Source organism: Artemia franciscana, chromosome 3 (genome assembly GCF_032884065.1).
Source record: "Artemia franciscana chromosome 3, ASM3288406v1, whole genome shotgun sequence".
NCBI lineage: Eukaryota > Metazoa > Arthropoda > Branchiopoda > Anostraca > Artemiidae > Artemia > Artemia franciscana.
Window position 1 is genome coordinate 18106397 of NC_088865.1, and position 60948 is coordinate 18167344.

At 34.1% G+C, this 60948-nt stretch overlaps 1 protein-coding gene across 1 annotated transcript; it reads right to left on the reverse strand.

Moving 5' to 3' along the window:
- Window positions 1–29778: 29778 nt before the first annotated feature.
- LOC136024627 (homeobox protein zampogna-like) lies at window positions 29779–54515 on the reverse strand. The gene is made up of 4 exons (XM_065700057.1): window positions 54177–54515; window positions 39103–39228; window positions 32291–32445; window positions 29779–30156 (listed from the first exon to the last, which is right to left on the reverse strand). Exons 1-4 carry the CDS (start codon window positions 54388–54390, stop codon window positions 29845–29847), a joined length of 807 nt encoding a protein of 268 aa, XP_065556129.1. The 5' UTR covers window positions 54391–54515; the 3' UTR covers window positions 29779–29844.
- Window positions 54516–60948: the final 6433 nt, after the last annotated feature.

Genomic DNA, 60948 nt, shown 5'->3' on the forward strand with positions numbered 1-60948 from the left:
GCTAATCGAACATTCCTTTTGTCCTGGTCACTTTCTCTTTGAGTGTCGTCATTTATTTTTTTCTTTTTTAGTTCTTTTAGTTTTTACCTTTTTTAGTTTTTTTTAGTTTTTTAGATGAAAATTTTTTTTAGTTTTTTCCTTTTTTTCTTTTTAGTTTTTTATTGGTTTTTACCTTTATTTTAGCTTATTTTTCAGTTTTTTCCTTTTTTTTAGTTTTTTTTTATTTTTTATTTTTTTTAGTTTTTTACCTTTTTTTAGTTTTTTTAGTTTTTTTAGTTTTTTAGCTTTTTTACTTTTTTTATTAGTTTTTAGTTTTTTTTTTGTAGTTTTTGCCTTTTTTTAGTTTTTTCAGTTGTTTTTTTAGTTTTTTATTGGTTTTTACCTTTATTTTAGCTTATTTTTCAGTTTTTTCCTTTTTTTTTAGTTTTTAGTTTTTTTCGTTTTTTACCTTTTTTTTAGTTTTTTTAGTTTTTTTAGTTTTTTAGCTTTTTTATTTTTTTTATTAGTTTTTAGTTTTTTTGTAGTTTTTGCCTTTTTTTAGTTTTTTTAGTTTTTTAGCTTTTTTATTAGTTTTTAGTTTTTTTTGTAGTTTTTGCCTTTTTTTAGTTTTTTTAGTTTTTTAGCTTTTTTATTTTTTTTATTAGTTTTTAGTTTTTTTTTGTAGTTTTTGCCTTTTTTAGTTTTTTCAGTTTTGACGTCACCTGATCCAGTTTTTTCAGGTGACGTCACCTGATCCATCCACAGACAGACAGACAACTTATTTTTATATATATACTAGCTGTTGGGGTGGCGCTTCGCGCCACCCCAACACCTAGTTGGTGGGGGCGCTTCGCGCCCCCCCCCCCCCCCCAAGCCCCCCCGCGCGCGTAAGTCGTTACGCGCCATATTAGTTACGCGCCATTGTAGTTGTGTCCCTATGTCCCACCTGTGAATATAGATAGATATAAACTTGCGAATATACAACATTCTTTGCTGTCCCATTGTCTGTGCATATAAATAGATTGTCAGGTTTACCGACTCTTGAACATGCAACATATAATGGTCCATGGGAAAACAATCCGTATTCAGATCTATACCTCATGATTCTAATGATTGCCCTTGAGCTTTGTTGATGGTGATTGCTAATCGACCATTCCCTGAGTCGCCATCGTCATTTATATATCCCCCTGTGCACCCCGGCGTCCCCTTTGTAGTTATGTCCCTGTGTCCCGGTCGTCATTTATATTCCCTGTGTCCCGGTCGTCATTTGTGTCCCGGTGTTCCAGTCTGTGATTTCTCTTTGAGTGTCCCGGGCGTCATTTATATTCCTTGTGTCCCGGTGTCCCGGTCGTCATTTATATCCCCCTGTGCCCCCCGGCGTCCCCATTGTAGTTGTGTCCCTGTGTCCCGGTCGTCATTTATATTCCCTGTGTCCCGGTCGTCATTTGTATCCCGGTGTCCCGGTCTGTATATACATTCGTTTTTTAGTTTTGTTTTTCTCCTTTATTTTTTTCCTTTTTTCTTTTTTTTCTTTTTTAGTTTATTTAGATTTTTAGATTTTTTAGTTTTTTTATTAGTTTTTAGTTTTTTTGTAGTTTTTACCATTTTTTTAGTTTTTTTAGTTTTTTTTTTTACTTATGTCCTGGTCGTCATTTATACTCCCTGTGTCCCGGTCGTCATTTGTGTCTCGGTGCTTTGTTGATTGCTAATTTATATTATATTTATATTTATATTTTTTATATTTATTAATATTTTTTTAGTTTTCTTTTTCTCTTATTTTTCAGTTTTTTCCTTTTTTTTAGTTTTTTCTTGTTTAGTTTTTAGTTTTTTTTTGTTTTTTACCTTTTTTTAGTTTTTTTAGTTTTTTTAGTTTTTTAGCTTTTTTAGTTTTTTTATTAGTTTTTAGTTTTTTTTTAGTTTTTGCCTTTTTTTAGTTTTTTCAGTTTTTTTTAGTTTTTAGTTTTTTACCTTTTTTTAGTTTTTTTTAGTTTTTTAGCTTTTTTAGTTTTTTTTCTTTTTAGTTTTTTTTGTAGTTTTTACCTTTTTTAGTTTTTTTCTTCTTTTGTATTAGTGTGAAATAATTCAGACGTCATATGCGGACAAACACGACGTCACTCGACAGACAGACAGACAGACATAACCCACAAACAACTTATTTTTATATATATTTATTCATATTTTTTTAGTTTTCTTTTTCTCTTTTATTTTTCAGTTTTTATTCCCTGTGTCCCGGTCGTCATTTGTGTCCCGGTGTTCCAGTCTGTGATTTCTCTTTGAGTGTCCCGGTCGTCATTTATATTCCCTGTGTCCCGGTCGTCATTTGTATCCCGGTGTCCCGGTCTGTATATACATTCGTTTTTTAGTTTTGTTTTTCTCCTTTATTTTTTTCCTTTTTTCTTTTTTTTCTTTTTTAGTTTATTTAGATTTTTAGATTTTTTAGTTTTTTTATTAGTTTTTAGTTTTTTTGTAGTTTTTACCATTTTTTTAGTTTTTTTAGTTTTTTTTTTTACTTATGTCCTGGTCGTCATTTATACTCCCTGTGTCCCGGTCGTCATTTGTGTCTCGGTGCTTTGTTGATTGCTAATTTATATTATATTTATATTTATATTTTTATATTTATTAATATTTTTTTAGTTTTCTTTTTCTCTTATTTTTCAGTTTTTTCCTTTTTTTTTAGTTTTTTCTTGTTTAGTTTTTAGTTTTTTTTTGTTTTTTACCTTTTTTTAGTTTTTTTAGTTTTTTTAGTTTTTTAGCTTTTTTAGTTTTTTTATTAGTTTTTAGTTTTTTTTTAGTTTTTGCCTTTTTTTAGTTTTTTCAGTTTTTTTTAGTTTTTAGTTTTTTACCTTTTTTTAGTTTTTTTTAGTTTTTTAGCTTTTTTAGTTTTTTTTCTTTTTAATTTTTTTTGTAGTTTTTACCTTTTTTAGTTGTTTTCTTCTTTTGTATTAGTGTGAAATAATTCAGACGTCATATGCGGACAAACACGACGTCACTCGACAGACAGACAGACAGACATAACCCACAAACAACTTATTTTTATATATATTTATTCATATTTTTTTAGTTTTCTTTTTCTCTTTTATTTTTCAGTTTTTATTCCCTGTGTCCCGGTCGTCATTTGTGTCCCGGTGTTCCAGTCTGTGATTTCTCTTTGAGTGTCCCGGGCGTCATTTATATTCCTTGTGTCCCGGTCGTCATTTATATCCCCCTGTGCCCCCCGGCGTCCCCATTGTAGTTGTGTCCCTGTGTCCCGGTCGTCATTTATATTCCCTGTGTCCCGGTCGTCATTTGTATCCCGGTGTCACGGTCTGTATATACATTCGTTTTTTAGTTTTGTTTTTCTCCTTTATTTTTTTCCTTTTTTCTTTTTTTTCTTTTTTAGTTTATTTAGATTTTTAGATTTTTTAGTTTTTTTATTAGTTTTTAGTTTTTTTGTAATTTTTATTTAGTTTTTGCCTTTTTTTAGTTTTTTCAGTTTTTTTTAGTTTTTAGTTTTTTACCTTTTTTTAGTTTTTTTTAGTTTTTTAGCTTTTTTAGTTTTTTTTCTTTTTAGTTTTTTTGTAGTTTTTACCTTTTTTAGTTTTTTTTTCTTCTTTTGTATTAGTGTGAAATAATTCAGACGTCATATGCGGACAAACACGACGTCACTCGACAGACAGACAGACAGACATAACCCACAAACAACTTATTTTTATATATATTTATTCATATTTTTTTAGTTTTCTTTTTCTCTTTTATTTTTCAGTTTTTTTCTTTTTTTTAGTTTTTTTCTTTTTTAGTTTTTAGTTTTTTTAGTTTTTTACCTTTTTTTAGTTTTTTTTAGTTTTTTAGCTTTTTTAGTTTTTTTATTAGTTTTTATTTTTTTTGTAGTTTTTGCCTTTTTTTATTTTTTTCAGTTTTTTTAGTTATTAGATTTTTACCTTTTTTTTAGTTTTTTTTAGTTTTTTTAGTTTTTTTTTCTTTTTAGTTTTTTTTGCAGTTTTTACCTTTTTTAGTTTTTTTCTTCTTTTGTATTAGTGTGAAATAATTCAGACGTCATATGCGGACAAACATGACGTCACCTGACACATCCACACATCCACAGACAGACAACTTATTTTTATATATATAGATAGAAGATATATATCTATATTCACAGGTGGGACACAGGGACACAACTACAATGGCGCGCAACTAATATGGCGCGTAACGACTTGCGCGCGCGGGGGGGCTTGAGTTGTGCGAAGCGCCCCCACCGACTAGGTGTTGGGGTGGCCCGAAGCGCCACCCCAACAGTTATATATATATAAAAATAAGTTGTCTTTGAAAAATTAAGTTGTCTCGTTGTCTCTCTTTTATAGTTGTCTGTGGGTTATGTCTGTTACACTTTGTCTGTTACGCCAGATTATATCTTCTATATATATAAAAATAAGTTGTATGTATTTTTGTGTTGAGGGTTTGCATATGACGTCTGAAAAATAAAGAAGAAAAAGAAAACTGAAAAAAGAAAAATGGTAGAAAACTAAAAAAAACTAAAAAAAAAACTAAAAAAAAACTAAAAAATAAAAAAAATTAAAAAAAGAAAAAACCTAAAAAGAAAAAATGTAAAAAAAAAATAAAAAAATGAAAAGGTAAAAAACTAAAAAGAAAAAAAAACTAAAAAAAAGCTAAAACACTAAAAAAAGAAAAAACTAAAAAAAAACTGGGGATTGCACAAATATTTCAATATATTTTGACAAAAGATTAAGGTAATTCGAAAACCTTAAAACAGATACCCAAAATTTTGAGGTTTATTATAAATTGTTTACAGACTGGGACATTGGGACGCAAATGACGACCGGGACATAGGGAATATAAATGACGACCGGGACACTCAAAGAGAAAGCGACCGGGACACCGGAACACAAATGACGACCGGGACAAAAATGACGACCGGGACACCGGGATACAGGGAATATAAATGACGACCTGGACACTCAAAGAGAAATTACAGACTGGGACACAGGGAAACAACAACAACGGGGACGCTGGGGGCCCAGGGGGATATATAAATGACGACGGGGACACAGGGAATGTTCGATTAGCAATCACCATCAACAAAGCTCAAGGGCAATCATTAGAATAATGAGGTATAGATCTGAATACAGACTGTTTTTCCCATGGACAATTATATGTTGCATGTTCAAGAGTCGGTAAACCTGACAATCTATTTACATGCACAGACAATGGGACAGCCAAGAATGTAGTATATTCGCAAGTTTTGCGTAGTTTATATATATATATATATATATATATATATATATATATATATATATATATATATATATATATATATATATATATATATATATATATATATATATATATATATATATATATATATATATATATATATATATCTATATTCACAGGTGGGACACAGGGACACAACTACAATGGCGCGTAACTAATATGGCGTGTAACGACTTACGTGCGCGGGGGGGCTTGGGGGGCGAAGCGCCCCCCACCAACTTGGTTTTGGGGTGGCGCGAAGCGCCACCCCAACAGCTAGTCTTTAATAATAATCTGACTTCTGTCTAATTCTTGAATAGTGTCTTTATTTAAGGTTTTGAATTTAATTTGATATTTATTTGCCTCAGGACTGTCCTCTTTAATATGAAATTTGACTACCGAAGATCTGCTCCTGTTAAAACCTAGCTTAATTTACTTAAAAAAACAAAAAAAACTCATTGACGAATGCGAGATCCGGCTATCAAAGATGGACTACTGTCAGAACCTAGCTTAATTTATTTAAAAAAAAATCTCATTGGCTGACATGAGATCCGGCTACAGAAGATTGACTCCTGTCCAAACCTAGCTTAATTTACTTTTAAAAAAATAATAGTAATTTACTTCAAAAATATAACAAAATACTATTTTCGCAAATATCAGCCAGCTTACAAGAAGGTTTTACAAGTCCAATACCTTTCTGTTAACATTTTCAGTTTTTTTTTCATATAATGTTATTAATGAGTACGACTAATCCCTAAAAATATTTTACAGAACTTAAAATCTATAGTTTCGGATCAGAGTTACAAAAAAAATCTCAACAAAGAAAAAATGGTCATTGAAAAGAAAAACAGAAAGTTTGAGAATACATTTTAGAGACAAAGAGACTTTTCTTTTCTTTTGATCAACTTAATTAAAAATAAAAGAGAAACCAACTAACGAATGTTATTTGCCTCTTTTTTAAGACAGAAAATTAAAAGCAGTAAAGAGTTATTAAAGAACTGACACCTGAGGACACATTAAAAAATTTAAAATATAAAAGCAAGAAAAAAAAACCAAGCCAACCAGTTTAAAGAATACTATAAACATCTCACAAGCTAGCAATTCAGTGCATTGTATTCAAATTATAGCAACCTTCTAACTGATCATAAACTTAGGGATTATTTGCCCTAAAATACATGGCTTTTACTTATTTTGTAATGCTTTTTTATTTTACGATTACTTTTGTTTGACTATGTTGGATTCGAAATCGTGTTTACGTAAATGTGTACAATTTCCTTTAGCTGTTAATTCTATCCTTGTCAATTCTGAATGACGAGTATTCAACAAAAAAAAAAAAATCTGTGTTCTTGATGGATCAAGTAGAGCCAATCATTTAATGGCACTTACGTATTATAGCGACCACACCAAAGAAGTGAAGTTAGGTCAATCCTAATGAAATACATCAAAATATGATGAACATATAATACTTTAGTGGCAAAATTATGGAATATAAGAATATGTTATTAAAATAATATACAATAATAGTACTATAATACATAAGTACCAATTCAATAAGCAATCCTTTCTATTAAGTTGTCTAACTTAGTTGTAGTAGCTTTTTGAAAATGAGTCACTTCTTTACATATGCGAAAACTCTTACAAATATGTTTTAAAAGTACCTTGTAAATTATTATTGACGGGAACTAATTGCTTGGGAGGGGTAATACTCAACCTTTTTTTTTTAATTTTCCATCGTTGGTATAGTTAGTTCTTATTAAGATTATGACTAATGAGGGCGGTAGATGATTTTGCCTAGTTTTTTCCGTTCAGTCTTGTATTAGTTAATATGTTTTATTTGAATGTAATAGGGTTTTTATAGGCTGATGCAACAGATTACTCTTTTCCATGATCTTTTTTACTTAATTAATCAGCTACATACCCATGGAGGGAAGCTCCACCCCCCCTCAAGAAAAGAAAGATTGATCGTAAGAATTAAAGGAAACTTTAAATAACGTAAATCTAACAGCCTTTTCACTGTTTGATAAACAGTTCTTGAATCGTGACTTTCCTAGGTTAGATTTCTTTCTTTCTTTATCGGCCAATAAGTTCAATAAACCCTCATCTCCCTCCTCCAAACAAGATTAGAAAATTTAGTTTCCCCTTTCCAAAGACTAAAACACACATTATATTTAATATGTTTCTAATATATTATAATATAGCACTCCAATATGTATATCCAATATAGTGTTCGAACATAACAGATACGATAGCCTAACTTTTCTTTCCAAAAAATACTTTTGTAGGTAAGTCACCTAATACATAATATATTATTTAAAATAATATATTATTTTTTACATTACATAATATGTTATTTATTTACAATGACAAACGATTTGTACTCACTTTATGTGCATTTTTAAGTACTTCTGCGCCTTTAATAAAGATTCAATTCAGAGTTCCGAATCCAGTTCCGACCATTATAGCAGTGGGAGCGACCAAACCCAAAGCACAGGGGCACGCAATTGCTAAGACAGTTAGCGCACATCTAAATGCATATTGGAACACAATTATTGTGGATAATTGAAACCATGCATGTCCATTTCCTGTAAAAACAAAACTTAAATATTAGATAAAATAGTCTGAACAAGCTCTCAATCTGTGTTTCATGTAATTTACATGGTTTTGCTACTGTGGCCATTAACTTTTCGGACAAGCATAAGCCTCTAAAGCCCAAGTCATGTTGTATTTGTGTTTTTGTATCTCTGTAAAATACAGTTCATCGTTTTTTCTAGAGCTCATTAGAGCTCATATGGCACTTGTGACGAGGCCAGAAGAGCCAAGAACTCACATGGTATTAGCTCTAGCAAAATTCTAAGAATCAATGGATTGATTTAAAAGGAAAATCAGAGGCTTAATGCCGGTAGGGATTTACAATAAGAGCTCTGAGTCACGAGGTCCTTCTAAATATCAAAATTCATTAAGATCCGATCACCCACTCGTAAGTTATAAATACCTAATTTTTTCTAATTTATCCCCTCCCTTAAGCCCCTTAGATGGTCAAATCGGGGAAAACGACTTTATCAAGTTGATTTGTGCAGCTCCCTGACACGCCTACCAATTTTCATCGTTCTAGCACGTCCAGAAGCACCAAACTCACCAAAGCACTGAACCCCACCCCCTAACTCCCCCAAAGAAAGTGGATCCATTACGGTTACATCAATCACGTATCTACGATATTTGCTTATTCTACCCACCAAGTTTCATCCTGGTTTCTCCACTCTAAGCGTTTTCTAAGATTTCAGGTTTCCCCCTCCAACTCCCCCCTATGTCAACACATCTGTTAGGGATTTAAAATAAGATCTCTGAGCCATGATTTCCATCTAAATATCAAATTTCATTAAGATCCGGTTACCTGGTCTTATGTTTTCCAATTTTTCCAAATTAACACCTCCCAGCTCCCACAAGGAAAATGGATCCGTTCCAATTATGTCAATCACATATCTATAAATTGTGATTATTCTTCCCATCAAGTTTCATCCCGATCTCTCCACTCTAAGTGTTTTCCAAGATTTCCGGCTTCCAAGATTTCTGTTTCCCCCCTCCAACCCACTATGTCCTCGGATCTGATTCGAATTGGAAATGGAGCATCTGAGACATAAGATCCTTGTATATATCAAGTTTCATTAAGATCCGATCACCTATTCGTAAGATAAAAGATACCTCAATTTTCACGTTTTCCAAGAATTCCAGTTTCCCCTCCAACTTCCCCAATGTCACTGGATCTGGTGAGGATTTAAAGTGAGAGCTCTAAAGCACAAGATCCTTCTAAATATCAAATTTCATTAGGATCTTATCACCCGTTCATAAGTTACAAATACCTCATTTTTCCGAATTACTCCTCCCTCCAACTCTTCCAAAGAGAGCGTATCCGGTCTGGTTATGCCAGTCACGCATCTTGGACTTGTGCCTATTCTTCCCACCAAGTTGCATCCTGATTTCTCCGGTTTAAGCGTTTTCCAAGATCCCCAGTCCCCCCCCCCAATGACGCTGGATCCGGTCAGGATTTAAAATAAGAGACTTGAGTTACGAGGCCCTTTTAAATTTGATATTTCATTAAAATCCGATCACTCTATCGTAAGTTAAAAAGACCTCATTTTTTCTAATTTTTCAGAATTACCCCCCCCCACAACTCCCCAAATAGAGCGGATCAGTTCCAGCTATGTCAATCACGTATCTAGGACTTCTGCTTATTTTTTCCACCAAGTTTCCTCCCGATCCCTCCACTTTAAGCGTTTTCCAAGATTTGAAGTCCCCCCAAACTCCCCCAATATCACCGGATCCAGTCGGGATTTAAACTAAGAGCTCTGAGACACGATATCCTTCCAATCAACAGATTTCATTAAGATCCCATCACCCGTTCGTAAGTTAAAAATACTTCATTTTTTCCGAATTAACTGACCCCCCCCCAGATGGTCAGATCGTAAAAGAGACTATTTCTAATTTAATCTGGTCTGTTCCCTGATACGCCTGCTAAATTTCATCGTCCTAGCTTACCTGGAAGTACCTAAAGTAGCAAAACCGGGACAGACAGACAGACCGACAGAATTTGCGATCGCTATGTCTCTTGGTTAATGCCAAGTGCCATAAAAACCAGCCCCATACTGGGTAGTAATGCTTATAGAATTCCATGTTGTTGTGGTTGTTTTTATGTGGGTAGAACCCAACAGCAATTAGGGGAGAAGTTATCAGAAGACAGGTCCTCAATCGACAAAGTCATGGGGCTACGCAAAAGGCTTGAAACTTTTGATTTGTATGATAACCCAAATCACTTTATTTTTATTTGATAATACCTTTATTATTGCCCCTGTTAAAGGTCTCTTACAAGTTTTCAGGGAGGTAATTGAAATAAAGAAGCACATTCACCTAAAGGCTGCCCTCAATAGAGACACTAGAGAAACTTCGAAGTCTTATTTATGATGTAATTGTTAATTGTGATCCTTTTTACTTCCGTACACAAAATAATCTTAGGCAATCAAATACAATCTCTAATAATACCTTACCTGGAAAGCGATTAGCTTTTATGCATTCTTTACGTAAGATGGAATTGTGAAATGCCGCTTAGTCTTGTATTTTTATCACAGCTTCGATACCAATATTGGTATCTAAGCTGTGATTTTTATTCAGTTACTCTTTCACCATTACTCTGAAAGGGTCATCTTATTTTAGTTTTTTTTAATGTTTTTTTATGTTAGTTTTATTCTACACTGAAGGCGGTCAAGCGGAGGTCCTGGCCGAAATATTCGCATAATTTTTATATTTTTTTTCACTGGTTTTTATTATTTGTCATGATTAGCCAGTGCGGTCTCAGAAATTATTAAATTTAATGAATTTTATGTCTTGAAACACCATAAAAAGTCAATTCTTTATATATTTCAAAAAAGAGTAAAGAGCAGCACTGAAACTTAACAAAACAATAAAATATACCGTACATGAGGTGTGGGGCCCCTCCTCAATCCCTCGTTCTTTATGCCAAGGTCTTAAAAATTAATTTAAAATATTTCTCATTCAAATTCAACAACCCTTCTGTTTGACCGACCAGTCTTTCTTAAAGAAATGTGACAAAAAGTCAAACTTTAGCATAAAGAGCAAGGGATTGAGGAGGAAGCAGCCCCCCTCATACACAGAATATTCGTTTTAAGTTTAACGTTGCTCCTTAATTCCAGCTAAAAAAAACTTGAATTTTCATTTAATTTCTAACCGTCTTTCAGGTTATGCCAAGAAGTCCCCCCCCCCATAAATTTTCTCTGGAAACTTTGCTCCACATTGTGAATCCTCTCCAGTAAAATCCTCTCGAAGAGAATCCCCCACCAAACAAAAATTGTTTATATTCCATTACCAGACAATATATGTAAACAACAATGGACAAATTACGTACCTGAAGGCCCTTTCCTCAGGGACAATAGAGGGGTGAGTATTCCCCAGAGGCATAGTTATTTGACTTTTTAACTATGTTGAATCAAATGCCAACCTCTAAATATTTTAATTGGGTGTTTTGTAGAAAAGGGAGCGTAAAAGGGTGGCTGGCTGTCCTCCAGTCTCTTTGGTCGTTTGAAAAGGGAACTACAATTTTTGAATTCCGTTCGAATGAACTCTCTTCCGATCTTCTAGGACAATTGGTTTTATATGATCAATCCTGGGGATAAAAACAACAAATAAACACTCATCCGTAATCTTTTTTCTGGTAAAAAACACAGTAAGGATATATCTCTAGAGTATGGTTAAAACAACTCTATAGTAGGTTCTCTGATATGCTGAATCTGCTGGTGTGATTCTCACTTAGGTCGCATGGTTCTTTTGGGGATGTCTCCCCCTAATTTTCTTGGGCTCGTTGCTTTTGATGGGTAACATTAAACTTAATGAATTTTATATATTAGGGATCAGCATAAAAGGTAATTTTTTATTCCATTTTTTTAGAATTTCAGTTACTATTAAGCCGAGTTGCTCCTTCAGGGCCATATCCAAGAATTTTTTTTGGAAGATTTACGAAATTTTTTTTTGCTGGGGGGTACAAAAAATCTTAAAAACGTATCAAAAAATTGTTTAGATTCATTTTTTACGATTTTACGAGTCCGACAAACATTTGGGGGGGGGGATTCAAACTCTTTACTCTTCTGGATACGGCCTTGCGCTCCTTACTTACAGTTTGTTACTACAAACTGTTGGAAATAGCATTAAATATAGGTTATACTTCCTAACTCCCTTAACTTTTCCCGCTAGATGCTCCCTCAAAATTGAAGTATGCGCAACTTCCTTACATAACTAAAGACTTCCTTACAAAACTAAAGTCCGAGGGGAGTGTCCTCATCGGTTTATTCGGGACTTTGTACATAAGAAATATAATTGTTTCATGAAAATATGTAAGTGACATCTGGCAGTTTATTAAAAAAACAGTTTTTTAGTTTCTAATGGGGTAAGAAGGGGATTAACAACCTCCAATTAAGGGCTTTTGAACATGGGGATTATAAAAATAGCCTTATTATGCCTCACAGCCCTTCCACTCCAGAAGGTGCTATATGGCACTTTAACATGGTACGGAGGCACGGAGGAGCGTACATGCCATGGGCGTACTAGGTCCGTACCCGTAAGGCAAGAGATCTTTTTCCATTGGAAGTTTAAGATGAGACTCAGAAAACCTTAACTTGATTCTCAAAATATTTGAATTTCCCAGTACTTTTAACATTCCCCCATCAGATTTTGTGGGGAAGGGGCAAAAGATGCCCCTTGTGGTTTAGACGGAAACTCAGTGGTCTCCTTCTCAACCACTGAGTGCAAATATTTTTACAATTTGTTTTCCTTTTTCTTTAGTTTAAACGGACCTTCTATTCCCAAAGGGAAAGAGACCCCTCCTTCTGAATGAGTCCCTCTGCCATTTTAACAAACCACCAAATAAAACATTAATTAGCAGGGTCATAGTGATTTCTAAACATTTTGTTTGATTGTGAAAATAAATAATAATTAACACCTCGTGAAAAATTACCTTTAATGACAATGCAAAAGCCCTCTTTTTCCCACGCAACGACCCGTAACTGATTTCCCTAACTTTCGTTATTGTAATTTGAATAAAGATTTTGAGTGGAATGATGAGGTTAGGAACCAAGTGTTAGAAAGTCTTTTAGTTGGGGAGACAGCACGTGCTAATCACTTGGTGACAAATTAGTGACATTAGGCGTAAGAGAATGAGCCATGCATTATTAATGAACCTTTGGTATCTGACGTGTGATTTCAAGTCTAAAATAAAAATAAAAAATAAGCCGCTCTCTCTATGCTAAGGTTTGACATCCTTTTTCCAATTTTTCCTCCTTTATGGTCTTATTTGTTTGCTTTAGGTAAAAAGTCTGGGTTTGAGGACCGGTGGGGAACGGTGACCTACTTTTGTGGCCAACTTAGGGAATTAGGATGACCTTGAATGTGACATAAACGAACAAAATATTAGTTAGCGTCATAGTTGTGCCTTTGAAATATTCTTGCTTGGTTTAAGCTCAGCAGGGATATAGGGTCTCTATTCTATTTCTGTGGGGAGTATTTACATGAAAATAGCTGTCAGATTTGATAGTTATTGCTCGAATTTGGTGAGAAGTAATAGCTAGTTTCCTAGTTATAGTTTTGGGGCTCCAAATCAATATTAACTCTTTGATGGAGAGGTGCTCTCTCGATTTCTTTTATCAGAAAATTTATCAAAATCGGTTGATGTATCTCATTCAAACTTTGTAAAAATAAAGAATCAATGCCCCAGTTATGCCTTTTCGTAGCCCAGGACTGATTCGATCTCTTACAGATCAGGATGGAGAGCGATTAAATTCAGCCCAGCATAACTCTCATATGGTTTAAACACACTTACCCGGACATCGGATTTAATCCTAACTAGATTCAGTTTGAGTTTGGCTCGTATTTGTGCATTTCTAGGGTATCCACCTGGCCCTGCCCTCTATGAGGGATCTTGACCCTGATCTTGAAATATGCATCCATTAGAATGCGCTCTCAGGCAGCAGTTAAATGGGGTGAAGATAAGTATCTAGGGTTTTGATTGTAATTTAAGGTTTCAAGTCCGTTCCGAAAAAAAAAACTTGCTACAAATCAGTATTTACTGCATTATTAAAAGAATCGTTTAGATTGGATGAATATTAAGTGCTTATATTTCTTTGAAGCTCAGCTTTAATGTTAATTTCGTTGGAATTTACAGGGATTTTTCACTGTAACTAGCTCAGAAAGTCGGAATGGAACACAAATTTATCAGTCGAAAACATGCACATGCTTTATTCGAGTATTTTTTTTTCGCTGTTTCTCAGAAGTGCTTTGAAAAGAGTAGAAGGAATGACTAAAATATTAAAAAAAATATTTTACCTTGAATTATGGATGCTTTCTTTAGCGCAGCTATTAAAATTTATTTATTTTTTGACTAGCACGCATGATCAGGAGGGATTGGTTACCAATCTATTTTACCTTTTAGGGATTACCTGACAAGACTAGGATATAGTCGAAAAGGATGGATAAAACTAAAGTTGAGCTGAAGTTTCGTTCATGAGATCGCAAAAGGTATTGTGGGGAATAGGCATGATGATAACATATAATGATGTTTTTCTACCTTTTTCATATATCCCAGTCGTCTCAAATTTTGTCATTTGTTTCCTTGTGACAAAGTTTCCAAAGTAACCGACGGTAAATTTGGCAGAGGCATTCCTAAGACATTATGTTCCTGAATTTACTTTACTTAAATGATTTTTATTAATAAAACTATTATTTATGTTGGTGCATGAAATGCAAATGTGGTACAACTGAAGCTAATACCAAAAGCCGGAATTACCTAAAAATATTCAATAAGTGAACCCCGTTCAATCGAAAACGTTACATCAATTTTTCGAACCAACATTTATTGATGTTGAATGATGCTTCAAGTTTCCACAATCAGGGAAAATACAAGTCAAGCTGTTTCAATAGTGTCCACTCAACTTTGAAAAAACTCTGCAACTTTCCCACATTGAGTATTCACCACTTGGAGCCGTTCTTATTCCAGGCAATTGGCAAGGGGGACAATGGGACTCGTTAGAGACCTTTCTAGGGACAAGGAGCAATTTGAGACGATCTACTGACTCCGCTTTTCGACTTAGAAAGTTCTATGGCCGATCAGAATAGCTTAGAGCAATGGAAATCATTAGTTTTTGAAAGTATTGGGAAATTTTTTTAGTCAATGGAGACTAAGAAGGGTCAGATAGAATTGTTTGGCTGGGCATCAATAACAAGTATAATGTAGAGTGTTGTAGCCGCAGTTGGTTCCCAATTAAATCTTTAGAGGAAAGGTCAGAGTTAGGAAAAGGTCTTTAAATAAATATCATGATATCAAACTGCACATACTTGCATTATAATTAATTTTTCAATAATCGAAGGTCAGTTAAACCACCAAAACCCCCTTCTTATTACGCCTTGGACAGTAAAAAAAGGTCGTTTTGATTTGGGTAAGTCAACTAAATGATTTTATAAATTATTTCATGGGAACTTCCTATTTGGTACAGTTTTCTTCGATTCTGTTTTATCGATTGGTCATTTGTACAAAACCGCTGAACAGCTCCAACTACAGCATATGCCGCCATTTTTTGCCTGATAATAATAACTCCGATTAGTAGCGGGTGACCTGAGTAAACCTGACGTGTTTACTCTCATGTATCCATTATCCTTTCAGGTGCACCAAATTCGGGAGAGGTACGTTCAGGGGACAATACAGAATTAATGTTTGGCTCCCATTAAATTCGGGCTACCTAATTGATATTTTTGTCCCTCTACCTCTGTAATCAGGGAAACTTTTGACCTTTTGGAGGGTGTATGTGCCCTTAAAATACCCCTTGGATCTGTCCCAGGGTATATTCAGCCTAGGCATAGCTTGCAAGAACCGTGTTGTTCAGAGAATTTAGAAAACCTCCATGAGGAGGAGGAATCTAATCTTCATTATCTCTCGTTATTATTTCAGTATTTGTTTCTGGTAAACTTTTGCCTCTTTCACGGGGCTACCCTGACCGCCAGTAAATTGAAGACCATTACGCGCCGACAGAAATCAAATTCCATTTGAAAAGTATTACTCCAAAGAACAGATAATTTGCCGAATGATTGTAAAGCTGAATAAGCGTTTCGACGAGCAAACATTTTACCACAAGTGTTTATAATAGTACAGTATACGAAGCTATAATATACAAAAGCAAAGCACCCAGTGTCGTTGCTAGACAAAGTGTCTATTTTTTTTTTTTTTTTGGGGGGGGGGTAGGAAGAGATTTTACCGACTGGCTGATCATTTTTAAAGACTGTTTTTGTCAATGATTAGCATAATATCCGTTTCGAATGCTAAACGTAAAATCACTGCACGAGTCGGTAAAACTGCTCCATTTACCAGCCGAAATTTAGACTTCGGTACGTATCATATCACTATTTTAATGCTGTTTACTTAGCCAAGTGGCAAATTGTGGCAATATCTGTAAAATCACGGAAGGAGTCGTTAAAACTGGTGCGTTTGCCGACCAAGTTCGAAATTTCTGTAGATGATATGTCAGGTGATTTCTAGCAGAATTTTTGTAGATGATCTATATATAAATTTACTGAGTTATTTTTTTTTTACTAAAACATTGAGGGGACAGGTTCACCCCCTCCCCCCATACATGACAACCCTTGAAGCACCAAAAGAAGAGTTTTCCTTTTGCTTTCCTAAATACGACTAATAAACCATTCATTCCTTTTGGTCTGGCATAGATATTTAGAGAGGAAACGTGTCTCCGGGAAGCAATAAGGCTTCTGAAATTAGAAATCACATTTTTACTATAGCTGTAGATTGATTAACTAAATTAGCAAATTCTTGTAAAACTACTATAGCCCTATCCGGGTCGTATTTTGTAGCACTAAACCACAGAAATTGACAACATCTCTTTTATTGAACAAAAAGAGCGCTAAAGCTTTAAAATTATCTTCAAATGATCCCCTTCTGTTCCTACCACCATTGTTCTGAAGCCAAGATCCCTGGCAAAAAAGGGAAGCATTTCATCGCCAAATTGGCGAAAATTTTCACTAGTTTGACCATGCAAATTTCTGCAGAACGACAGTAAAAATATGTCAAACCAAGATACATATCATAATGATCCATCTAAAACCGTTTATAGGTCGCTTTAAAAAGATAGAGGAATAAAAAAATAATTAAACGTTAGAAAACCTTTGTTTACGAATCAAATTTTATTTCTTTGTAGAAGTCTAGATATTTATTTTCTTTGTTTACGAATCAAATTTTATTTCTTTGTAGAAGTCTAGATATTTATTTTCTTTCTTAATACACAAAAATATCAAAATAATCACATAAGAAAACAATAAGAATTAATAAATAACAAATATGTTCAAGTGAGGCAAACTTTGTTTCCGCATATTCCTTCCTTCGTGCAAAGGGGGATATACTTGTCATTACATACAAATTGCAAATTAGGAAGAAATGATGTTATTTTGATTCGCAAATTAGGTTAGATATCCAACGTGTTTCGATACTAATTTTTTTAAAGTACATTATGTCTTATAGCAGAGCTTCAACGTGTCGACAATGATGTTCCATTGTCGACAATGAATTGTCTACAATTATGTACATATTGTCGTAATTTGTGTACATATATATACATATATATATATATATATATATATATATATACTAGCTGTTGGGGTGGCGCTTCGCGCCACCCCAACACCTAGTTGGTGGGGGCGCTTCGCGCCCCCCCCCAAGCCCCCCCGCGCGCGTAAGTCGTTACGCGCCATAATAGTTACGCGCCATTGTAGTTGTGTCCCTATGTCCCACCTGTGAATATAGATAGATATATATATATGGTTTTAACTACGTAAAACTTGCGAATATACAACATTCTTTGCTGTCCCATTGTCTTTGCATATAAATAGATTGTCAGGTTTACCGACTCTTGAACATGCAACATATAATGGTCCATGGGAAAACAATCTGTATTCAGATCTATACCTCATGATTCTAATGATTGCCCTTGAGCTTTGTTGATGGTGATTGCTAATCGACCATTCCCTGTCCCGGTGTCCCGGTCGTCATTTACATCCCCCTGTTTCCCCCGGTGTCCCCGTTGTAGTTGTGTCCCTGTGTCCCGGTCGTCATTTATATTCCCTGTGTCCCGGGTCCCGGTCGTCATTTGTATCCCGGTGTCCCGGTCTGTATATACATTCGTTTTTTAGTTTATTTTTTCTCCTTTTTTTTCCTTTTTTTTTCTTTTTTAGCTTATTTAGATTTTTAGATTTTTTAGTTTTTTTATTAGTTTTTAGTTTTTTTTTCTTTTTAGTTTTTTTGTCCCGGTCGTCATTTATATCCCCCTGTTTCCCCCGGTGTCCCCGTTGTAGTTGTGTCCCTGTGTCCCGGTCGTCATTTATATTCCCTGTGTCCCGGTCGTCATTTGTATCCCGGTGTACCGGTCTGTATATACATTCGTTTTTTAGTTTTGTTTTTCTCCTTTATTTTTTTCCTTTTTTTTTCTTTTTTAGTTTATTTAGATTTTTAGATTTTTTAGTTTTTTTATTAGTTTTTAGTTTTTTTTTCTTTTTAGTTTTTTTGTAGTTTTTACCTTCTTTTTAGTTTTGTTTATTTTTTTTTTACTTGTGTCCTGGTCGTCATTTATACTCCCTGTGTCCCGGTGCTTTGTTGATTGCTAATCGAACATTCCTTTTGTCCTGGTCGCTTTCTCTTTGAGTGTCGTCATTTATTTTTTTCTTTTTTAGTTCTTTTAGTTTTTACCTTTTTTAGTTTTTTTTAGTTTTTAGTTTTTTTAGTTTTTTACCTTTTTTTAGTTTTTTTAGTTTTTTTAGTTTTTTAGCTTTTTTATTTTTTTTATTAGTTTTTAGTTTTTTTGTAGTTTTTGCCTTTTTTTTAGTTTTTTTAGTTTTTTAGCTTTTTTATTAGTTTTTAGTTTTTTTTGTAGTTTTTGCCTTTTTTTAGTTTTTTTAGTTTTTTAGCTTTTTTATTTTTTTTATTAGTTTTTAGTTTTTTTTGTAGTTTTTGCCTTTTTTTAGTTTTTTCAGTTTTGACGTCACCTGATCCAGTTTTTTCAGGTGACGTCACCTGATCCACGATCCACAGATCCACAGACAACTTATTTTTATATATATAGATAGTTTTTTTTTTTTTACTTATGTCCTGGTCGTCATTTATACTCCCTGTGTCCCGGTGCTTTGTTGATTGCTAATCGAATATTCCTTTTGTCCTGGTCGCTTTCTCTTTGAGTGTCGTCATTTATTAGTTTTTTCCTTTTTTTTTTTTAGTTTTTTATTGGTTTTTACCTTTATTTTAGCTTATTTTTCAGTTTTTTCCTTTTTTTTAGTTTTTTTTTATTTTTTATTTTTTTTAGTTTTTTACCTTTTTTTAGTTTTTTTAGTTTTTTTAGTTTTTTAGCTTTTTTACTTTTTTTATTAGTTTTTAGTTTTTTTTGTAGTTTTTGCCTTTTTTTAGTTTTTTCAGTTTTTTTTTTAGTTTTTTATTGGTTTTTACCTTTATAGTTTTTTTTAGTTTTTTAGCTTTTTTATTTTTTTTATTAGTTTTTAGTTTTTTTTGTAGTTTTTGCCTTTTTTTAGTTTTTTCAGTTTTGACGTCACCTGATCCAGTTTTTTCAGGTGACGTCACCTGATCCATCCATCCACAGACAGACAACTTATTTTTATATATATAGAAGAAGATAGATAGAAGATATATATATATACTAGCTGTTGGGGTGGCGCTTCGCGCCACCCCAACACCTAGTTGGTGGGGGCGCTTCGCGCCCCCCCCAAGCCCCCCCGCGCGCGTAAGTCGTTACGCGCCATAATAGTTACGCGCCATTGTAGTTGTGTCCCTATGTCCCACCTGTGAATATAGATATATATATATATATATATATATATATATATATATATATATATATATATATATATATATATATATATATATATATATATATATATATATATATATATATATGGTTTTAACTACGTAAAACTTGCGAATATACAACATTCTTTGCTGTCCCATTGTCTTTGCATATAAATAGATTGTCAGGTTTACCGACTCTTGAACATGCAACATATAATGGTCCATGGGAAAACAATCTGTATTCAGATCTATACCTCATGATTCTAATGATTGCCCTTGAGCTTTGTTGATGGTGATTGCTAATCGACCATTCCCTGTCCCGGTGTCCCGGTCGTCATTTACATCCCCCTGTTTCCCCCGGTGTCCCCGTTGTAGTTGTGTCCCTGTGTCCCGGTCGTCATTTATATTCCCTGTGTCCCGGTCGTCATTTGTATCCCGGTGTATTTTTTTTTATTAGTTTTTAGTTTTTTTTGTAGTTTTTGCCTTTTTTTAGTTTTTTCAGTTTTGACGTCACCTGATCCAGTTTTTTCAGGTGACGTCACCTGATCCACGATCCACAGATCCACAGACAACTTATTTTTATATATATAGATAGTTTTTTTTTTTTTACTTATGCCCTGGTCGTCATTTATACTCCCTGTGTCCCGGTGCTTTGTTGATTGCTAATCGAACATTCCTTTTGTCCTGGTCGCTTTCTCTTTGAGTTTCGTCATTTATTTTTTTCTTTTTTAGTTCTTTTAGTTTTTACCTTTTTTAGTTTTTTTTAGTTTTTTAGATGAAAATTTTTTTTAGCTTTTTCCTTTTTTTCTTTTTAGTTTTTTATTGGTTTTTACCTTTATTTTAGCTTATTTTTCAGTTTTTTTCTTTTTTTTAGTTTTTTTTTTATTTTTTATTTTTTTTAGTTTTTTACCTTTTTTTAGTTTTTTTAGTTTTTTTAGTTTTTTAGCTTTTTTACTTTTTTTATTAGTTTTTAGTTTTTTTTTGTAGTTTTTGCCTTTTTTTAGTTTTTTCAGTTTTTTTTTTAGTTTTTTATTGGTTTTTACCTTTATTTTAGCTTATTTTTCAGTTTTTTCCTTTTTTTTTAGTTTTTAGTTTTTTTAGTTTTTTATCTTTTTTTTAGTTTTTTTAGCTTTTTTAGTTTTTTAGCTTTTTTATTTTTTTTTATTAGTTTTTAGTTTTTTTTGTAGTTTTTGCCTTTTTTTAGTTTTTTTAGTTTTTTAGCTTTTTTATTAGTTTTTAGTTTTTTTTGTAGTTTTTGCCTTTTTTTAGTTTTTTTAGTTTTTTAGCTTTTTTATTTTTTTTATTAGTTTTTAGTTTTTTTGTAGTTTTTGCCTTTTTTAGTTTTTTCAGTTTTGACGTCACCTGATCCAGTTTTTTCAGGTGACGTCACCTGACCCATCCATCCATCCATCCACAGACAGACAACTTATTTTTATATATATAGAAGATATATATATTATATATATATATATATATATATATATATATATATATATATATATATATATATATATATATATATATATATATACACTATGTCTTAGAGCAGAGCTTCGACGTGTCGACAATGGTGTTCCATTGTCGACAATTGTATTGACAATGGGGCTTTTTTGATAATCCTTTTGACAACACAGCCAAAAATTAATTAGTGGTTTAGCTTCAAACAAATTTTACAGGTCGGTGTCACATAAAAATTGAGTTAAATTATCAAATTCAGGTTCACTAAGATTAAACATATCTTTATTTTCGGTTTCAACGAAAAACGAAAAATTTAGTCCGTTGATCACTTGAACAATATTCAGAAAGCAGCTTTTAAAACTATGCATTAGTTCGGAATAAATCTATGTAATGTTCCAATAGATTTGAAATTTTTTTATATTCTTTTTTGTATTAGTTGTTTTGTGACCTGTATATTTTCATCACTGACGGATCCAAGGTGGCCGGGGGGCCTGCCCCCCACCCTCCAAGGTTTCTCTAGCACTCTTTTCCCTTTTTTTCTTTTTTACTCTTTTTTAAAATAAATGTGTCAGTTAGGTAAGTTATCGGCACCTTTGTCACATTCCCCCCCAAGATTTTGCTCGTTGGCGCCCTTGTGACTAGGAATAAATCTATGTAATGTTCCAATAGATTTGATTTTTTTTTAAAATTGTTGTTTCAACAGCTATTTTGTTTAATTGTCGCAGTTATTTTTTCTGATACCTTAAAATATTTAAAGGAAAGTCTTGAAAATTCAAGTTCAATTTCATGAATGTACTAATGATATTTTGCACAGATAAACTACTTTTATTAACCAATTAAAGCCGTGGAATTTGTAATTAAATAATAAAAAATAGCTTCTTTCTGAGATGACGCATGTTCCTTCAGATATAGGAAAACTTCTTCTTTTACCTCAAACAGATGTTTCAAACGTTTCCTTCTGAAAGCCGTCATACGTTACAATACAAAAGGATATGTCTATCATTACTAAAAAATTTTTGTCAACATTTAGTAAAAATCCACTATTTGTGGAATATATTTCGTGTAGTTTACAAAATTGACATATTTTACAAAGTTATATTTTGAATTTTGAAGAAAACGTCCTACTACCAAATCTTGTCTATGGATATCACAGTGCACCCCTGCGATCGATTAACTAACTTTTATGACAGTTTGCTGTTGCGAGTGGTGCGTCACAACTTCGACCAACACACTTCTTTCAATCCACACTATAGATATATACACAAAGATTTATTTACCAATACCAATGCGAAATATTCGTATATATATATATATATATATATATATATATATATATATATATATATATATATATATATATATATATATATATATATATATATATATATATATATATATATATATATATATATATATATATATATATATATATTTATATATATACGAATTTATATACAAAACATTTAGTATATATTTATACCGTCTGTCAATCATTACTGCGAACAGTGACAAAATCTTAAGATTGAAAAGTTAAGCTTTAAAAGCCCAGTCCTAGTTCCTAAGAACGTTACCAGCATAATGTGTGGGTGCGGGTGATAGAGATATTTAAAAGAATACAAATACACACTCGGCCACTATTTTTATTATTTAACTCGTGTAAGAAAATAAAATGTAAATTTATTTATGCGTTTTTACATTTATGCAACCCAGAAGAATTTTCCTTTTGAGCCAGTGCCGGATCACGAATCAAACTTCTCGAAACATTTATATAAATATTTTTCACATCTCCAGGAAATTATGGAAATCTTGCGGGTTTTTTTTTCAATAACAAGGCTGCTAACGATATGTTATTTTTTCTAAGGATATTTACTAACGTGAGAAAGGCAATATTGTGGACGGTTGAAATGCGATGCACTGCATATTGCTCTTATTGGCATATTTTTACACAATATAAAAGCCTTCCTTGTCCAAATATTGACTTTGTAACATAGTTGGCTTTCTATTTGAGAATCCCATAAGTATTTACTATAGATAAATTTTAACTATATATCTTCTATTGTTTTTTTTTTATGAAAGCAAGACCTGAATCCCTGGAACTTGCACTGTGTGGGACTTTTCTGGCCCTTGTCTTCACTGAAATCTTATCTTGTTTAATATCCTCTTGATTTGTCCTTCAAATTGTCAATATAGGTTGTAATTCACCTGTTTTGTCGTATCCTAGTAAATATGCCAACTCCAAATTGACAGACCCCCTCCAAAATAAATTCGCGTGTCCAGCTCAATCTTCAAAGCTACAAGAGATTTTTAATTTCTTTCTACACCAAAAGAATAAAACACAAAAAAATAAATAAAAAAAAAGTCAAAAACCGTGTCTTAGCAATCATTAGTTTTTAATGTCAAAGACGAGTTTAGGATAAGAGTAGGACTTGCCCAAGGGTCTCACTTGGGGCTCCTCAACTATGCAGATTAAAAATCCTTCTGTAGCTTTGATTTCATTAATGTGTAACATGTCCTCCTTTCTATCAAGAAAAAAGAAAGTAAAAGAAAGACAATGAGGTGGGGGGGGGGGGGAAGCCTCTCATTGACACAGATTGAAAGTTCTTTAGAAACAGGGAATAGCATAGGAAATAGTTCGATTAACACCATTTGCAGCACTTATCAGGTCATGCAAGGAGGGGATTATTCTGCGCCTTTTAACCGTACTGATTAAAACTGGAATCTCGAATTGCAGATTCGATACAATGTGGCACTAATGGAGCGTCAAAAGGATGACAAGTTGTCCTCCGATCGGTTTAGGCCTTTAAAACTGGAATTAGAACTTATTATTTAAAATCGAATAAACTTCCCACAAGCTTTTACGACCTCCCATTCTATTTGATCGGGTGGAGTTAAAAATAATGAACGGGAACACATCGTCTTCCAACAATGCTCTTGTAACACAAGAGTCTGTGCTAGCATTTGCTATATTGGAACAAGTGGAAACCTTCAAAATGCCGTGAGAGGATTATTAAAATTACACCATCAAATTCATCATTTGAAAGGAGATTTTTTGGAGATTCAATGGAGATGTTTTTTTATGATACAGATGGTCAACATTATGTGTTTGTTTTTTTTGTGTTTTTTTGTCTTTTAATGAGAAAGGTAGTCAACATTATGTGTTTGTTTATTTATTTGTTATTGTTTTCTACGAGGGTCAGTTATGACGAAGTAGTGGTCATAGAATATCAGCAAGGGTCATTTAAGCAGAAATCTTAAGTTCCAATGTCCCTTTGGTAATAAAAGAGAATACATCACTGCGAAGTGTCATTTTTGGCAATTTGCGTCAAATAATCATGATTTTGGGCAAAATGGGTCAAAATGCTATAGAGCGGAAACTCTGAGATAATAAATTGGTTTGAAACTACAAAAAGGCTATATATGAAATTTTCCAGTATCAGAAAGCCTACTATTCCACGGTGCCATATTCACCCTTAAACATATTAAATTAAAAAAAAAAAAATCAAAAAATCAATATGAAGGGCTAAACTCTAAAACTTAAAACGAATAAAAGTTATTTCATATGCAAGGGTTGTTTACTGTTGGAACTCACCTCCACCTCCATGATTCGAATCTTGTGGAATTTTCATCAAAAACTCCAATTATTGACAATTTAGAGCAAATTTTGGTTAAAAAATTCAGAAAACCTCACATCATACTCACTTAGGATTTGTGAAGAGCAGTTAAGACTCTTATAGCTTGAATTGAGGACCTCAAACCATATGGACCCATTTTTTTTTTACATTTTGTTGCTTTTAGATTTCAATACATTTAACCAAATAATTTACTAAATATTAATTATTCAATTTTTATGCAAGTTATTTTTATTTAGTTATTAATAAGCAAGTTATCAATTCATTTAATTTTATTTTATTTCTTGGTTTGATTAAAAGAATTTTCTTTTGCGCATCCACAAGAAAGTAGGTATTTCTATTAGTGCAGTAGATATAAATTGTAAAGAATTAAAACTATGTTTATTAATAAAGATAGCATTAGTATCGGTATCAGCATCAATTTTACGATTTTTTCAATCAGATACGCGGTAGGCTCTTTTTTTATGGCACTTGGTATTAACCGAGTGACATATAGCGATCGCAAATTTTGTCGGTCTGTCTGTCGGTCTGTCTGTCTGTCCCGGTTTTGCTACGTGAAGGGATCTTAATAAAATTTGATGTTTGGGAGGATAACGTGTCTCAGAGCTTTTATTTCAAATCCCGACAAGATCCGGTGATATTGGGGGGGAGTTGGAGGGGGGAACCTAAAATATTTGAAAACGCTTAGAGTGGAGGGATCTGAATGAAACTTGGTGGTAAAAATAAGCACAAGTCCTAGATACGTGATTGACATAACTGGAATGGATCCGCTCTGTTTGGGAAGGTTGAGGGGGGAGGGTTAATTCTGAAAAATTAGAAAAAATGAGGTATTCTTAACTTACGAAGGAGTGATCGGATCTTAATGAAATTTGAAGTTTGGAAGGATATCGTGTCTCAGAGCTCTTATTTTAAATCCCAACTGGATCCGGTGACACTGGGGGGAGTTGAGGGGGAACCCAAAATGTTGGAAAACTCTTAGAGTGGAGGGATCTGGATGAACTTGGTGGGAAAAATAAGCACAAGTCCTAGATGCGTGATTGACATAACTTGAACGGATCCCTTCTCTTTGGGGGAGTTAGGGGGGGGGGCTAGTTCTGAAAAAATAGAAAAAATGAGGCATTTTTAACGTAAGAAGGAGTGATTGGATCTTAATGAAATTTGATGTTTGGAAGGGTATCTTGTCTCAGAGCTCTTATTTTAAATCCCGACCTGATCCCGTGACATTGGGGGGAGTGGGATGGGGGAACCTAAAATCTTGGAAAACGCTTAGAGTGAAGGGATCGGAATGAAAATTGGTGATAAAAATAATCCTAAGTCCTAGATACGTGATTGACATAACTGGAACGGATCTGCTCTCTTCAGGGGAGTTGGGGGAGGTAGGTTAATTCTGAAAAATTAAAAAAAAGGTATTTTTAACTTACGACAGAGTGATCGGATCTTATTGAAATTTAATATTTGGAAGGATATCATGTCTCAGAGCTCTTTTTTTAAATCCCAAACGGATCCGGTGTAGTGGAAGTTGGGGGGAGGGCGGAACCTAACATCATGGAAACCGCTTAGAGTATAGGGATCGGGATGAAACTCGGTGGGAAAAACAAGCACAAGTCCTAGATATGGGATTGACATAACCAGAACGGATCTGATCTCTTTGGGGGAGTTGGGGGAGGGTTAATTCTAAAAAATTAGATAAAATAAAGTATTTTTAAATTAGGAAAGAGTGATCGTATCTTAATGAAATTTCATATTTAGATGGATCTCGAAGCTCATATCTCTTATTTTAAATCCCGACCGGATCCAGTGTCATCAGGGGGGGGGGAGCGGAAATCTTGGAAAACGCTTAAAGTGGAGAGATCAGGATGAAACTTGGTGAAAAGAATAAGCACAAGTCCAAGATAAGTGACTGACATAAACGGACCGGATCCGCTCTCTTTGGTGGAGTTTGGGGGGGGGGGGGTAATTTGGAAAAATTAGAAAAAGTGTGGTAGTTTTAGCTTATGAATGGGTTATCAGATCTTCATGAAATTTGATATTTAGAAAGATCTTGTGCTTTAGAACTCTCATTTTAAATCCCAACCAGATCCGGTGACATTGAAGGGAGTTGGAGGGGGAAACCAGAATTCTTGGAAAACGTGAAAATTGACGTATCTTACGAATAAGTGATCGGATCTTAATGAAACTTGATATATAGAAGAATCTTATGTCGCAGATGCTCCATTTCAATTCTAATCCAGTGATATAGAGGGCTGGACGGGGGAAACAGAAATCTTGGAAACATGAAATCTTGGAAAACGTTTAGAGTGGAGAGATCGGGATGAAACTTGTTGGGAAGGATAAGCACAAGTTATAGATACAAGATTGACATAATTGGTACGGATCTGTTCTCTTTGGGGGAGCTAAGGGTTGTTAATTTTGAAAAATTAGAAAAATTGACGTATTTTTAACTTAAGAATGGGTGACCGGATACTTTGGAGTAAAAATGCTCTATTTGAGGTTTTAGGTAACCCACCTCATAAAAGATTTCTGACCTCTTCCCTAACAGCTTACGTGCAGCTATCGAATACTGTATGGAGACTAATATTACTATGTAATTGGCCGGTGATAACCATTCCTTACGTTTGGACTACATTTAGGTTTAGGGACGAATGTGCAAGTTTGACGCAGGAGAGTGCGTCAAACAATGTGGCTAAATATATAGCTTTTTGATATTTCTAGGCCAATTAGTCATCCTCAGATTTTACTGGCTAGCCCTTTTGAGGTCCCTGGAAATGCCTCAAAAAGTGTAGTTTCGAAGTCTGAAATGTCCATAATTCCATGAGAAATCCTTTAGGTCAATTGGTGGGGGATAATTTATCCCCTAAGCTTTTTCTTTTGCCAGAACTCGAACTAATATGTCAGTAACTTCGTAAATAGCAGGCCCAACCGAAGCTTTGAATGTTTTAGATAGATGAAGGAAAATAGCGATGTTGAAACTTGAAACAAACTGAAGTTATCATCAGTAAAAATTGACTAATAAATCAACGACTAGCCCCGGATCACCATCTTTCCTTATTATAATTCTTCACGATTGCAAGGGCTAATTCGTCCAAGCGTGAGTTAAACTTTAGTATAAAGAATAGAATAATAGACAGATCCCATAACAAAAAACAACGAAAAAAGGGACAAAAGGGAGTTTTGTCGTTTTAACTCGATAAAAGGGAGCAAAATTAAATCTTAAAGGCCAAAATTAATGAATAAAGTACAAAAGTCTATGTGTAGGTTCTCATTCTGAAATTTAAGCAACGTTTTCTGTAGCTAATAACCTTCTGTGCGAAACACGTAAACCTGAATAAGCGCATCCAGTAACAAGGTTGTCTAAGTACGATAGGACCGTTGAATTTGAATGAGAAGCATTTTTCAATGACTGAAATTTTAGCGTAAAGAGCGAGGGCTGAGAAATAGGTAGACCTTCCTAAAATACGTGAAAATCTCTGTTCGTTTAAGTTTTAATGTTGCTCCTTACTTTCAGTTGGAAAAATTGTTGCTTTTTTATTTAACCTTAGCTCAGAATTAAAGCGTAGTTTCCAAAATTGGGAAAGCCGAAAGCGTGCGACAACAATTTTTCTGTAATACGTAGCTAGCCAAAGATACAATGACTTTGTAATAGTACTTAATAGCATTAATAAGAAAGAGATAAGATACATTAGTGTTGATTAAAGCTTTACAAATCTATTTCTTACCATTTCCATCTTCTGCACCTATAGTGCATTCGTGGCGTTAAAATCAAGAAAAAACGAATGTCATTTAATAACCTTGGCTTTTTATATTACATAACCATGGGATGCTTTGGGCATAAATGAGCCCAAATCATCTTTTTCATCCTCCACCTCACCCCAACCCATTCATTCTTTATTTTCGAAGTAAGAATAAGAAAGTTAAACTTAGTAAAGAAGAGCAGTGGCGCCGGTGGCCCTCGTGCTTTAGGAAAATTCTGATTATTCTAAGTTTTATAGCTACTCTTGATTTCTGTTATTAAAAACATATTGTTTATGTTAATTTGATGAATGGACGGTTTATTTTTTGAGTTTATTTTATTTTCGGAAAAAAGTTTATGAAAGACCTTGGGAAGGTAGGCTTACACGATACTTTTGCTGTAGCTGGCTTTCTTTTAGTTAAGACAGTAATTCTCCTTAGTTTTTTTTTATCGTTATTTTAATACGCTGAAAATCATCACAAAGAGAAAGAGTAATGTAATCAAAAATAAGGAATACTTTACTTCTAATTATTTTGGAAAGGTAATCCAAAGATTTATTTATTTTCTTTTTTAAATATTGATAAATAGAACGAGCCTCATTATAAGAAACGAAATTGATTTTATGTTTTCAAAATACATGACAAACTGCACAAGTCTTTGTAAACTGGTACGTCTACGATTTAGACAAGTCAGGGTAATCTTAATGGGGCATTCCCTTCTTATACACTAACTGCCAAAACATTTTTTTTAGTTTATACTATTATCAACACTACTTATAACGTCAATTAGTAAGCGTTTTGAAATTTGACTTTCTTTAGTTGTTAAAATTCGGTTTCAAAGTTCACTTTTTATTTTTCATCATTTCGAACACAACAACCTTTTCAAAATTCCATTACGACAGTTGTCAACCATCATGGCTAATAAAATGGCTAATTATATTGGATAAAATAATAGAATAATGGGAAAATTCTACAAAATTTTGCCAAAAGCCAATCAAACATGAATTAAATTAAATGAAAATAAAAAATACCTAATAAAGTTTTAATGACAAGAATAGGATTTTTTTTGTTATAGTAGCTATTGAGAAGCGTAGCTGTCGAACAAGATACCACAAGTCAGTTCTAATCTTGGATTTATTATCTTTAGAATTAAAATTGGCCTGTCATTGATTTTAAAATAGGTCAGTTCTATTTTACTCTGCAACCCCGGCTCACGTTTCAGGTGCTAGAGTCTTTTCACATACATCACGAATCTGTTTTTTTTTTTCTCTCTTTTCGCTTATCTTCTAAAAAAAGAAATTTTGTAAATCTTGTAGTAAGGATGAATAGACGATGAACAGTTTATTTAATAATACGAATAAAAATAAATAACAAAAAACTTAAACACTTCAAAATATATTATTTATTACATATTTTGGCTTGCGAAGACTGACTGGAAACACTGTTGTGGTAAGCAGCTAGACTTGCAAGGTAAGGGTGATAAAGGTACTGGGCTGTTGGCAAAGTAAGAGGTACAGCCATACTTCTTGCTGGCTCTTCTCGTGGCATAAATCTTAGAGTCACGTGGCGTGGGTTCTGGGAATGAATTAATCCAAAGTTGGGATTAAAGAAGGGAGTATTTTGACTGTTATTAATATGGCCATATGGACTTGATTGCTGTAGTTGACGACGTTTTGTTTTGTAGCGGCGATTTTGAAACCATATTTTCACCTAAAATATATACAAAGAGTCAATGATCGATTACTTGAACTAAAATGGGGTCACTTGAAGACCAGCGTGACAGACTTCGTAAGTCAATCAATGAAGATAGTTCCAAAAGAAAATTCGCCGTTGTTCTAATTTTAATGTACGTTTTATCTCGTTTAAAAGAATCCCAGAACTTACCGTTGTTTTCTTGTGTATGGAAGTGCGGGATGTGTAAAATTACAAAATATTCGTATTTTTTACTTTTTATAATGGACTTAGTCGAATTGATTTAAAAAAAAAACACATTAATTGTGCGATAGAAAAAGTTTTATATATTATTTATGGCGTTAATTTTTAAATTTTGGGATTATCCTTTTGACTGTACATGTTACAGGCTTAAGCAAATGCTTTGATGCTAAGCATAAAATAATGAGTGATAAAACAAGGACTTATTGAAATAGCTTTTCGAAGGTTCAATTGAGGCCACAGGTCCAATGTTATGTACTTCTTATATTATTGTCAATAATAGGTAGATAAAACCGTGTCCTTGGTCATATATTTGATTACTGCCAGATGATTACCAAAAAACTTATATTATTGTCAAGAATAACTAATAGAAACTTCAGTCAGCGAGTATAATGTAAATGACACAATTAAAGGCGGGACTGAATTGACCAGATTGGTCAATATGTCCGATCTTACGTAAGTCTTATATAGTTGTCAATAAAGCAAACGAGATTATATACATAAACTATTGTGATAGTAAAAATACAATATTAAATTTTGAAGTTGTTTTTAAATATTGTCAAGTTTGAAAGTCGAATTTATATTAAAACATTTTCTTTTACAGTGTGATTTCTATACCTTTGGTGACAAAGCGAATAAAATATTGTATATACCATCATAAAAGAAACTACTCACTTTTGGGCCGGTTTTTCATTGCAAAACTGTTTTTGTGTACAAGTTCTAAATAATTTCTGAAGGAACTTTAAGCTGATAATTTATGAATGAAAAGAAGTTGTAATACTCCTACTTAAAGTCCAAAGCCTTGACTAACCGATAAATACAAAGACGATTTCCATCTTTGCTGTCTTTTTCTCAGCTTTCTATTACTGTATATCAACCGTAAGAGATGAAAATTTAGAATTTAGACATAAGTAAATAAAATAGCTAACGTATTCATATCCAGCCCATAGGCTACAAATGAAAACAAAACAAACTAGTTCAGAGCCCTTCCTGGGGCTGGTGGTGCCTGGGGAAAATTAACTACAGTTCCCCCCTCTCGACTCAAATATAAGTAAAAAATAAAAATCAAAAGTGAAAAATTTGATCAAAGTGTGCAGTCCCCCAGCCTTTGTGCCCCCAGCCACGGTTCCCGGCCAGTTTGCCTCCCCCCTGTGAATGCTCTGAACCAATACAATATACACATATCATTACTAATTTGGGATTTTTTTAAACTAGCCTATTACATGAGAAATTGATGTCTATCATATACATCATCAATGTTGATTAATGTTAATAGATACCTGATCAAAAATATATAATCCTGGGCATAGTCTTACACAATCTACAGTCCTACTAGCCCAAAAAACGGCCTTGAAGCCTCTTCATCTAGTATGAAGTCCGCTTTGCAATCTTCTTGTTGTTGCCCTCCACTTGTCGTGTTCACTATGTCTGGTAGATATGGCCTTCTGTGTTCGCAAACTTCCGTCACTTTGAAAAGGTGACGCTCAAGCCTTTGTCCTTGGAAAACTCCTGCTTTACTCAAACACTGCTCGGGCATACGGCCATGAAATGAAATCATTGGAAGTGAAGTTTTCTAGAATATCCTTTTCGACTAAATCTTTTCTCGCTTTCTCAATTTTACAATAGTGCCAGTGCATATAAGAAAAAATAGCCTACCGGTAATTTCAAGGCTATTGCGCGAAGTTTTCATTCTTCAAGATTGAATGCGTAATTCAGCCATTAATTTAGTGGACGCAAAGACATATTTATATAGACAAATAAACAGATGAATAAATAGACTTTCCATGTTTTAATATTCAAATGTTTTGATAATTGGTCAAATTTAGGCTTTGAGGGTCTTATTGTTTATCAATTAACGAGGATAAAAAAATTAAGACAAGGTCGAATTAAAGTAGTTTTTCATTTGACTAACCTGGGTTTCAGTTAACTTTAAAAGTTGAGCAAGATCAGCTCTTTCTGGTCCTGATAAGTATTTTTGAATGCTGAACCTCCTTTCTAGCTCAAATACTTGAGCATGTGAAAACGCTGCTCTTGACCGCTTCTTCCGAATTCGATTGCAGGAATCATCTGTAATAAAAAAATTGGTTGAGCCATGAGTAACATGTTTGGAACAGTTCCAGAAAAATAAACCGTGTTTGAATCACGGTAAATCAAAAAGTTGACACCAAGCTGTATCTTGAATTCAGGCGCGTACGTTGTAATCTGTTTCAAAAGGGGTAATATATGGAGTACAGATCGAAAAAAACAAGAATAGCTTATACATATGTAAAGTGGGAAAAATTATAGGCAAAACATACAGAAACGGAGCAGTTTTCTTTCATATACTTCTATCATATATAGCAGTTTCCTTTATGGTACTATATGGCTCGTTTTTTCAGCTTTCACTGTCATTGTCAATGCCACTTGGTTTGGAAAGATTGTCTCCAACTCCCCCCCCCCATCCAGGATTTTGACGAAATTATACCAATGTTCCTGGTCTATAACGTTCTTTCGGGATAGATTGAGCATACCTTTATCTAAACCACCTTGCTCGAGTCAGATGATATTTGTCAAATTCGCTGCTGTAATCCAAATGACGCCATGATACAAAACATGTATTCTAGAAGAACAAAAAAAACTAAACATTATGTTTTTCTTATATTGTTATTAAAAAGTAGCCTAGTTGTTTCAACATCTAAGACTTTTTAACAACCAAAAATATGACAAAAACAAGCTCAATGGAAAATTTTTCATTTTCTCGCTTCTCTACAAGTAACGGAAGGAAAATATTGCATTTTGAACAAAATAGTTTGGTGATGAAATAAAATACAGGAAGCAGATTGGAAAAATAAATGCATTATCCCAAGATTAAGAATGTATTCTACGAATATCTATATGTCAGGCAACACTTTTTGAATTGCGAAGGCGAAAGTGTAAAACTAAATGTCAAAATATTTTGACGTCTCTAACAATTGATGTAGCTCTGTAAAACAACTACATGTTAATGATTTTAGAATCTCCCAAAAATCAGCTTTGGATTAAACGAGGTTTACGATTACTGCCCACAATCTTAAAAGACAATCTTAAAATCTTAAAAGGTCTTAAAGATTGAAAGATTAAAAGATTAAAATCTTAAAAGATTAAATCCGTTGGTCTATAACTTGGTACTTTGAAAACCTTTATTATTTTTATTTTTGTTTCTTTTATTAGCCATAAGGGACTTCAATCTGACATCATATATTTAACGCAAGGAGTCTTTTACACTCTTGCATTTACATTTCTATAGAACATGGTCACTGTAAGGGGCTCTTCAATTTTCAAAGGCCCAGTCCCCCCGCAAGGTCTTAACCCAGCCCTCAGGATATCCCATCTTCCTTGCGTTTTAAAATGTGTCGTGGCGCCTCTTGGGGTAATATTGCTGACTGTTTACGCAGGGTTCGTTAAATTATTTTTTTTCCAACTGAATTTATCGAGTTTTTGTAAGCTTGTTTTGATAACTCTGGAGATGATCCTTCTGTCAGATGAGTGGCGTTAGTTTACATTACCATGTCCGCTTTGTTAGACCACCTGGTCTTAGGATGAGGCTCACTTTACACTTGAATATGGATTGTTTATACAACAACTTCTAATCCGATTCGAGTGCCCACCGAGTTGAATGCTAAGTGGCTGAGGACAAGAAAGATGCCAGAATTATATGGTATCTGTGGTAGCATACTGGGTTTCCTAAATGGAGTGATTAAGAAAAGGTGCCGACGTTTCAAGTGATGGTTGGTCTAGCCGACGAGTATCATAATTCTCACGGATTATGAAAGCGTTTAAAGTTATAAATTGTTTATAATGTTTCGGCAGACTTTTTTTGTTATTATTTTATGACCGTTTATTATCTTGAGTTATTGAAGGTTTTTTCTTCGCGAGGTCTTTCTATGAGAATACTTAAAACTATCGTCAAATGGGAAACACTTGAAGAAAGTTCAAAAACGTCTGGATTCTCTTTCCAAAAGACTCCTCTTAAAATTAAATTTTAAAACTGGAGTCTCTTTTATGGTCCTGCCTAAAACAATTGTGCGTATGTAAAATCTTCTTAATTTTGCAAATAAGAAAAAACAAGGAGTTTAAGCTTTGTAAATTAGAGTGATTTCTCGGACTATTTCCTGGTAATTTGATCAACGGTGATGATACTTTACCATTTTGAGCTATTGAACGATTTTTTTTAGCGTAATTTTTCTGTCAGACTAAAACTACCATGAAATGCCAAGTATTGACCGCGAGTTAAATTGCGGCTGGATCGTCTTTTTTTCCTTTGTGTTGTTTTTTGCCTATTTCACGTAAAGGTAAATTTAAAATATTTTAATATATTTTGCATGAGTAAATATTAATATAGGGTACTTTCCTTGTCAGCCACCTTCCTAAAACTCTCGTTATTTCCGCTAAAGTTTAAATCATGTTAAACATACTAATCATCAACGAAGCATAGGCTAAACCGTAGTGCAATGTGTGTTTTAGTCCCCCCCCCCCACAGGAGATGGTAGCGCCAATAATATTCAGGTTACCCTATATTGTTTAAAGTTTTAACACTTCGCTTTACTTCATTTTTTTGTATAAAACCTTCCTAAAAACCAGTAAGGAGCGATATAAAAACTTATTTCGTTTGTTTGTACTATTATATTCAGGACTGAACTAAATCTGACGGTGCTGTAATATTCCTTGACTCATGCTCCCAGTACTAAATTTTAACTTTTTGCATGACAATACTTCGAAAAAGAATATCGCTCCTATGTGAAATGCATATCTTATTGTTTTGGGAATGTGGGGTGAGAGGGTAGTAGATGCAAAAACCAAAATGAATTTTAAGGTCAGGATTCCTAAATATATCAAGGGGGCTCTGCGGAAAAATATTGGTCCTACTTATGCAACTAGAATTGACTATTTCCTGTGTCATAATATGTTTTACTATTTAAAAAGTGGGCCGAAATACTGAACCTTTATTAAAAAAAAATACTTCTAATATCCTACGACCGTTGGTTTGGAAGACCCCTAGTGACAACCGAACAAAAGATAGGCAACCGTGATCAACCTTCTGCGTAAAAATGCAATATCTTTTGGTTTTGCATACAACAACTTCAAACCTCCAGAACAGGGTTCTTGGACATACTAATTTTTTTTAGGTAACTTTCCTCAAGACCCCGCCTTTTGAGGGTGTTCCTCTTGTTTTTTATGTTTATGTAATCCTTGTTAAGATACTAACCTTTAATTTGTCATTTAGATTAAATCAAACTTACCCATTTTGAATGAAAATGAAATGTAAATTCTTTTGATTTGTATTGTATTATCAAAACCAATTTCATAGAGTTTCATTTACTAGCTAGTACAAGCCACTTTACTTGCACCCCTTTATCGAGAACTCCAAAAGAAGATAAATGCTTAGCGGACTATTCTCTAATATGCAATTGCTACAGTTTGTTATCCTGAGTTAACAAATTTTTTCCCTTTGTTTGGTATTTCAGTCGGAGTGTATAAGGTTGTCATCACATGAAAAATATTTGCGACAGGTTAAGAAGGCTAGAACCTCTTTCCATGTTAGCACAATTTGCACAAAGGAACATTTTACATTCTGTTAGTGTATATGAGCAAAGTTTATCTTAAGTACTTTTTTGGAATATTATATGAATGAAAAATTTAAAATATCTTCTGGACTGACAAATTGCTATGGATAAACATTCTGTTTATTTGACATAAAATTTCAATATCCAACGGGCTTTTCTCTTATTTATATCGAAGTTCGAGTTTATTCTGAAAATCTACTAATTTAGTGTTATTTAACCAATTTTCATCAGACTTCAGGCTATTTAACCAATAAGGTTTCATTTTTACAACCGATTAAATAAAAAAAAAAAACAAGTTTTTTTAACTGAAAGTAAGGAGCGACATTAAAACTTAAAACGACCAGAAATTACTTCGTATATGAAAGAGGCTGCTTCCTCATCAACGCCTCGCTCTTTACGCTAAAGTTTGACTCTTTCTCTCAATTCTTCTTTTTAAAACAGTAAAAAACTTTAGTGTAAAGAGCGGGGCGTTGATGAGGGAGCAGCCTCTTGCATATACGAAGTAATTTCTGGTCGTTTTAAGTTTTAATGTCGCTCCTTACTTTCAGTTAAAAAAACTTGTTTTTTTATTTAATTTCTGGACGTTTTTGAATCAATGCATGTTTTGATTTTGGCTCTCCGCAGAGGAATAATTAAAACAAAATTTGCATTTTTTTTTTTTTGGCTAAATGGCTTTCTCATAATTTTGATCGAATGATTTTGAGAAGAAAAGAGCGGGGGAGGAAGCCTAGTTGCCCTCCGATTTTTTGGTTAATTAAAAAGGCAACTAGAATTTTTAATTTTTTACGAATATTTTTATTAGTAAAAGATTTACGTAACTTATAAATTAGCTTACGTAAAGAACTTTTGTATTCTCATATTTTTATTACATATATGAGGGGGTTCGCCCCCTTGTCAGATCCTCGCTCTTTACACTAAAGCTTAAATTTTGTCCAAATTCATTAAGAATGACCCCAGAATCACAAAAGCCGTAGAATAAATAGTTGAAATTACTAAAAATACTTTAGCGTAAAGAGCGAGGTATTAGGAGGAGGTGAGCCCCTCAAATGGGTAATAATTTCTGTTTGTTTTAAGTTTTAATGCTGCTCCTTACTTCCAGCTGAAAGAACTTTTTCATATTTATTTTTTCATTGCTTCTTTTTAAATAATGCTAGTAAATCCTGCGCTCCCTTCATGGAGATTTTCTTCCCCCATGACAAACTATCGATGGAAAGTTCCCCCAGCATATCGCCCTCTTCTCAACCCCTCCCCCAACCAAAAAAATCCTCCTGAAAACGCCTGTACACTTCCCAATAACCATTACTATATGTAAGCACTGGTCAAAGTTTGTAACTTGTTGCCCCTCCCACGGGGACTGTGGGAGAGTAAGTCGTCCTCAAGGACATAGTTATAAGGTTTTTCGACTACGCTGAATAAAATGGCTATCTCAGAATTTTGATCTGTTGACTTTGGTAAAATAATTAGCGTGGGAGGGGGCCTAGGTGCCCTCCAATTTTTTTGGTCACTTAAAAAGGGCACTAGAACTTTTCATTTCCGTTAGAATGAGCCCTCTTGCAACATTCTAGGACAACTGGGTCGATACGATCACCCCTGGGGAAAAAAAAAACAACAAAAAAACAAATAAACACGCATCCGTGATCTGCCTTCTGGCAAAAAATACAAAATTCCACATTTTTGTAGATAGGAGCTTGAAACTTCTACAGTAGGGTTCTCTGATACGCTGAATCTGATGGTGTGATTTTCGTTAAGATTCTATGACTTCTAGAGGGCGTTTCCCCCTATTTTCTAAAATAACGCAAATTTTCTCAGGCTCGTAACTTTTGATGGGTAAGACTAAACTTGATGAAACTTATATATTTAAAATCAGCATTAAAATGCGATTCTTTTGATGTATGTATTGGTATCAAAATTCCATTTTTTAGAGTTTTGGTTACTATTGAGCCGGGTCGCTCCTTACTACAGTTCGTTACCACGAACTGTTTGATGGTACGTTAAATGATACGTATAATAAAACATTCCTCTGTAAAACAATATGATCGGGCCCAGAATGAAAGATCAAATCTGGAATTTTCATAATCTTGGAAAATCGCAAATTTAGGAATTTATACTTTCCCCAGGCACACTATTTCTTTCTAGAATTTAAACGACATAAGAAAATCAATAAGATATACTCTATGAAGCTGAATAATGTGGCTTTGGTAATCATTAAAAAAATTGGCTTAAATATGATCGCTGGAATATGAAGTTCCATTTAGTCCATTAAATTATGGCTCTTTGTCCCTCCTTCCTATGACCTAGATATTCCGTCCAACCTCTGTAATTTCAACCAGTCGATTATCCAAAAAACGACCTTTTTAACTTCTCACTTGTTTTCAGAAAAAAACGGTCAGATGCACCCTACCGTTGCCAGCATAGTTAAATATGTTCTCTTTAACAAGAGTTCCATTAAATTTTGGTTGACTCTCAGTTTTTTTTTTCATCGTCCAAACCCTTTGTCTTTCTAAAAGTATGTTGCGAACAGTTTCAGGTTTACTTCAAGTTATGAATATTGCAGCTGAGGCTGAACGATAAGCAGGTGCAACCACAACAAGCACATATGCAGAAATCTAGGCTTCGGGCCGAAGAATGGGGGGGGGCTGACTATAAAAAAGTTATGAAAATACGAAAAGAACAAATATAGAACATTTGAATATAAATAAAAAGACAACGATATTTCAGGGACTTGGTGCAGATCTCAAGGTACATTTTTAGTAGAATGCTCACAAAATTTTGAATAAGTCGTTTGAATGACAAGAAGGGTAAAAAGTCTAACAGACTAACAGAAAATGAAATACAGAATTGGTGGGGAGAAGTGGAGGTAGTAATTTGATTACCCTGGATAATTTTAGTTGGTAGAAAAACAATTTAAATGGTACTGTCTATTGACCACATAATTAGAATTCCTAGAAAGCTAAAACATTCTGAAGATTTTTTGAGCACATGTATTGATGGCAAACTTTTAGTCCCCCAAGAAGTTTGTTGCCCCATTTCACCAATTTTCTCAGTGCGGGAAGACCCAAAGAATGGAAGTTCGACCCAGTCTTCAACAGTCTAAATCTCAACCTAACCTTTTATTTAAGAGGGAATAAAGATTATGCCTCACCTTGATGCTGAGATCTTTCTACTTCATCATTTATTTCTCCTTGTATGACCGAGGAGTTGTTAGAATAAGATCTTGAAGGATTTGGACTATCTTCGCTGTATCTATCAAGAAGCCGATCTTGTAGTTCTAGAAAAGGTAGGTGTTTTACGTTGCCATTTGAATTGTCAGTCAAGTAAATAAATTATGCAAGAGTTATTTCTTATAGTTCAGTTTTTGGAAGGGGAGTTTCGACCCTTCAAGCGAGTAAAATCTAAAATTTTATTGACGTTTTAATTTTTTTTTAATTTGCTGTAGTTTATAGTTCATTTTATTGATATTTAAATTTATTTTTATTTGTTTTAAAACGGGTAATCTAACTTCATTAACATTTGTAGCACCCAAATTTTGTTCCCCAATTTTTTTTGCGTGATTTTTATTTTCTAAGTTTTTTCTCTTCTTTGCTTGGTTCCCAGCTCTCAATTTGTTAGAAAAAATGCTTTAAAGCAACGTTTTTAATCCATAAAATGGATAAGCAATATTTTTATTTTCCAGAACGGAACTTTGAAGCATTCAGACCAGAGTCACATTTTGTTTTAGCGTCATGTACCATGAATTATTAATAGATGACCATCTACTCAATGTCGCTACCTAATTGCCACCAATGTTATAAATCAAGTCCACTTTATTAAATAGATAAAAAGCATGCCATGTTTTATGAAGAATCTAAGAGGATATTGCAGGCATTCTAAGTGGAAATACTCCTCTATTGCCTTGTATTACAACCAGATCTGTCTTATCTGAAGAGGCGCTTGAATCTTATCAAATTGACGGGCGCCATTCTTCATGAGGTAGGTAATTAAGAGTCTGAAGCAGCTAGACATATATATATATATATATATATATATATATATATATATATATATATATATATATATATATATATATATATATATATATATATATATATATATATATATATATATATATATATATATATATATATATATATATATATATATAACAGATATTGAATTTGATAATTTATCTTACACTTTTTTCAGTTCCATAATGAAAGAAGAAAATGAAACATGTAAATGACAACAACACAATGATTAGTGTAATGTGAATGTTACGGAAATTTTATACCAGGGGAGTCGAACCCATATCGTCCTGCAAACTAGCCAGGCAAGCTTGGTCATCAGGCTACGAGAATTGTTGCTTCCCTAGCATATTATATTTTATCCAGCTGTTTCTCTTGCAAAAAAAGTTTTTATTTAATTCAATTTTATTATAAGTATTTCATGAATTTAGTCTTGAAATACCCTTTCCCCTGCCCAGATTAAAAAAAGAAAAAATACTCTAGTGTCAAATAGATCAACAATATAAGGAAAAGACCAAATATAAAAGAAACTCCTTGAAAACATAATAAATATTTGGAAAATGCTTAAATATGTAGGCTAAAAAGGTATAGAATTATTTCCTGGGAATCTTACTAAATTAATAAAACACAACTGAGACGTCAAGGCTAGGCTGTTCATGACTTCTAGTCTAAATAATATGAAAAAAACTTCGTTTTCTTAAAGAATTAAAGAGGCTGCGTCCCAAAGTCGAACCTTAAAACGTACAGGAATTAGGAGAGGCAGTAGGGGGGCTGCCGCCCCCCAAACCCCCCGCTTTTAAAGACTCTTTTGTACAGGTTTTTTGTTGAGGGGGGCTACCGCCCCCCTAACCCCCCGCTCTTGGCTTCGGAAAGGCCCTCTTTTAATTAACAAAAAATTGAAATGAATGAACAATGGAATAACTTCGAAAAATGTTAAACACAAGAGGACAGGAAAGCCATTGCGCCGAAACTAGTAATTAGTAACAATGAAGTCCCCCCACAACGAAAAACCTGTACAAAAGAGTCTTTAAAAGCGGGCCTACTGCCTCTCCTAATTCCTGTACGTTTTAAGGTTCGACTTTGGGACGCAGCCTCTTTAACTCTTTAAGAAAACGAAGTTTTTTTCATATTATTTCTGTACGTTTTTCTACAATCCATGATGGATGTAATTTAATAATAATTTTCCATGTTTATTTTCTCGCTTTCTGTATCAATAAATTCAAACTGACAAAATTATCTAATTTTGATAATTTTAATAGTTTAGCAGCTTAATTAAAAATTTAGCAGCTAGTAGTTTTTACCCACCCGCCTCCGGTTTATGGGCCCAGCGCGCTTCCGCTGCGCCAAGCTGCTGTTATGCTTGTTATCAAACAAGTTATTACAATAGAAATTTTCACCAACGGCTTCAATTAGGAAATCAATTTAAATGGTTCTTTTAACTTGCTTCCATCAAGCCTTACCTCCGCTTCAGTATAAATTCTTGTGAACATTCCAGTATGTAATTCTGATCACATGTTTCCATGTTTATTTTCTCCCTTTCTGTATCAATAAATTCAAACTGACAAAATTACCTAATTTTACAAATTTTAAAAAGTTAGCAGCTAGCGGTTTCGATCCACCGACCGCTGGGTTATAGGCCCAGCACGCTTCCGCTGCGCCAAGCTGCTGTTAGTATAAGAATTTTTCAAACAAGTGATGTTATACAAGAGAAAATTTTACCTTCAATGGGGAAATGGATTTTTCTAAGCTAGAAAATCGGGGGGTTAAGATTTTCCCACGAAACTTTCCAGGGCAACTTACTCGGAGAATTCCGCGTCGAATGAGTCTTCGTACACCCAGATCCGATGTCGGCTGTGACCTGTAGGCGTGGCAGAAAAAAAAGGGTTTCTGTCATTTTTCTCAAATAAAAATTTTACGGATTAAGACAGAATTTTTTGAAGCTTTCAGTCAGTCTCACCATGTCGAGCTGATCATTTTGATGTACTTGATGTTGAAATTCGTAACTTTTAACAACAAAAAACTTAACATGGGCTCTTATAGGGAAATGGAGTTTTTCTAAGCTAGAAAATCGGGGGGGGGGGGGTTAAGATTTTCCGACAAAACTTTCAAGCAAAATTACTCGGAGAATTCCGCGTCGAATGAGTCTTCGTACACCCAGATCCGATGTCGGCTGTGACCTGTAGGCGTGGCGAAAAAAAAAGAACATGAACATTATGTGGCTATGCGTGGTTTCTGGAAAACAGGGAAGGAGTTATCGGATCGAGCTGAAATTTCGCGGATAAGCTCCTGGGCCCTAGGGGACCTTAACTTGTGAATTTCAGCCCGATTGGAAAACGTTAAAGGGGGGCTGGGTTTGGGGGGTCGAAACTTTCGGCCAGATTTTCCCCATGAAGGAAAAGTCGGAGGGGGATAAAATTTGGCAGGTTTCTTAGTTGGAACTCGGGCTACGAAATGCATCCCTCTCCATTCCTCTGCGACCACTGGAACCGAAGATCGCTTAACATTGTCGTGGTTCGCCTCTTTAAAGAGGCACGAGTGTGCCTCCTTGATTATGAGCCTCTTGTATATGGTGGCTCATTAAACACAAAAAAGCACATCGTGCAACGCTTCAGCTGGAGGTTGGTGGAATTTTCACTGTACTGTTATACTTTTCGCATCTAGACCATTTCGGTGATATAAATGGATGGATTTGTGTATTGAAAGCCAAAGGGCCAGAACCACAATGCTAATTGCATTTATGGTTTTTTTTTGGTTTATGGTTTATTTATGGTGAATTTTTGAGGAAAAATTATATATTGACGGAATTTTCTGGAACCCCTATACGAACTTGTTTTTGTCTGTCTTATTTTCTCTTTGCCCACTCAATTTTACATATAATTTTCCGGGATATATTTCACCGGATTAAATTGTCTAGAGGATTTTCTGTAGGGGGATTTTTTTGTGGAGAAGGAAACGGGCTTCCCGGCATTATTTAAGAAATGATCAGAAATTAAAATAAAAAAAAACAAGTTTTTCAACTGAAAATGAGCAGCAACATTAAAATTTAAAACGAGCAGAAATGATTATGTATATGAGAGGGGTTGCCACACCTCAATACCATGCTCTTTACGATAAAGTATGGCTTTCTGTCAAAATTCTTTAAGAACGACTCCTGAAACATATGGGTCATTTAATTAAAACAATAAGAAGCTTTTTTAAAAGAGCTAACAAACTTTAGCATGAAGAGTGAGGTATTGAGGAGGAAGCACCCTCCTCAAATGCGGAATAATTTCTGTTTGTCTTAAGTTCTAATGTTGCTCTTTTCTTTTTGTTGAAAACTTTTTTTTTTTATTTAAGCCATGCCATTTTTTTCTAAGTAGTGGTGAGACACCTGTATATGAACACGCAAATTTCAAGATTTCATGTTGATCTAATGCCCTTTAAATGCTTTGTCAATTATTTAAATTATTCGAGCGGCACTTGTTTTATACATAATTCTAATTTACATTTTGGTTATGGTAAGTATTTCTAGTCTCGCTTATAGGGACAAAATTAACCTCAAGTTGATATGATGGTCCTTGGAATCCCAAGTTTGAATGCTTTTAAACCAACAAAAAGCAAGTTACTCAAATGAAGCTCAAGAGCGACACAGAAATTAAAAGTTAACAAAAGTAATTATGAATACGAGCGGGCTATCCCTCTGTACGCTAAAACTTTGCTTGGGCTTTACTGAAAATTAAATAAAAATACAAGTTTTTTTTTTAACTGAGGGTAAGGAGCGGCATTAAAACTTAAAACAAACAGAAATTACTCCGTATATGAAAGGGGCTATTCCCTCCTAAACGCCCCACTTTTTACGCTAAAGTTTGACCCTTTCTCACAATTCTACTTTTTAAAACAAAACAAAAAAATTTAGCGCAAATAGCGGGGCCTTTAGGAGGGAACAGTTCCTTTCAAATGCGGAGTAATTTCTGTTCGTTTTAAGTTTTAATGTAGCTCCTTACTTTCAATTAGAAAAAAAAATTATTTAATTTCTGAACGTTTTTGAATTAATACCTGTTTTATTTAGGCTCTCCGCACATGAATAATTAAAACGAAATTTGCATATTAATTTTTTTGTGACTCAATGGCTTTCTCATAGTTTTGATCGGACGATTTTGAGAAAAAAAGGATGGGGTAGGAGGCCTATTTACCCTCCAATTTTTTGGCTACTTAGAAAGGCAACTAAAACTTTTAGTTTTTTTTACAAACGTTTTTATTAGTAATAAACATACGTAACTTACGAGTTAACTTATGTAACCAGCTTCTATTTTCGTATATTTTTATTACGTATATGAGAGCCATCGTCAATACCTCGCTCTTTGCGCTAAAGTAAAAATTTCACCCCTGATCACAAAGGTCGTAGAATGAACATTTGAAATTTTAAAAAATACTTCAGCGTAAAGAGCGAGGTATTTAGGAGGAGATGAACCTCCTCAAATGTGAAATAATTTCTATTTGTTTTAAGTTTTAATGGTGCTCCTTACATCCCGTTACAAAAAACGTTTTCATATTTAGTTTTTCATTGGTTTTTTGAAGAATGCTAGAAAATCCTGCACCCCCTTCATGAAATTTCTCTTCCCCCGTGATAAATTATCCATGCAAAAATCATCTCACGTAGCCCCCTCCCCTTTACTCCCCTCCCACCAGCCAGAAAAATCACCCTGGAAACGTCTGTACACTTCCCAATAGCATTTTCTATGTGTAAATAGTGGTCCCCAAGTTTTTGACTTGCAGCCCCTCCTCCGGGGACCTTGGGGAATTAAGTCATCTCCAAAGACATAGTTTCTAGGTTTTTCGACTATGCTGAAAAAAATGGCAATCTTAGATTTTGATCCGGTGACTTTGGGGAAAAATAAGCGTAGGAAGGGGCCTAGGTGCCCTCAAATTTTTTGGTCACTTAAAAAGGGCGCTAGAACTTTTAATTTCCGTTAGAATGAGTCCTTTGCGACATTCTAGGACCACTAGGACGATACGATCATCCCAGGGGAAAAATATCAAATAAACACGCACCCGTGATAGGTCTTCTGGCAAAAAAATTCAAAATTCCACATTTTTGTAGATAGGCGCTTGAAACTTCTACAGTAGGGTTCTCTGATACGCTGAATGTGATGGTGTGACTATTACGTTTAAGGGGTGATTCCCCCTATTTCCCAAACAAAGGCAAATTTTCCCCGGCTCGTAACTTTTGATAGGTAAGACCAAATTTGATGAAACATATATATTTGAAATCAGCATAAAATTTGATTCTTTTGATGTATCTATTAGTATCAAAATCCCGTTTTTAGAGTTTTGGTTACTATTGAGCCGGGTCGCTCCTTACTACGGTTCGTTACTGCGAACTGTTAAAAAAAAAACAACAACCAAAAACAGCTGAGTGTACTAAGTGTGACAAACATATCCAGTTGGTAGTTGCAAGTATTTGCATAGTTGCATAGCATTTGAAATGAAAACTTTATTGTTAAAATCAAAAGCGCATATGAGCCCTTCCATTCTTGTGGCATTGTGGAATATATGTATTTTCCATCCTATTCTAAATTTCTTTGTGTTACAATACTCGGTCTTGAATTATTGCAAAAATAAATAAATAAATAAACAAAAACAAACACATCGAAGTTTATCGTCCAAGACTGAGGTGGAGGGAGACAGTCTTCTGATATTCAGAATAATTTTTTTCGTATTAAGTTTTTTTTATCGCTCTATAGTTTCATTTGAAAAAAAAGTTTGTTTTTTCATTTAATTTTGACTAGTTTTAATACAATAGCCACGGTTATCCTAAATATAATCGAGAGTAGCTACCATTCCCTGAAAGGTCATGTTAAGTTTAACTTTTTCAGAACAAATTTTCTGAAGAAGTATGAGGAGAACCCCCCTATTCTAAGTAGAATAAGGGGATATTTAGTCCTTTCAAGAATAAAAAAGATTTTACTAAGTAAACATGGCCTTAAAAGCCTCTGCGTGAATATTTAATACTCCATAACCACTACCTCTATTAGATTAAACGGTCTATACTAACGGTGCATCTTTATGAGCTAGTAGCTATTGGGGTGGCGCTTCGCGCTACCCCAACACCTAGTTGGTGGGGGCACTTCGCGCCCCCCCAAGCCCTCCCGCGCGCGTAAGTCGTTACGCGCCATATTAGTTACGCGCCATTGTAGTTGTGTCCCTGTGTCCCACCTGTGAATAGATATATATATATATATATATATATATATATATATATATATATATATATATATATATATATATATATATATATATATATATATATATATATATATATATATCTATATATATAAAAATAAGTTGTCTGTGTGTGGATCTGTGGATGGATCAGGTGACGTCATGTTTGTCCGCATATGACGTCTGAATTATTTCACACTAATACAAAAGAAGAAAAAAACTAAAAAAGGTAAAAACTACAAAAAAACTAAAAAGAAAAAAAAACTAAAAAAGCTAAAAAACTAAAAAAACTAAAAAAAGGTAAAAATCTAATAACTAAAAAAAAACTGAAAAAAATAAAAAAAGGCAAAAACTACAAAAAAAATAAAAACTAATAAAAAAAACTAAAAAAGCTAAAAAACTTAAAAAACTAAAAAAAACTAAAAAAGGTAAAAAACTAAAAAAAAACTAAAAACTAAAAAAGAAAAAAACTAAAAAAAAGGAAAAAACTGAAAAATAAAAGAGAAAAAGAAAACTAAAAAAATATGAATAAATATATATAAAAATAAGTTGTTTGTGGGTTATGTCTGTCTGTCTGTCTGTCGAGTGACGTCGTGTTTGTCCGCATATGACGTCTGAATTATTTCACACTAATACGAAAGAAGAAAAAAAACTAAAAAAGGTAAAAACTACAAAAAAAACTAAAAAGAAAAAAAACTAAAAAAGCTAAAAAACTAAAAAAAACTAAAAAAAGGTAAAAAACTAAAAACTAAAAAAACTGAAAAAACTAAAAAAAGGCAAAAACTAAAAAAAAACTAAAAACTAATAAAAAAACTAAAAAAGCTAAAAAACTAAAAAAACTAAAAAAAGATAAAAAACAAAAAAAAACTAAAAACTAAAAAAGAAAAAACTAAAAAAAAGGAAAAAACTGAAAAATAAGAGAAAAAGAAAACTAAAAAAATATTAATAAATATAAAAAATATAAATATAAATATAATATAAATTAGCAATCAACAAATCACCGAGACACAAATGACGACCGGGACACAGGGAGTATAAATGACGACCAGGACATAAGTAAAAAAAAAAACTAAAAAAACTAAAAAAATGGTAAAAACTACAAAAAAACTAAAAACTAATAAAAAAACTAAAAAATCTAAAAATCTAAATAAACTAAAAAGGAAAAAAAGAAAAAAGGAAAAAATAAAGGAGAAAAACAAAACTAAAAACGAATGTATATACAGACCGGGACACCGGGATACAAATGACGACCGGGACACAGGGACACAATTACAATGGGGACGCCGAGGGGCACAGGGGGATATAAATGACGACCGGGACACCGGGACACAAGGAATATAAATGACGCCCGGGACACTCAAAGAGAAATCACAGACTGGAACACCGGGACACAAATGACGACCGGGACACAGGGAATATAAATGACGACCGGGACACAGGGACATAACTACAAAGGGGACGCCGGGGTGCACAGGGGGATATATAAATGACGATGGCGACTCAGGGAATGGTCGATTAGCAATCACCATCAACAAAGCTCAAGGGCAATCATTAGAATCATGAGGTATAGATCTGAATACGGATTGTTTTCCCATGGACCATTATATGTTGCATGTTCAAGAGTCGGTAAACCTGACAATCTATTTATATGCACAGACAATGGGACAGCAAAGAATGTTGTATATTCGCAAGTTTTACGTAGTTAAAAACATATATATATATATATATATATATATATATATATATATATATATATATATATATATATATATCTATCTATATTCACAGGTGGGACATAGGGACACAACTACAATGGCGCGTAACTAATATGGCGCGTAACGACTTACGCGCGCGGGGGGGCTTGGGGGGGGGCGCGAAGCGCCCCCACCAACTAGGTGTTGGGGTGGCGCGAAGCGCCACCCCAACAGCTAGTATATATATATATATATATATATATATATATATATATATATATATATATATATATATATATATATATATATATATATATATATATATATATATATATATATATATATATATGTTTTTAACTACGTAAAACATGCGAATATACAACATTCTTCGCTGTCCCATTGTCTGTGCATATAAATAGATTGTCAGGTTTACTGACTCTTGAACATGCAACATATAATTGTCCATGGGAAAAAAAAAATCCGTATTCAGATCTATACCTCATTATTCTAATGATGTGTCCCTGTGTCCCGGTCGTCATTTATATTCCCTGTGTCCCGGTCGTCATTTGTGTCCCGGTGTCCCAGTTTGTAATTTCTCTTTGAGTATATTCCCTGTGTCCCGGTCGTCATTTGTGTCCCGGTCTGTAATTTCTATTCGAACAATCCCTGTGTCCCGGTCGTCATTTATATATCCCCCGGTGCCCCCGGCGTCCCCGTTGTAGTTGTGTCCCTGTGTCCCGGTCGTCATTTATATTCCCTGTGTCCCGCTCGTGATTTGTGTCCCAGTGTCCCAGTCTGTAATTTCTCTTTGAGGTTCCCGGTCGTCATTTATATTCCCTGTGTCCCGATGTCCCGGTCGTCATTTGTGTCCCGGTGTCGCGGTCTGTAATTTCATCAGTTGACAAACATGACGTCAGTCGACAAACAACTTCATGACGCATACAGCTCAATCCTTATAATGACGTCAGTCGACAAACATGACGTCAGTCGACACACGAACATGACGTCACTCGACACACAGACACACAGACAACTTATTTTTATATAGATAGATAGATATACAGCGACAAGTGTTATAACACGCGCCAGAGTGACCACTGAGCTGGGCGGGGGGCTACTTAAAGACTCCTTCGATAGTACTTTAAATTGCTTCTTGATGGTATTTTAGCCCTTTGTGGACCAAAATTGCTATTTTTCGTATTCTTGTAAATAATAACTTCAGAGTTTTCATTGATTTATAACTTCATTAGGATCGTACTCCCTTTTGGGACATTTTTCCCGTATTTCCACTTTTGTACAAGTTTTCATATGATAATAGCAGGGGCATCAATTTAGGAGGAGAGAGGCCTTCAATGATATTTCCATTAAAAAGAGAAAAATATCTCCCCCCCCCTAGATTTTGAAAAATGCGATTCCCCCTTACATTTTTGGGAATTGACGCCCTTGGCTAATATTACAGACTTAGAAAAAAGCTCAGATTTCTGCATGCTCAATAACATGGAAGTTAGTAGATTTACGCCTCAGGAATTATGGCTTCTGAAACCACGAGGAGAATAAATTAATTTTCAGTAATTCTAAATTGGTTGTCTGTCTCGTTATTTTTACTCAATAAAATTTTGGCCCTCCGCTGGCCAAAGGTTATGATTCCTGCGAACAAAATGGCAGAAGTCATCCCTTTTGTGTTGTGGGATACATTTTGCTGCTTAAAAGGGCAGTAAAACTTCATTGTCCGTTTTGGTGAGCCTTTTTCCGATATCTTAGGAAAACTGGTTTGATACAATCTCCCCTAAGAAAGGAAACAAACACCTAGGGGTGATCAACCCAAAAAATAATCGTGTTTTTGTTGACATAGGGCTCAAAATCTTTGCTCAATAGTTCTCTGACATGTGAAAGTTGATGGTACAACTTTCATTGAGATTAGTCTCCTTCTTAGGGATGTTTCCCTCTTTTTTTCAAAGTTTAGCAAAATTTCTCAGGCAAGAAGCATTCAATAAATGATTTTTAAATTTTTGAACTTCATAGATTTAGATTCATCGTAAAAATCTGGTTCTGTTTATGTATATATTGTTATCACTATCCCTATTTTGATACTTTCGGTTATTATTTGCACAATTCACTTCTTGCTTACTGTTTCATGTCAGTTTTTCATATTACTTAGGAGCACTGGAATGGTTGTGATTGGTTGATTGGCATGCAATACTTTTTACCTCCAATCCCGAGTGTCTGATCAAAGGTCAGAACAGATGGGTAGCATGCAGCGTTTACAACAGCTTTTGAGGCAGTGACGATGGGCTTTTTTAATGCGACTGTGCCAAGCGTAAAATGTAAAGGTTTTTTATTCTCGTCCACCTTCTTAAGTGCCCTACAAACACGTAGGTAAAATTTTAAGTTATTCTTTGTCTTCTTAGTATATGCCTTTGTATAGGACAATTCATTTAGTTTTTACTAATCCACCACAAATATATATTTGTGACAAATATCACGGATGCGTGTTTATGTGTTTGTTTTTTTTTTGTTTTTTTTTCCTAGGGGTGGTCCTACCGACCCAGTGGTCCTAAAATTTGGCAAGAGGGCTCATTCGAACGGAAATTAAAAGCTCTAGTGCCTTTTTTAATTGACCAAAAAATTGGAGGGCAACTAGTCCCCCTCTCACGCTTATTTTTTCCCAAAGTCACCGGATCAAATTTTGAGGTAAACTTTTCGTTGAACATAGTGGAAATATCTAATTATTATGCTTTAGAGGTCGACTTAATGTCCTGGAGTCCCCTGAGAAAGGGCTGCAAGTTATGAACTACGGCATTTGTTTACATATGGTATTTGACATTGCTAACTATACAGACGTTTTATGGGGTAATTTTTCTGGTGTGAGGGATTGGGTTACATGGGAGGATATTTCCATGGAGGAATTTTTATGTGGGAAGTTATTTTCTATGAAGGGGCGCTGAATATCCCTGCATCATTTAAAAAAACAGAAATTAAATAAAGATAAACAAGTTATTTCAACTGAAAGAAAGGACTAATATTAAAACTTAAACGAACTGAAATTATCACGTATACAAGGGGTTCGTCCCCTCGTCAATGCCTCGCTGTTTACGCTAAACTATTTTTAGTAATTTCAAAAGAGCCATTTATTTTACTTAAACTGCCTTTGTGATTCAGGGGTTATTCTTAAAGAATTAGAACAAAATTCAAACTTTAGCATAAAGAGCGAGATGGGCAAACGAGGGGGCAAACGCCCAAATATTACATATACGAGGAAGTTTACCCCCTCGTCAATACCTCGCTCTTACGCTAAAGTTCGAATTTTGCAAAATAGTGGGCGATCTAAGCAATAACTTGTTTGTGTTATTCCCCCCCCCCAATCTTATATAGTAATGGTTACTGGGAAATGTACAGACGTTTTCAAGGGGATTTTTTTGGTTTGGGAGGGAAAGTTGAGGTGGAGGGGGTTACGTGTGAGGATCTTTCCATGGAAAAACTTCTCATGGGGGGAGGTACTTTCAATGAAGAAGGCGCAGGATTTTTTAGCATTATTTAAAAAAAACAATGAAAAAATAAATATAAAAAGTTTTTTTCTACTGAAAGTGAGGAGCAGCATTAAAACTTAAAACGAGCAGAAATTATTGCGCATATGAGGGGTTTATCTCCTCGTAATACCTCGCTCTTTACGCTAATGTATTTTTAGTAATTTCAACTATTTATTCTACGGCCTTTGGGATTCAAGGGCCTTTCTTAAGGAATTGGGACAAAATTTAAGCTTTAGTGTAAAGAGCAAGGTGTCGACGACGGGTGGACTCCCTCATATACGCAATAAAAACAGACGAATATAGAACTTCGTTACGTAAGTTAATTCGTAAATTACGTATATTTTTTTACTAATGAAAATGTTTGTTAAAATATTAAAAGTTCTAGTTGCCTTTTTAAGTAATAAAAAATTGGAGGGCAACTAGGCTTCCTACCTCTCTAATTTTTTCTGAAAATCTTCCGATTAAAACTATGAGAAAGCCATTTAAGCCAAAAATAAAGTTATTCCGTTTTAATTATTTATGTGGGAGAGCCAAAATAAAAACATATATTAATTAAAAAACGTCCAGAAATTAAATAAAAAAGCAAGTTTTTTTAAATGAAAGTAAGGAGCGACACTAAAACTTAAAACGAACAGAAATTACTCCGTATATGGAAGGGGCTTTTCCTCCTCAGCGCCCCGCTCTTTACGCTAAAGTTTTTTACTCTTTTAAGACGTAGAGTTAAGAGAAAGAGTCAAACTTTAGCGTAAAGAGCGAGTTTTTTTCAGCGATATTTTTACTTTTAAAAGAGGCTATTATCCTAATTAAATGACCTTTTGGATTCAGGAGGCATTCTTAAACAACTGAAACAAAAATCAAACTTAGGTTACTATAAGGTTATTATTAGTTCTAAAAAGTAAAATTAATATGCAAACTTCGTTTCAATTATTCATGCACGGTGAGCCATATTCAAAACCTTCATTAATTCAAAAATATTCAGAAATTAAATAAAAGAAACAAGTTTTTAAGTGAAAGTAAGGAGCTACATTAAAACTTAAAACGAACAGAAATTATTCCGCATATGAAAGGGGCTGTCCCCTTTCTTTACATCCCGCTCTTTACGCTAAAGTTTTTCACTGTTTAAAAAAATAGAGCTGCGAGAAAGAGTCAAGCTGTAGCGTAAAGAGAAAGGCGTTGAGGATGGCGCTCCCCCTTTCATATATGGAATAATTTCTGTTTAGTTTTAAGTTTGAATGACGCTCCTTGCTTTCAGTTAAAAAATGTTATTTTTTGATTTAATAAATTTAGACAGAACTGAAGGGTCAGGGCACTGTCTTCGAATGAGAGACTTTGAAATCATCCTGGGACAGTCCTGCCGGCTGCCAAATTGTCAAATGTCAATAGTCTACATTATAAATGACACGAAGTAGGTCATTTTTATGCCTAAAAGGAAATCTCACTTGATAATTATTATGAACTTACAAAAATCGAACATAGAAAAATAAGAATCATCCAAACTGACTGCGTTAAATGGCTTTATTTAAATAGTATAAGTTCTTTTGTCCCCAATCCTCTCCCGTTCCTAAAAAAGCATTGCATTTTATTTTCTTTCGGATATGTTTCATTTAGGAATATTAGGGAAACATTGAATATATCTTATAATACATTTTAGAATTTCTGATGAAGGTGGTCTTACGATATTTAAACAGACTCCCTTCAAGTTTCTTTGAAAATTTTGCCTGACAGTCTGACGAGGTTTACAGGCAAAAACAAATATTCGGCACAAGCCAGTTTCAGGGTAGGGGGTATCGGTTTTGAACACTTCCCCCGCTTCAAAATTTTTCTCCAGCTTGTGAAAAAGTAACAAAAATGATATGAAAAAAATCTTGTAGCGTTTCACAATTTTTTCTGTCCCCTCCCCCTGAGCGAAAATCCTGGATACGCTATTGCTGTGGCCGTCCAAAAGTTATCAGAATTACAGTCGAAGCTAGGGCTGACTTAACTGTCGTAAAGTTTACTATAGAGAAGCATGGTAGTCTAGAGTTCAAACGTACTTATAAACACTATTTACGTAATTTTACTGGAATTAATACTAATTACTTCAGACATAAGGTAAGTCTTAGTACATGAAAAGTTAGTATATATATATATATAGTATTACAGATATATATAAGATATATATTACAGATATATTACAGATATTAAATAATTTAATATATAAATATATATTACAGATATTACAGATATATATATAAGTATTACAGATCCTACCAAAGCTTTTTTAGTCCTATTTACATGTCTCTAGCCACATATCGAGTGAAAAAGTGGTGAACATACCATTAGTACCTAGATGGTAGCAGGCAAGTTGTAACTGATAGGCCTATAAATAGGACATAGAAGAATTTTGTAGTCAATATTTCATGCATATTTTCTCTTCAACTATTATCAATCAGTGAATTGTGCAGTAAGTGGATTGCGAAATAAGTCTTCATGTTTATTCAGACTAGAAATAAAGAAACCAATTTAGCAAATAAGTAAAAGTTTAGCATAAAAATCAAGTTTTAATATGTGCGACATCCTCCATCCCCCCTACGTTCATGTCCCCTTATAGTTCAAACACCGCACACTCAATATAAATGTGACCCATATCTGAGATCAATGTGAACAACGATTTACAATTTTACAAAGTGGCTTCAAATTATAATGCCTAAGAGCCATTTTTGCTTTTAATTTGGTCAGGTATCGATCCGTTCGATTCAGAACTTGAGACTCAAAATTTTTCGTAACCTCTAATGTTAAGATAGACATATTTACCTCGTTGTCCAGACATATCCAATGCTTGATCACTTTCAACTGGGCTTGAAGTTAATTCGAGTTCACACTGATCAGAATCAGAAAATTCAAGTTCAGACTCGCTATCTTTCCCTTCCCATTTTTCCTCATTTTTCTTAGGATCAGTCCTAGTCAAAATGTCCAAGATGGAAAACGGTGTAGGTTTAGCTTTACTGCTTTTGCCTTCCATGTTCATACCTCTCTTAAATCTAAAGCAAATTCAGTCGAATCTCTGCGCACTTGGAAATAAGAGAAGTACTAAAAATTGCTTTGATTTCTAAGAGATCCAACTTCGAGTCAAAGGAGGGATCTCTACGTTAGAAGAACCAATCAGAGCATAGATTCTCGAACGCTTCAATAGCAGCATAATCATGGATCCTTTAGGGACATTAGGAAATGAGTGATGACCCTAGAAAATATGTTCTCGGCTAATTGATATGTCGAATGGATGGTAAATACATTAGTGATGAAAGATGGGATTTCGATCTGTCGACAAAGTAAAAACTTGCTGACAGGAAAGCCACAGAAATTCAGTATTATTTTAAAAGCACGTTATAAAGAACAATATGATACGAGTTAATTACTTTCCCTTGAATGTCAGGCTAGGGCAAAGAAAAGGAAAATTAGGTTCAAAGTCTATTTTATCATTTTATCAGCTAAGTGAGTAGATATCTTAGAAGCTTAAGAAGTCAACCTTATCTAATTAAGCTAATAATGGTAATGACTTTTCTTTTTAATTCATTCTAAATTATTGGTACCTAACAGAACTATCTTAACGAATGGGTACTTGCTTAGACGCACAACGAGTATAGAATCTCCTGATCATTGTTAATTTGATTTTCCTTACAAGGTCCCAGGACACTTTATTGCACACATTCTATCGTCAAGCTAGTACTGGCTAAATTAGCGAATATGTAGTGTGAGCTGTCGACAGTCAAGTCTCAGGGTCGCATTTGTTTATATCCATTATAGTTTTTTTTTTTTTTTTTTTTTTTTTTTTTTTTTTTTTTTTTTGAACCAAACATGTGATATTCTACAAAAAGAAGTGTTGGGATGGGATCTTCTGAGGATTTCTGCTTTATTAGAGCACTAAACTGCGTTTCCAGTTTTGGTCCCAGCAAACTTAAACATCATATTACCCACACCGCCATGCTAGTGTTTAAAACGATTTACACCTTCACAAGGTGCATCTTATGGAACTTAAGTTTTGGAACTAATCATTTTAATGGATTGGCCTATAATATCCATTTTTCCATAAACAGATAGCAGATTTCGTTCATTTTCCAGTTTCATTTATTTTTGAGCAGATAGTGCCAAATCTGTTGACAGTTTACAACACACTAATAGGGCAATATAGTACAGTATAGTATAGTTAATAAAGTACACATAGTATAGTACATAGTACAAAACTAAAAGAATGAGGTTTTTCTGATGAAAGTAAAGAGCGAAATTGAAACCTAAAATGAAACAAATTCTGCTGTGCAGTTTAAACAAGGTTTTTGAAAAACTGTTTCAAATAAACTGGATTGTGATATTAATATATATTTTTAGAATTCTGAAAACCATTGCTTCAGTGAAAACAAGGTTGATTTTTTTTACCTGTCCAAAAAAATTATTATTTTCATGGCCGGTACAGCCTATTAAGGGTTTTTATTATTTAGGGCCTATTAATTCTCTTATTTTCTGTAGGCTAATTAAGAATTGTCTGCTTCTAATCCTGATTTGTTGCTTCGGATATGTGCCATTATTAAAGTGCTAACTTTTCAGACCTCGTTCGATATTGGGAAATGTCACGAGTCAGTTTATTTGAAACAGCTTTTAAAAATATATGGTATATATGGTTGTAATATGGTTGCATATGGTATGTAATATGGTATGGTATGTAATATGGTATATGGTATGTAATATGGTATATATAAAATATATGGTTGCAAAACTCTGAGTTTCAGCTTCAGTCTTTGCTTTCCCTGGATAAACTTTAATTTTTTTAAATCAGTTTTTTTTTTTAATAAAGACAAGAAACCTTGGAAAAATGTCTTTCTCTAACTTAGGCTAAGGAACTAAAGAAGTTAACATGATTTACCGCTAGAATTCAAAGCCTTGTATACAATAATCGCTTTATATTTTTTGTTATTAAACGGTTATAAAAGCTATTGATGGTTACACTGATACGAACAATAGCTTTGAATTGAGCCTTTAAACATTCGCTACGATGTTGAAGGAGCAGGGGTGCGCATTGCACCTAATTTTTATCTCACCTTAGATTTTAAGAAATATATTTCTCAGAATATTTTCATTGTCCAATTCTGTTTTTGGTATTTTAACTGAAAAAACTGAAGAACAGCAAAATGTCCCCTCTAGATTTTAAAAATTCGTTTTGCCTCCCCTCCCTAAATTTCTTATGAATTAACGCCACTAGCATTGCATTTAATTAGCAATCCATTAAAACTAACTGAGTTCTGTTAGCAGATTCTTTATAAGAAAATATTAAAGGGGCTTTGAGGGGGGCTATACAAGGGAGGGAATTCAAAACACCAGGTTTGGTGTTTTCCCAACCTTTATTCTTCCGCTATTCTTCCCAACGTTCCCTGAAAATTTTATTCCCCGGAAATGTCCTTCCCAACGGAAAGTTCTCCCTGAGGAAAGTCATCCAGCAAAAAATTCAATCCTTTACCCGAAAAAAGAATGCATACTTCCAAATAACAGGTATTATACTTAACAGATATTATACTTAAACAATGGGCAAATTATATATTTTCAAGACCTTTCCCCAGGGGCTGTGGGAGGTCAAATTAACTCCAAAGGCAAAGTTATTGGGTCAACTATGCTGAACAAAATGGCTACGGTAGCTCAAAATTTTTATCAAATTATTTTGGGGTGAAAGGGCGCGAACGGGGCATAGTTGCCATCCTCATGGAAAAAACACATCTTCTGGGAAAGTCTGCGTTGTTGCAAATAGGAGCTTTAAACCTATACAGTTGAGTTCTCTGATACGCTGAATCCGAAAACCGTTTAGGGCTAAACAGAAAGCAGGTCGTCCTCGTCTGGTGTGGGAGGATGTCATAAACAAGATTTAAAGGAAATTGCTGCTAGTAGTAGTAGTAATTGTAATAGTAGTAATCAATTATTTGAATTAGTTTTACTTTTTTCTTCTTTTTTTGAATATGGTAAGGGGGGACTGGAGAAGGATTATAGAAACTTTAAATTAGTGTACGTTTTTCTTATAAAGATGACTACAATCGCAGCTCGGTGAGTAGAAGTGCGCATATTAACTAACATTGTCAGTATCGCGTATGTAATTACTCGTGCAAATAATCAGCCTCGACACTTTCAAACAGTTCGTGGTAACGAACTGTAGTAAGGAGCGACCAGGCTCAATAGTAACCGAAACTCTAAAAAATGGAATTTTGATACCAATATTTACATCAAAAGAATGGCATTTTATTGTTGATTTTAAATATATAAGTACCATCAAGATTAGTCTTACCCATCAAAAGTTACGAGCCTGAGAAATTTGCCTCATTTTAGAAAATAGGGCTAAACACCCCCTAAAAGTCAGACGATCTTAACGAAAATCACACCATCAGATTCAGCGTATCAGAGAACCATAATGTAGAAGTTTCAAGCCCCTATCTACAAAAATGTTTAGTTTCGCATTTTTTGCCAGAAGACAAATCACGGATGCGTGTTTATTTGTTTTTTTTTTTTTGTTTTTTTTGTTGTTGTTTCCAGATGTGATCGTATCGACTCAGTGGTCCTAGAATGTCGCGAAAGAGCTCATTCTAACGGAAATTAAAAGTTCTAGTGCCCTTTTTCAGTGACCAAAAAATTGGAGGGCACCTAGGCCCCCTCCCACGCTCATTTTTTCCCAAAGTCACCGGATCAAAATTCTGAGATAGCCATTTTATTCACCATAGTCTAAAAATTCAATAAGTATGTCTTTGGGGACGACTTACTCCCCCGTAGTCCCCGTGGGGGGGGGCTGCAAGTTACAAACTTTGACCTGTATTTACATATAGTAATGGTTACTGGGAAGTGTACAGACGTTTTCAGGGGGATTTTTTTGGTTTGGGGGGATATTTGAGTGGGGATGGTTACCGCGGAGGATCTTTCCATTAAGGAACTTCTCATGGGGGAAGAGACTTTCAATGGAGGGGGCGCAGGATTTTCTAGCATTATTTAAATAAACAATGAAAAAATAAATATGAAAAGTTTTTTTCTACTGAAAGTGAGAAGCACCGTTAAAACTTAAAACGAACAGAAATTATTACACATATGAGGGGTTTACCTCCTCGTAATACCTCGCTCTTTACGCTAGAGTATTTTTAGCAATTTCAACTATTTATCCTACGGCCTTTGTGATTCAGGGGTCATTCTTAAGGAATTGGGACAAAATTTAAGCTTTAATGTAAAGAGCGAGGTATCGACGAGGGGTGAGCCCCCTCATATACGCAATAAAAACATACGAATATAGAAGTTCGCTACGTAATTTAATTTGTAAGTTACGTATATTTTTCACTTGCGAAAACGTTCGTAAAAAATTATAAGTTATAGTTGCCATTTTAAGTAATCAAAAAATTGGAGGGCAACTAGACCTCCTCCCTCGCTCCTTTTTTCTCAAAATCTTTCGATTAAAATTATGAAAAAGCCATTTAGCCCCAAAGAATTAATATGCAAATTTCGCTTTAATTATTTATGTGCGGAGAGCCAAGATCAAACCATGCATTAATTCAAAAACGTCCAGAAATTAAACAAAATTTTTTTTTTTAAATGACAGTAAGGAGCGACATTAAAACTTAAAACGAACAGAAATTACTCCGTATTTGAAAGGGGCTTTTCCTCCTCAACGCCCCACTCTTTACGCTAAAGTTTTTTACAGTTTTAAAATGTAGAGTTAAGAAAAAGCGTCAAACATTAGCGTAAAGAGCGGGGCGTTGAGGAGGAAAAGCCCCTAATCATATACGGAGTAACTAAAAAAAACTAACAAACCATGCGTGCCTTGGCAAATTTATTTGCTCTGGAGAAAGGATAGTCATACACTTTTATTCAGCAAACGTTGTAGGCTTCACCAAAATTCAGTCATCGACCCTATAAAAACTTACTAATTATTTTATTGGTGGAATCAGTGAAGGCACTTTTGAAAACTTTATTTTCTGTTTTTGTCAGTGAATTATTTCATTAATAGTTGTAATAAACCAGTGAGAGTATTGTGTCTGCTGACGCTTGACCTCACTAGCCATGTTTGGGTTGAAGCTTGATTGCGACCAGTAATTTCTGTTCGTTTTAAGTTTTAATGTCGCTCCTTACTTTCATTTAAAAAAACTTGTTTTTTCTTGTTAAATCTTAAGTAATAAACCAAAAGGTCAAAGTAATTAGTGAAATAAAGTGAGTTGTTCTTTTTTCAACACTTAGAGCTAAATCAAGATTTGGTGTTCTTCAAGAATCAATTTACTAGTGGGACATAAAAAAAATGATAGAGATCGAAGAGATCTTTGATCTCTTGATTTCCCCAATATAGAGGATTTTGGACTTCCCAGTAAGAAGCAACGGGAACAACCAGATGAGCTCACTTTTCATGTGATAGAAACTTATTCTATTACTGCAAAATTCTGAATCTTTGACCGTAATTATTTAGTGTTCCTTTTGTGGCCATAAGAATTATTTCTTCTTAAAATGTATAATTTACATACACCCGGGTTATACTGGTGCAAGGAAAACTTGTATTTAAGCATTCAAAAATATTTTTTTTTTCAAAATATCTATATATATATATATATTGAAGAATTCAAGGGTTCGAGTCCTGGTGTCGCTGGTTATTTGGTTGGAACGGGGTCAACCTTGATATCATCCCAACTACGGGAAATGCTGCAAACCAAACTAGGAATATTATGTTTTTAGATAGTCTAATGTCCAGATTCTTCTTTTTTCACATATATGAGTATTTAGAATTATGAGATTATCTGAAAGACCTCACAGTACCCCACATACTTCGGCCTCATCATGCCTTTTTTTGTCCGTGTTCGTTTGCCTAGAACATGTGTTTTGGCATCCTCTCTAAGACATAACCTACCCTTGTTAACTGTGTTTTCACTATAGTCCTAGACAGTGGAATAGAGCCACATATACAATGAATCAAAGGTATACGTGAAACTATATAAATAGAAAATTTATTACGGGAAATTTCTAGTATATATTTGCTATACAGGTTTACGAAATGCCTTCTTCGTTAGATCCGCCATCCTTGCTTATAATGCTGTGTGTGCTGTGAAGCTATCCATTTGGCTTATTTCAAGTTAGGTTATTTGTAGTTTTTATTTATAGTTTTTGCGGCTTATGTTCTTGGCCTCACTAGTCAAATAAAGTCTCCCCTCTTGGACTCTAAACATTTAAACATATATGTGTCGTTAGCATGTTTGGTTGTGAAACTCAAATCCCATTTCAATAGCATAGTTCCATGAGGACAGTACCAATCAAAATGAATTAAAAATATACAAACAGGAATAAAATACAACCTTAATTGACACCTAAAATCCTATGGAGTGTGGACGATAGAGTTGATGGTGCATTATGTTCGCTAAGAATACAAGCTTACTGCATTTGCTTACGCCTCACTCTTCTGCAGTCTACCCCCTCTACTGGAAACTAATAGTTTATTCAGGCAGGGCAAAACTTCAACATAAACTAACCAAACCATGCGTGCCTTGGCAAATTTATTTGCTCTGGAGAAAGGATAGTCATACACTTTTATTCAGCA

Bases quoted from the DNA above. Each gene is read 5' to 3' on its own strand.
- LOC136024627 (XM_065700057.1), bottom strand. From the start codon at position 54,390: ATGAACATGGAAGGCAAAAGCAGTAAAGCTAAACCTACACCGTTTTCC. The intron at 39,229-54,176 runs GTAAATATGTCT...TACCTTTTCTAG, and splicing joins GGATATGTCTGGACAACGAG to AACTACAAGATCGGCTTCTT. The intron at 30,157-32,290 runs GTTAGTCAAATG...TATATATTTTAG, and splicing joins TAAAGTTAACTGAAACCCAG to GTGAAAATATGGTTTCAAAA.